General features: G+C 47.4%; 1 protein-coding gene across 2 annotated transcripts; it reads right to left on the reverse strand.

Annotated features, from left to right (window-relative positions):
• Positions 1 to 11,274: 11,274 nt before the first annotated feature.
• LOC137299402 (atypical chemokine receptor 2-like) lies at positions 11,275 to 52,148 on the reverse strand. Of its 2 annotated transcripts, none has more exons than XM_067968125.1 (2): positions 51,946 to 52,148; positions 11,275 to 17,898 (listed from the first exon to the last, which is right to left on the reverse strand). In XM_067968125.1, exon 2 carries the CDS (start codon positions 17,871 to 17,873, stop codon positions 16,770 to 16,772), a length of 1,104 nt encoding a protein of 367 aa, XP_067824226.1. In that variant the 5' UTR covers positions 17,874 to 17,898; positions 51,946 to 52,148; the 3' UTR covers positions 11,275 to 16,769. The 2 variants fall into 2 exon arrangements, with proteins under 2 accessions (XP_067824226.1, XP_067824217.1); XM_067968116.1 differs by lacking the exon at positions 51,946 to 52,148 and adding an exon at positions 35,065 to 35,152.
• Between the last annotated feature and the right edge of the window lie 19,941 nt (positions 52,149 to 72,089).

The following is a 72,089-nucleotide window of genomic DNA, read 5'->3' on the forward strand; positions in this document are numbered from 1 at the left end:
CCACTCACTTAACCTATCTATATCCCTTTGCAGATTCCTTGGCCCCGATATTAGCGGGGAGGCGGGATGGCAGCGGGGGGGGGGGGCGGCGATTGGGCGCATGGCAAACCTGCATGAACCAAACTTATTGTTTCCGATGCAATCGCACATTGATTGATGGTGGTTAATGTCCTCTCCAGGTTTCGTGCCTGGCAGCTAGCCTGATTGATGGGCTGGCTGCCATCAGGAGCTGCAACGTTGGGGGGGGGGGGTTCACAAGAAGGAGAGAGAGCCAGTCGTCATCCGGCGCTGGAAAGGAAGACTGGGGGGGTGCGGAGAATGGAAGATCCGCGCTGGACTGAAAGACCGGGGCGGGGGAGGGGAAGATCGGGGGGGGGGGGGGCGGTGGGGGGAGAGTTTCTTTTTCCATGATCCGGCCCTTCACGCCTGGTTTCATCAGTCGTGAATCAGAAACAGTGGGCAAGCCGCCCAGGTAAGTTACAAATCTTTCTAACTACTTAAACGGTCACAGGTAAAGTGCCTTAAGTACCTCAATGAGGTACATTTGGCTATTTAACTGTCATCCCGCCGGCTTTAATTGCACACACAGGCGGGTCCCTGGGAAACTCGGAAGGCAGCGGGTTGGAGCCGGCTACCGAACCCAAATGTGATTTCCATGATTTTCAGAGCCCCCTGCCCCCAACACACCCACAATTTCCTCCTAAAGTCACCCCCCTTATGTCCTCTTCCAGTGGGGCCCCGCAAGGCTCAGTACTAGGTCCCTTGCTTTTTGTGGTTTATATTAATGATTTGGACTTGAATGTGGGGGGCTTGATCAAGAAGTTAGCAGATTATACAAAAATTGGCCGTGTGGTTGATAGTGAGGAGGAAAGCTGTAGACTGCAGGAAGATATCAATGGACTGGTCAGGTGGGCAGAAAAGTGGCAAATGGAATTCAATCCAGAGAAGTGTGAGGTAATGCATTTGGGGAGGTCAAACAAGGCAAGGGAGTACACATTAAATGGGAGGATTCTGAGAGATGTAGAGGAACAAAGGGACCATGGAGTGCATGTCCACAGATTACTGAAGGTAGCAGGACAGGTAGATAAAGTGGTTAAAATGGCATACAGGATACTTTCTTTTCTTAGCCAAGGCATAGAATATAAGAGCAGGGAGGTTATGCTAGAACTGTATAAAACACTAGTTAGGCCACAGCTTGAGTACTGCGTACAGTTCTGGTCACCACATTACAGGAAAGATGTGATTGCATTAGAGAGGGTACAGAGGAGATTTATGAGGATGTTGCCAGGGCTGGAGAATTTTAGCTATAAGAAAAGATTGGATAGGATGGGGTTGTTTTCTTTGGAACAAAGGAGGCTGAGAGGAGATTTAATTGAGGTATATAAAATTATGACTGGACTAGATAGAGTGGATAGGGACGACCTATTCCCTTAGCAGAGGGGTCAATGACCAGGGGCATCATAGAATCATAGAAAGTTACGGCACAGAAGGAGGCCATTAGGCCCATTGTGTCCGTGCTGGCCGAAAAAGAGCTATCCAGCTTAATCCCACTTTCCAGCACTTGGTCCGTAGCCCTGTAGGTTACGGCACTTCAAGTGTACATCCAAGTATTTTTTAAATGAGTTGAGGGTTTCTGCCTCCACCACCCTTTCAGGCAGTGAATTCCAGACCCCCACCACCCTCTGGATGAAAAAATTTCTCCTCAGTTCCCCTCTAATCCTTCTACTAATTACTTTAAATCTATGTCCTTAGCAGATGGGTCAGTGACCAGGGGACATAGATTTAAAGAAATTGGTAGAAAGATTAGACGGGAGCTGAGGAGAAATGTTTTCACCTGAAGAGTGGTGGGGGTCTGGAACTCACTGCCTGAAAGGGTGGTAGAGGCAGAAACACTCAACTCATTAAAAAAGTACTTGGATGTACACTTGAAGTGCCGTAACCTACAGAGCTACAGACCAAGTGCTGGAAAGTGGGATTAAGCTGGATGGCTCTTTTTCGGCCAGCATGGACACAATGGGCCGAATTGCCTCCTTCTGTGCCGTAACTTTCTATGATTCTATGATAGATGATTAGCTTGTTTACATCGAGTCTACAGCACAGAAACAGGCCATTCGGGCCAACTGGTCTCTGCTGGCGTTTGTGCTCCACACGAGGCTCCTCCCGACCTACTTCATCTAACTCTATCACCGTATCCTCCTATTCCTTTCTCCCTCATGTGCTTATTTAGCGTCCTCTTAAATGCATCTATGCTATTTGCCTCAACTACTCCTTGTGGTAGCGAGTTCCACATTCTTACCACTCTTTGGGTAAAGAGGTTTCTCCCGAATTCCCTATTGGATTTATTAGTGACTATCTTATATTTATGACCTCTAGTTTTAGACTCCCCCACAAGTGTAAACATTTTCTCTACGTCTACCCTATCAAAACTGTTCATTATCTTAAAGGCCTCTATCAGGTCACCCCTCAGCCTTGTCTTTTCTGGAGAAAAGAGCCCGAGCCTGTTTAGCCTTTCCCGATCAGTTCTGGTATCATCCTTATGAATCTTTTTTGCACCTTCTCCAATGCCTCTATATCCTTTTTATAATATGGAGACCAGAAATTCACTAGTTTGATTCCTAGGATGAGAGATTGAGTAAAATGGGCCTATATTCTCTGGAGTTTAGAAGAATGAGAGGTGATCTCATTAAAACATAAAAGATTGTGAGGGGGCTTGGCAGGGTAGATGCTGAGAGGTTGTTTCCCCTGGCTGGAGAGTCTAGTACTGAGGGGCATAGTCTCAGGATAAGGGGTCGGCCATTTCAGACTGAGATGAGGAGGAATTTCTTCACTCAGAGGGTTGTGAATCTTTGGAATTCTCTACCCCAAAGGGCTGAGGATGCTCAGTCATTGAATATGTTCAAGGCTGAGATAGTTAGATTTTTGAATTTTAGGGGAATCAAGAGATATGGGGATCAGGTGAGAAAGTGGAGTTGAGGTCGAAGATCAGCCATGATCTTATTGAATGGCGGAGCAAACTCAAGGTGCCATATGACCTACTCCTGCTCCTATTTCTTATGTTCTTAGGTTAGAAATGTGCACGGTATTCCAAGTGTGTTCTAACCAAGGTTCTGTTCAAGTTCAAACTAACTTCTCTACTTTTCAAGTCTATCCTTCTTGAAATAAACCCTAGTGCTGGCTTTGCCTTTTTTATGGTCTTATTAACCTGTGTCGCTAGTTTTAGTGATTTGTGCATCTGTACCCCGAGATCCCTTTGCTGTTGTACCCCATTTAGACTCTTATTATCCAAGCAATATGAATCATAGAATCATAGAAAGTTACGGCACAGAAGGAGGCCATTCAGCCCAACGTGTCTGTGCCAGTCGAAAAAGAGCTATCCAGCATAATCCCACTTTCCAGCACTTGGTCCGTAGCCCTGTAGGTCACGGCACTTCAATTGCACATCCAGGTACTTTTTAAATGCAATAAGGGTTTCTGCCTCTACCACCCTTTCAGGCAGTGAGTTCCAGACCCCCACCACCCTCTGGGTGAAAAAAAATCTCCTCTGTTCCCCTTTAATCCTTCTATCAATTACTTTAAATCTATGGCCCCTGGTCACTGACCCCTCTGCTAAGGAAAATAAGTCCTTCCTATCCACTCTATCTAGGCCCCTCATAATGTTATATACCTCAATTAAATCTCCCCTCAGTCTCCTTTGTTCCAAAGAAAACAACCTCAGCCTATCCAATCTTTTCTCACAGCTAAAATTCTCCAGCCCTGGCAACATCCTCGTAAATCTCCTCTGTACCCTCCCTAGTACAATCACATCTTTCCTGTAATGTGGTGGCCAGAACTGTACACAGTACTCAAGCTGTGGCCTAACCAATGTTTTATACAGTTCTAGCATAACCTCCCTGCTCTTATAGCCTATGCCTCGGCTAATAAAGGAAAGTATTCCATATGCCTTCTTAACCACATTATCTACCTGTCCTGCTACCTTCAGTAATCTGTGGCCATGCTCTCCAAGGTCCCTTTGTTCCTCTACACCTCTCACTATCCTCCCATTTATTGTGTACTTGTTTGCCCTCCCCAAATGCACTACCTCACACTTCTCTGGATTGAATTCCATTTGCCACTTTTCTGCCCACCTGACCAGTCCATTGGTATATTCCTGCAGTCTACAGCTTTCCTCCTCACTATTGACATGGACAATGTTTATATGGACTTCCAGAAAGCATTCGATAAAGTTCCACATAAGAGACTGTTAGCTAAAGTTGAAGCTCGTGGAATTGAAGGCAAATTATTGACCTGGTTAGGAGATTGGTTAGGCGGTAGAAGATGGAGCGTAGTGATAATGGGTATGTATTTGAATTGGAAGGATGTGACTAGTGGTGTCCCACAAGGATCTCTGCTGGAACCTCAACTATTCACTATATATATTAATGACTTAGATAACACAATAGAGAGACATATATCCAAGTTTTCCGATGACACAGGTTGGTGGCATAATCAGTAGTGTTGTCAGGAGCATAAAATTACAGAGAGATATTGATAGATTAAGTGAGTGGGCAAAACTGTGGCAGATGGATTTCAACACAGGTAAGTGTGAGGTCATCCATTTTGGACTAAAAAAGGATCGATCCCAGTATTTTTTAAATGGTGAAAAGCTTGAAACAGTGGAGGTCCAAAGAGATTCAGGGGTCCATGTACACAGATCTAAAATGTCATGGTCTGGTGCAAAAAATGATCAAAAAGGCTAATGGAATGTTAGCCTAAATAACTAGAGGGCGAGAATATAAAGGGGAGGAAGTTTTGCTACAGCTATACAAAGCCATGGAGTACTGTGTTCAGTTCTGGGCACCGGACCTTAGAAAGGATATATTAGGCTTGGAAGGAGTACAGCGCAGATTCACCAGAATGTTACTAGGCCATCAAGGATTTTTTTTTTTTATTCGTTCACGGGATGTGGGTGTCGCTGGCAAGGCCGGCATTTATTGCCCATCCCTAATTGCCCTCGAGAAGGTGGTGGTGAGCCGCCTTCTTGAACCGCTGCAGTCCGTGTGGTGACGGTTCTCCCACAGTGCTGTTAGGAAGGGAGTTCCAGGATTTTGACCCAGCGACAATGAAGGAACAGTGATATATTTCCAAGTCGGGATGGTGTGTGACTTGGAGGGGAACGTGCAGGTGGTGTTGTTCCCATGTGCCTGCTGCCCTTGTCCTTCTAGGTGGTAGAGGTCGCGGGTTTGGGAGGTGCTGTCGAAGAAGCCTTGGCGAATTGCTGCAGTGCATCCTGTGGATGGTGCACACTGCAGCCACAGTGCGCCGGTGGTGAAGGGAGTGAATGTTTAGGGTGGTGGATGGGGTGCCAATCAAGCGGGCTGCTTTATCTTGGATGGTGTCGAGCTTCTTGAGTGTTGTTGGAGCTGCACTCATCCAGGCAAGTGGAGAGTATTCCATCACACTCCTGACTTGTGCCTTGTAGATGGTGGAAAGGCTTTGGGGAGTCAGGAGGTGAGTCACTCGCCGCAGAATACCCAGCCTCTGACCTGCTCTCGTAGCCACGGTATTTATATGGCTGGTCCAGTTAAGTTTCTGGTCAATGGTGACCCCCAGGATGTTGATGGTGGGGGATTCGGCGATGGTAATGCCGTTGAATGTCAAGGGGAGGTGGTTAGACTCTCTCTTGTTGGAGATGGTCATTGCCTGGCACTTATCTGGCGCGAATGTTACTTGCCACTTATGAGCCCAAGCCTGGATGTTGTCCAGGTCTTGCTGCATGCAGGCTCGGACTGCTTCATTATCTGAGGGGTTGCGAATGGAACTGAACACTGTGCAGTCATCAGCGAACATCCCCATTTCTGACCTTATGATGGAGGGAAGGTCATTGATGAAGCAGCTGAAGATGGTTGGGCCTAGGACACTGCCCTGAGGAACTCCTGCAGCAATGCCCCGGGGCTGAGATGATTGGCCTCCAACAACCACTACCATCTTCCTTTGTGCTAGATATGACTCCAGCCACTGGAGAGTTTTCCCCCTGATTCCCATTGACTTCAATTTTACTCGGGCTCCTTGGTGCCACACTCGGTCAAATGCTGCCTTGATGTCAAGGGCAGTCACTCTCACCTCACCTCTGGAATTCAGCTCTTTTGTCCATGTTTGGACCAAGGCTGTAATGAGGTCTGGAGCCGAGTGGTCCTGGCGGAACCCAAACTGAGCATTGGTGAGCAGGTTATTGGTGAGTAAGTGCCGCTTGATAGCACTGTCGACGACACCTTCCATCACTTTGCTGATGATTGAGAGTAGACTGATGGGGCGGTAATTGGCCGGATTGGATTTGTCCTGCTTTTTGTGGACAGGACATACCTGGGCAATTTTCCACATTGTCGGGTGGATGCCAGTGTTGTAGCTGTACTGGAACAGCTTGGCTAGAGGCGCAGCTAGTTCTGGAGCACAAGTCTTCAGCACTACAGCTGGGATGTTGTCAGGGCCCATAGCCTTTGCTGTATGAGGAGAGATTACATAACTAGGCTTGTATTCTCTGGAATATAGAGGATTAAGGGGAGATTTGATTGAGGCTTTTAGGGTTTTGAAAGGAATTGATAGGGTATATGGAGAGAAACTTTTTCTGCTGGTGGGAGAGTCGAGGACAAGGGGACATAACCTTAAAATCAGAGCAAGGCCATTCAGGAGAGAAGTTGGGGAACACTTCTTCACGCAAAGGGTGGTAGAAGTGTGGAACTCCCTCCCATAAAAAGCATTAGATGCTAGCTCAATTAATCATTTTAAAGCTGAGATCGATAGATTTTTGCTAGTTAAGGGTATCAAGGGATATAAAGCCAAGGTGGGTGGATGGAGTTAGGATACAGATCTGCCACGACATAGGTAGAAAGAGGGATGAGGTCCTGCATGCAGATTTTAGGGAGCTAGGAAAGACATTAATAAGCAGGACCTCAAAGATAGTAATCTCCAGATTACTCCTGGTGCCACACGCTAGTGAGTATAGAAATAGGAGGATAAAGTAGATGAATGCGTGGCTGGAGAAATGGTGCAGGAGGGAGGGCTTTAGATTCCTGGGGCATTGGGACCAGTTCTGGGGGAGGTGGGACCTGTACCCCCGGACGGGTTATACCTCAACAGAGCAGGGACCAATGTCCTCACGGGGAGGTTCAGTAGTGCTGTGGGGGAGGGTTTAAACTAATTTGGCAGGGGGATGGGCACCAGGATGTAGCATTGGAAAGGAGAAACAAGGTGTACAAAGGATTGGGAGAGACAGATAGCACTATAGTAAGAAATAGTCTGGTATTAGGTGGGATCAGACCAAGAGAGAATACAAAAAGGCCCAAGACTGGTTTACAGTGCATGTGTGTAAACACACAAAGCGTGGTAAACAAGATTGGTGAGCTGCAGGCGCAAATAGCCACATGGGAATATGATGTTGTGGCGATAATGGAGACCTGGCTCAAAAAAGTGTATGATTGGGTACTAAATATTCCAGGATACAAAGTGTTCAGGAAAGATAGGGAAGGAAAGAAAGAAGTGGGGGTGGCAGTATTGATTAAGGAGGATACTGCAGTGCTGGAGAGAGAGGATGTCCTGGAGGGGTCAAGGACAAAATCTATTTGGTTAGAGTTAAGAAACAATAGAGATGCCATTACACTACTGGGTGTATTCTGTTGGCCACCAATTAGTGGGAAGGATATAGAGGAACAAATTTGCAGGGAAATAACAGAGAGGTGCAAGAACCATAGAGTAGTGATAATGGGGGACTTCAATTATCCTAATGTAGACTGGGATAGTAATAGTGTAAAGAACAGAGCTGGGGTGGGGGGGAGAACTTCCTTGATCAGTACGTTTTCAGCCCAACGAGGAAGGAGGCATTGCTGGACTTGCTTCTGGGGAATGTGGTGGGTCAAGTGGAGCAAGTGTCAGTAGGGGAACATTTAGGGAACAGTGATCGTAGCATCATAAGGTTTAGATTAGCTATGGAAAAGGAGAAGGAGCAATCCAGAGCAAAATACTTAATTGGAAGAGGGCCAATTTCAGTGGATTGATAACGGATCTTGCCCTGGTAAATTGGAATCAAAGGTTGGCAGGCAAAACTGTAACCAAACAATGGGTGGCTTTTAAAGAGGAGATGGTTTAGGTACAGTCTAGGTGTATTCCCATGAGGGGGAAAGGTAGGACAACAAAAGCCAGAGCTCCCTGGATGAGGAAAGAGTTAGAGTAAGATGAAGCAGAAAAAGTGAGTGTATGACAAATGTCAGGTTGATAATACAAGTGAGAACCAGGCTGAATATAGAAAGTTCCGAGGGGAAGTGACAAAGGAACCACGAGGGGCAAAGAAAGACTATGAGATTAGACTGGCAACTAACATAGAAGGGAATCCAAAAGTCTTCTATAGGCATATAAGCAGTAAACGGGTAGTAAGAGGAGCGCTGGGGCTGATTAGGACCAAGAAGGAGACCTACTCATGGAGGCAGAGGGAATGGCCGAGGTACTAAATGAGTACTTTACATCTGTCTTTACCAAGGAAGAAGATGCTGCCAGAGCCTCAGTAAAAGAGGAAGTAATTGAGATACAGGATAGGCTAAAAATTGATAAAGAGGTGGCACTAGAAAGGCTGGCTGTAGTTAAAGTAATTAAGTCACCCAGTCCGGATGGGATGCATCCTAGGTTGCTGAAGGAAGTAAGGGTGGAAATTGCAGAGGTACTGACCATAATCTTCCAATCATCCTTAAATACTGGGTGGTGCCAGAGGACTGGAGAATTGCAAATGTTACACCCTTGTTCAAAAAAGAGTACTAGGATAAACCCAGCAGCTACAGTCAGTCAGTCAGTTTAACCTCGGTGGTGGGGAACCATTTAGAAACGATAATTGGGACAAAATTAATAGTCACTTGGACAAGTGTGGATTAATGAAGGAAAACCAGCACGGATTTGTTAAAGGCAAATCGTGATTAACTAACTTGATAGAGTTTTTTAATGAGGTAACAGAGAGGGTGGATGAGGGCAATGTGATTGATGTGGTATATATGGACTTTCAAAAGGTGTTTGATAATGAGCCACATAATAGGCTTGTCAGCAAGGTTGAAGCCCATGGAATAAAAGGGGCAGTGGCAGCATGGATACGAAATTGGCTAAAAGACAGGAAACAGAGAGCAGTGGTGAACGGTTGTTTTTCGGACTGGAGGGAGGTATACAGTGGTGTTCCCCAGGAGTTGGTACTAGGACCACTGCTTTTCTTGATATATATTAATGACTTGGACTTGCGTGTACAGGACACAATTTCAAAATGGAGTGTTGGCCTTTATCTCAGAGGGGCTGGAATACAAAGGGGAGAAAGTGATGCTTCAGGTGTACAGAGCCTTGGTAAAACTCCATCTGGAGTACTGCGTTCAGTTTTGAGCACCGCATCTCATGAAAGATATGTTTGGCTTCAGACGGGGCACTGTGCAGATTGATCAGAATGATAGCAGGGCTTAAAGGGGTTAAATTATGAGGACAGGTCGCATAAACTCGTATTCCCTAGAGTTCAGAAGGTCGAGGGGTGATCCAATCTGAGTTTAGAAAGTTGAGGAGTGATCTAATCGAGGTGTCTAAAATGATAAAGGGATTCGATAAAGTTGCTACAGAGAAATTATTTCCTCTGGTGAGGGAATCCAGAACAAGAGGGTATGATCTTAACATTAGAACTAGGCTGTTATGGGGTGAAAGCAGGAAGCTACTTTTCACACAAAGGCAAGTGGAAATCTTGAACTCTGTTCCCCCCAAAGGCTGTGGATGCTGAGTCAGTTTTTATTTGGTGAGGGTATCAAGGGATATGGAGAAAAAGCGGGTGAATGTAGTTGAGGTACAGATCAGCCATGACCTATTAGAATGGCAGAACAGGCTTGAGGGGCTGAATGGCCTACTCCTGTTACTATAAGTTCCAATATATAAAGTGAGATCTTGGCACTCAAACTATTATACACTGTTGGGTGCATTTGTGTGAAAATTCCTTTCTTTGCTATTTTAACAGAGGCTAACGGAAACAAACTGATATCTTTATCAAAAATAGTGGAGATAAAAATGTCGCGTGGACTGCGCTAGTACGCTTCCTGCAAATATCCCACAATGTGATTTCAACCCATGTATTTTTAATCAAAACTGGAAGAATCAGCAATAGTTTTCACAAATAACTCTGTAATTTTCTGATGTCCTGTGCCACGTGGCGGAACAGTTCAGGATTGAACCTACGATTCCTCACAGAGTGGGGCCTAGAAACTCGATGGCACAGCGCTCATTTTTTCAGGCTCTAAACGGCCTCCTATGCTTCCAATATGGCGGGCAGGAAATGCATTCTGAATCCGAGCCGTAAGTGTGCCGCCCACCAAATTGATGCGGGCAAAAAGAAAAATCGGCATCCAGGGGCTGCAAGGAAGCAGGGTAGATGATCGAACTCCATTTTAGAAAGCAGCTTGGTGCAAACAGGGGGTTAATAAGTCTCGGATGATACAACAGTAAACTGAAGCTGTTTTGATAATATTGTGTAAGGTACTGATAAAAACAGTAAATAAAATGCTGTAAATACTCAGCGAGACAGAACTGGAAAAAGTTGTGTGTAGTGTCTGAAAGCCCTCTGTATATTTAGATGTACATTGACACGTATATGTATATTTTTCCAGTTCTGACGAAAGGTCATCGACCTGAAACGTTAATTCTGTTTCCTTTTCCACAGATGCTGCCTGACTTGCTGAGTATTTCCAGCATTTCCTGTTTTTATTTCAGATTTCCAGCATCTGCAGTATTTTGCTTTTAACATTGTTTGGGCTGTTGGCCATTTGATCACAGCATGAGGGCTGTTGATCAAGGGACGTACGGGCAGATGGGTGAGATTACGATCTTTACACGATCCAGAGGCAAGTTTGCATATTAATTAAGTGGGGTTTGCATGCGATGTGAGGTGAACAATACAAGAAAGAGGTGATCATGGAGCCGCTGATCCTGGATCACAGGGTGAACAAACGACATGGCAGGAAGGGAGACAGGATAGAAACTTGGAGAAATATAGAACTCATATCAGAGAATCGAAGGAAGAACACCAGGGAGAGGCAGGGGATACGAATTCATGGTCAGTCATGGCCTGTGTAGCCATAACCAACAATGGCAATCGATAACCTTGGTCAACAGGACATACACAGATCACTGATCACAGGGCCCTGTGAGTAGTACCAGGTTCTGTCTGTTTCCTGTTGTTGTAAGCTAAGAACAAAGAACCTAACGAGAATGTTGTATTTTTTTAGAGATTTATTGAGTTCTCAAAGAAGTACATTCATACACATATATATATATATAGTGTATGAAAGCCCTCTGTACATTTAGATGTAGAGTCACACATATATGTATATTTGTTGCATATATTTAAAATACATCCGCTACACAGAATAAGTTGAATTAACCCATTACACAGGTAGCCTTTCTGTTATAAAACATGCTTTTGCTTTGTTGCTAATACTCGAGTATACACTTGTTTACTCTGCATTATGTGCAGCTATGTAATGATTCTCAAAGGCGATATATTTTTTTTTAAAAGGCAGAAAAGTCTAGGAGGGGTAAAGCACTGCTCCACAGTTACAAATGTTCATGTCACTGATAGGAAGCTTCGCTGTGTGTCTCAGAACATTGTAAAGATCAGAAACCATATGACTTTGGACCAGCCAGAGAACCTACCCAACCTCGGGAAACTGTGATACTCTACACATACAGGTTAGCAGAGGAGAGCTGTTGTTCTGGAAACTAATGTTATGTGACAGATTAACATTGAAATAGTCTATCGAAGAGCCACCTGGAAGCATAACTGGTACTGCAGGTACTTGTTGACACTTTTTAAAATGGAGTTTCCCATAGAAGTTGTCTGGAACCAAAATATTGTGACCCCTGAGATTATTTTTCTCATAGAGGGTTATTAGAACGTGGAACGCTTTACCATGAGTAGGTTTTAAGGCAGACTCTAACATAATTTAAAGGAGAACTGGATGAGTATTTGAAAATGAAATATAGAAACATAGAAACATAGAAAATAGGAGCATGAGGAGGCCATTCGGCCCTTCGGGCCTGCTCCGCCATTCAAAATGATCATGGCTGATCGTCTAACTCAGTACCCTGTTCCCGCTATTTCCCCATATCCCTTGATCCCTTTAGCATTAAGAAATATATCTATCTCCTTCTTGAATACATCTAATGACTTGGCCTCCACTGCCTTCTGTGGGAGAGAATTCCACAGGTTCACCACCCTCTGAGTGAAGAAATTTCTCCTCATCTCAGTTCTAAATGGCATACCCCATATCCTGAGACTGTGACCCCTGGTTCTGGACTCCCCAGCCAACGGGAACATCCTCCCTGCATCTAGTCTGTCTAGTCCTGTTAAAATTTTATATGTTTCGATGAGATCACCTCTCATTCTTCTAAACTCTAGTGAATATAGGCCTAGTTGACCCAATATCTCCTCATACATCAGTCCTGCCATCCCAGGAATCAGTCTGGTAAACCTTCGTTGCACTCCCTCCATGGCAAGGACATCCTTCCTCAGATAAGGAGAACAAAACTGCACACAATACTCTAGAAGTGGTCTCACCAAGGCCCTGTATAACTGCAGTAAGACATCCCTGTTCCTGTACTCAAATCCTCTTGCAATGAAGGCCAACATACCATTCGCCTTCCTAACTGCTTGTTGCACCTGAATGCTCGCTTTCAGCGACTGGTGTACAAGAACACCCAGGTCTCGTTGCACCTCCCCTTTTCCCAATCTATCACCATTCAGATAATAATCTGCCTTTCTGTTTTTACAACCAAAGTGGATAACCTCACATTTATCCATATTATACTGCATCTGCCATGTTCTTGCCCACTCACCCAACTTGTCTAAATCACATTGGAGCCTCTTTGCATCCTCCTCACAGCTCACATTCCACCCCAGCTTTATGTCGTCTGAAAACTTGGAAATGTTACATTTAGTTCCTCATCCAAATCATTGATATAGATTGTGAATAGCTGGGGCCCAAGCACTGATCCCTGCGGTACCCCACTAGTCACTGCCTGCCACCCGGAAAAAGACCCGTTTATTCCTACTCTCTGTTTCCTGTCTGTCAACCAATTCTCAATCCATGCCAGCATATTCCCCCGATCCCATGTGCTTTAATTTTGCACACTAACCTCTTGTGTGGGACCTTATCAAAAGTCTTCTGAAAATTTAAATACACCCACATCCACTGGTTCTCCCCTATCTATTCTACTAGTTAACTCCTCAAAAAACTCCAGCATAATTTGTTAAGCATAATTTCCCTTTCATAAACCCATGCTGACTTTGTCCAATCCCGTTAATGCCCTCCAAGTGTTCTGTTATCACACCTTTTATAATAGACTCTAGCATTTTCCCCACTATTGATGTTAGGCTAACTGGTCTGTAATTCCCTGCTTTTTCTCTCCCTCCTTTTTTAAATATTGGGGTTACATTTGCCACCCTCCAATCTGTAGGAACTGTTCCAGCTTCTATAGAATTTTGGAAGATGATCACCAATGCATCCACTATTTCCAGGGCCACTTCCTTTCGTACTTTGTGATGTAGATTATCAGGCCCTGGGGATTTGCCAGCCTTTAGCCCCATTAATTTCCCAAGCACTATTTTTTTACTAATACTGGTTTCCTTCAGTTCCTCCCTCTCACTAGACCCTTGGTTCCCTAACATTTCCAGGAGGTTATTTGTGTCCTCCTTTGTGAAGACAGAACCAAAGTATGTGTTTAATTGTTCTGCCGTTTCTTTATTCCCCATTATAATTTCCCCTATTTCTGACTTCACTAATCTTTTTCTCTTGACATATTTACAGAAGCTTTTACAGTCAGTTTTTATGTTCCCTGCTAGTTTACTCTCATGAAGAATAGAAAGGGATTTGTGGAAAGGGCTCGGAAATGGGATAGGAGTAGATCGGTGCAGTTGAAGAGCAGGCCCTGATATAAGCATGATGAGCCAAATGGCTGCAATTTATATGATTTTATCCTCAGACTTTATGCTAGTAATGTACCAATCTTATTTCCTCCAGATAATACCAACTCCTTAGAGTGATAGAATTGCCTCTCCCTCTCTCTGTAACTTCCTCCAGCCCTTCGCGAACTCCGCGATCCTCCATCCTTGGCCTCTTGTGCATCCCCCACTTCCTTCGCCCCACCATTGGCGGCCGTGCCTTCAGGCATCTAGACCCTAAGCTCTGGAATTCCCTCCCTAAACCGCCCCGCCTCTCTATCTCTCTCTCCTCCTTTAGGACGCTGCTTAAAACCTACCTCTTTGACGAAGCATTTGGACACCTGTCCTGATGTCTCCTTCTTTGGCGTGGTGTCAATCTTTGTCTGATTACGCTCCTATGAAGCGTCTGGAACGTTTTACTACGTTAAAGGCGCTAAATAAATGCAAGTTGTTGTTATTTCAACTAACCAAGTAACCCATTAAAAACCACAGTAAGCTTGCCTACGTCATTGGGGGAGGGATTAGGCACTTTAACTTTCCACTGAGAATCTGGCTATCTCTAACAGAGACTCTGCATTGTGCCTCTGCACTTGTACCTTCCTTCTTCTATGGCCTCTCTCTCTCTCTTTACTTTTGTGTTGTGAGTTGAAAACAACTTTAGTTGCCCCCAAGTGATTTAATTAAGTTGGCCGCACTACAATTATTGAATAAGTATATTGTTAGAAAATAGACGTTTTCGTAACAAACCAAAAGTCATTGTCATTAAATAACCTGCCTTACAAATCCTCTCAAGCATGGCTAGAGAACATACAATGTTCCAAAAGAAATTAATATGAATTATAATACCATTCAGAGAGAGATGGAAATCAATTTAGCTGTCACCTAGATTAACTGAATAAACAGATTGCTGTATCTGGCTAGAGAGTGTTTTTTTTTAGTGAGGACTAATACCCCAAAATTGTAAGAAAGTATTAAACTAACTTGTATCTTTCCTTATTCAGTGAACCAAAGATTATATAACATGTCTAAATTCAAGACTTTTATTTAGACTATCCCTCCATACTTGAAGGGTGGTAGTCCTTCCAGGATTGTCTTCCTTTACAATAACCCTTTCTCTGCTGTGCTTGTTTTTATCAGTCTCTCTCAGAAACAAACATAAATTAAAGAGATTCTACTGTTCCCAGTTTCTGAGAACATGTCAAAATAAACAAGCAATGCAAAATTTCAAATGTAAAGTTTCACTCATCATTCTTGCATATTCTGCACATCACACTTTCAATGTAATCATAAGAACATAAGAAATAGGAGCAGGAGTGGGCCAATCGGCCCTTCGAGCCTGCTCCGCCATTTAATAAGATCATATCATAAAACCAAAAAAATGGTGACACTTTTCTAATTGGCTCAATTTTCTCAGGAACTCGGGAATAAGTGAAAAGCGGTGAAGTGTTCTTTTTCATTGTTACCTATTTTCAAGATATTAAGGGGAACTGATAGGGTAGATAGAGAGAAACTATTTCCACTGGTTGGGGAGTTGAGGACTAAGGGACATAGCCTAAAAATTAGAGCCAGGGCTTTCAGGAGTGAAGTTAGGAAACACTTCTATATGCAAAGGGTGGTAGAAGTTTGGAACTCTCTTCCCCAAACAGCAGTTGGTGCTAGCTCAATTGTTAATTTTAAATCTGAGATTGATAGATTTTTGTTAATCAATGGTATTAAGGGTAATGGGGCTAAGATGGGTATATAGAGTTAGGTCACAGATCAGTCATGATCACATTGAATGGCGGAACAGGCTTGAGGGGCTAAATGGCCTACTCCTGTTCCTATGTTCCTACCAGGGAAATTTGAGCCGGTCAAAAATCACTTTACTGCTATCCATTTACTTCACTTACATAGAATCATAGAGTGGTTACAACACAGAAGGAGGCCATTTGGCCCGTTGAGCCCATGTCAGCTCTCTGCAAGAGCAATTCAGCTAGACCCACTCCCCTGCCTTTTCCCCGTAGCCCTGCAATTTTTTTTCCTTCACGTATTTATCCAATTCCCTTTTGAAAGCCATGATTGAATCCACCTCCACCACCCTTTCAGGCAGTGCATTCCAAATCTTACCCACTCACTGTGTAAAAACGTTTTTCCTCAAGTCGCCTATGGTTCTTTTGCCGATTACCTTAAATCTGTGTCCTCTGGTTCTCGACCCTACCACCTATGGGAACAGCTTCTCTCTGTCTATTCTGTCTAGACCCCCCCACGATTTTGAACACCTCTATCAAATCTCCTTTCAACCTTCTCTGCTCTAAGAAGAACAACCCCAGCTTCTCCAGTCTATCCCAAACTGCAACCATATTCTTTGACTGAATGTGAGCAATGCCACAGCCTGTCCATTTAGGCCCATGGATCCGAACAATGCCCAAATTGAAGAGAGAAGATACAGATAAGTCAAGAAGCAGCAGTAGGGCAATGCTCGGGCGAGGGGAGACTGAGTAAGGCAAGGTCTGGGAAAGAATGAAGTGAGTTAGATTGGAGGACAACCGTCTGATTTGTAGAAAATGGTGCCTGTAATGGTGTCGCACATGATATGGGTGTTTCAGCATTTGCAGAATTTCTAGGAATTGGAATTACCCTTCAGGTAATGATAATGCGACATGTTTCACAGTGGTTTGGTCTGGTTAGGTTGAATGGCTGTTCACAAGTACTCAGTACATGCTGACAAGTTTGGGAAGATCCAATTCAACATGATTTGAAGCAAGAAAATTGAATTCTAATCGATATTGTGTCTCCAACACCCTTTATGAACCCACTACTATACCCCAGTCATTTCTACTTCAGAATACATGCAGTATTGCTGCTTGCTGGTTTCACTACGCTCTGTAGTGGGGACTGTAATCCCCAGGTTCTTGTTACAGCCGCTCTTCCGAACTAACTTCAGTAAAATACTCTTCAGGTGTCTCCTAAACCTTTCATTCACAAATGCGTAGAGGAGTGGATTGAAACAGCAGTGGGTGAAGGCAATAGACTCAGTCACTTGCAAGGCATAATCCAGCCTCTTGCTCACCTCACAGTTGTCAATCACACCATGGTCCTCCAGGGATTGCAAGAAAAGGACAATGTTGTAAGGGAACCACAAGACGAAGAACACAGTCACCAATATGATGACCAGCTTTAAGGCTTTGTCCTTGCCAAAGGATCTGGACTTGAGCAGGACTGAGGCAATCCGGGCGTAGAAGAAGATCATGGCAAAAAATGGAATGACGAACGCGATGATGTTGACCTGGAGTTGTATCGTTGTCTTCCAAATCACCAGCTGCTCGTCGTCATAGTGACTGAGGCAAGTGTACCTATCGGCGATCTTCCTGGACTGACTGAATATGAGTTCAGGAATTGAAACGATTATTGCCAGGCTCCAAACAGCAGCACTAATGACAATGCTCTTGTAGATCGTCCGATGGTTCTTCATGGAGACCGTGTGGACGATTTGGAGGTACATGTCCAAACTCATGCAGGCTATGAAGAAGACACCACTGTAGAAGTTCACGCTATAGACGGCACTTATTATTTTACACATGGCATTTCCAAAGATCCACTCTGAGGTCACATAGGTGGCCCAAAAGGGAAGAGACACGACAAACAGAAGGTCGGAGATAGCCAAATTCAGCAGGTAGATTTCAGTCATTGTTTTCAACTTGAGGTACTTAATTATCATGAGGATAAGGAAGCTGTTGCCTAGCATTCCGAAAGCAAACACCGTGATGTACAGGACTGGGAGGAAGATCTTCCCAAAGGCTTTGACTTCATCCTTCACGCAGGGCAGGAAGGGAGTGAGGTCCTCATCGGTGTAGTTATAGTCCCCGCCATCATAGTTTGAGTTGTTGGGGGCCCCCTCCAAATTAACGCTGCTCATCTTCATAGAAATGGCAGAAAGCTCCAGAGCCCTTACATGAAAGAGAAAAATAAGAAGTGTTCAATAAATTTGTAACAAAAAAAAGGCAGTGGTTTGATTGGACCTTTTATATTTTGAAGAGTACAAAAAAAATACTTATTTTCTTCCCCAACCTCAGGACGAACATAAGAACACAAGAAATAGGAGCAGGAGTTGGCCATACGGCCCCTCGAGCCTGCTCCACCATTCAATCAGATCATGGCTGATCTTCAACCTCAACTCCACTTTCCTGCCTGATCCCCATATCCCTTGATTCCTCTACAGTCCAAAAATTTATCTAACTCAGCCTTGTATATATTCAACAACTCAGCAACCACAACCCCCTGGGGTAGAGAATTACAAAGATTCACAACCCACTGAGTGAAGAAATTCCTCCTCATCTCAGTCTTAAATGGCCGACCCCTTATCCTGCGACTATGCCCTCTAGTTCTAGATTCTCCAGCCAGGGTAAACAATCTGTCAGCATCTACCCTGTCAAGCCCCCTCAGAATCTGATGTGTTTCAATGAGATCACCCCTCATTCTTCTAAACTTCAGAGTATAGGCCCATTCTACTCAATCTTTCATCACAGGACAATCCTCTCATAGAATCATAGAAAGGTTACAGCACGGAAGAAGCCATTCGGCCCATCGAGTCCACTCCGGCTCGATGCAAGAGCAATCCAGCTAGTCCCACTCCCACGCCCTATCCCGCAACCCTGCAAATTTTTTACTTTCAATTACTTATCCAGTTCCCTTTTGAAGATCATGAATGAATCTGCCTCCATCACCCCCTCAGGCAGTGCATTCCAGATCCTAACCACTCGTTGTGTAAAAGGTTTTCCCTCATGTCACCTTTGGTTCTTTTGCCAATCACCTTAAATCCATGCCCACCAATGGGAACAGTTTCTCTCTATCTACTCTGTCTAGACCCTTCATGATTTTGAATACCTCTATCAAATCTCCTCGCAACCTTCTCTCATCCCAGGAATTAATCTAGTGAACCTCCGTTGCACCGCTTCTAAAACAAGTATATCCTTCCTTAGATAAGGAGACAAAAACTGTACGCAGTACTCCAGGTGAGGTCTCACCAAAGCCCTGTACAATTGTAGTAAAACTTCCTTACTCTAGTACTCCAACCCAACCTTGCAATAAAGGCCAACATGCCTTTTGCTTTCCTAATTGCCTGCTGTACCTACATGCTGACTTCTTGGGCCCGATATTAGGAGGGCGACGGATTCGCAGCAGGAGGTCGGCGCCCGGTGAAATCGGGGTGCTCCGCACGCAATCGCAGGCTAATTGGAGCCACTTACCTGTGCTTCCGGGTTTCGCGCTGGAAAGCTGCGCAGCGGGCAGACTGCGCATGCGGAGCATAGGCTGTCAGCTGGAGGAGCCCTATTTAAAGGGGCAGGCCACCACTGACTGATGCTGCAGGAAATAGGAAAAATTACAGCATGGAGCAACCCAGGGGGAAGGCTGCTCCCAGGTTTAATGATGCCTCACTCCAGGTATTATTGGATGGGGTGAGGAGGAGGGGGAGGACAGAGATGTTCCCCCCGGCGGGCGGGGCGGGAGGAAGCGGCCTGCCTCTGCCACCAAGAAGGCCTGGCTCGAGGTGGCAGAGGAGGTCACCTGCACCACCAACATATCGCGCACCTGCATACAGTGCAGGAGGCGCTTCAATGACCTAAGTAGGTCAGCCACAGTGAGTACACTTACTCATTCCCCTACACTCCATCTGCTACATCACCGCCCCCACCCCACATCTCCTTCTGCACTGCCAACACTACTCTATCACATCACTCCTGACACCCACTCAAAGCTCATCCTCATCTTACCTGCACTTACTCACCTCGCCAGTACTCATCCTGCCACTACCGCTCAACCCAATCCTCATACAATCTCATGGCTCGATCTCATACTCACCCCCTCATGCATCTCTTTCACAGTCAGCCTCACTCAACCTGCCACTACCTGTGCTGCAGCCACAGGGCATGCATCACAAATGTGTAGTAGGAAGTGTAAGGCAACGTGTCGTGAGCATGAAGGGGATGCACAAGGGCGTTTGAGGGTTTGTCATGGTTTTTACTTATATTTAATTTCTGATCAACTCACATTACATATTATATTAGCACCACTACTGCCACGTCTTTGCAAATCTTGTCTGGTTTGTGCAATAATGCCCTTCCTGAGGATCACTATGAAGACCCACAACTGATGCCACCCATTGTGTCACTGCAGAGTGGGTGTAGGTGTATTTGCAGGGCTCTTTTGTATAGACGACTGAGAAACATCGGCGATGTCCCCGCTCTGGAAGGATGCGGAGGAGAAGTTGTTGAGGGCAGTGGTGACTTTGACAGCGACAGGTAAAAAGATGGTGCTCGGGCCAGGTGGGAGCAGCTCGGCATGAAGGAGGCTGCAGATGTCCACGACTACATGTTGAGTGACTCTGAGCCTCCGTGTGCACTGCTGCTCAGAGAGGTCCAGGAAGCTGAGCCTCGGTCTGTAGACCCTGTGGCGAGGGTAGTGCCCCCTGCGACGCATCTCTCCCTGTGGTTGCCCTCCCTCCTGCTGTGCAGGTGGATGTGTCACAGCACTGTGTTGTGGGTCTCCACGTATCAGAGGTGGACGGCGTGGCCGGCGAGACTGGTGATGCTGCTCGCCCTCTGAGGAGGTCATGACTGCAGCTGCGGCGGCCCCCATCCGCAAGATGTACATTTGAGGGGGTCCGCAAGGTAGGTAAATGTGTCTGGACACCAAGGTAAGTGTGCAAGTTTGTGAATTTTATTGTTAGGAGGAGAGTGGTGGAGGCCAAACTTTGTCCCAAGTGACAGAGTGGCCTCCTGCAATGACTGAGGGTCCCCCCCCCCCCACCTGTCAAATGGACCTTTGCAGCTGCCACAGGCTGATGGCTGCAACACGTCCACTTCAACTGGGAGTGTTTCCCCCAGTACGGGAAACAGTCCCAGTTGTTTGCAAAATCCCACGCCTCCTAAAATATCATGTTAATCAGGTCTCTAAACCACCTGAAGTACCTAAACAATTACTTTAAGTGGCACCCCGTCGGCTTTAATTGCCGGCGGGAGTCCCACATGCGGGGGCTGTGTGAGCATGTCAGCGCGTCACTGGGGAACCCGGAAGTGGGCCCGGGAATCCCCGATTTTCGCAACCCCCCCGCCACGAACGCACCCGCTCGGGGGTGCGGAAATCGAGCCCCTTGTGTTTCTTGTACCAGGATACCCAAGTCTCTCTTGACACTAACATTTAATAGTTTCTCACCATTTAAACAGTATTCTATTTTTCTATTCTTCCTACCAAAGTGAATAACCTCACATTTCCCCACATCTGCCACCTTCTTGCCCACTCACTTAACCTGTCTATATCCCCTTGCAGACTCTTTGGGCTCGATTTTCAAATGGCAGTGGGATGGCACCGGGGGGTGATCAATGGACGTGCAGCAAAACCGGATAATAAAATCTTACCATTCGCCACACGATCGCTAGGTAATTGATGCTGATTAATCTTGTTTCCGGGTTTCGCACCCAGCAGCCAGCCTGATTGACAGGAGCTGCAATGACGGTGGAAAGAGAGAGAGAGAGACCTCATTGGGCGCAAAGATTGGTGGGGGACAAAGATGGGGGGGCACAAAGATTGGGGGGACGAAGATGCGGGGGGACATCGGACATCATCAGGGAGGGGGAGACATTGCGGGGGGGTGAGACATCAGAGAAGAAACTTCGGAGAAGAGACATCGGAGAAGAGACATTTGGGGGTAAGACATCGGGGGTAAGATATCGGGGGGAGAGACATCGGACATCGGAGCAGGGGGGTGCAGGTGAGATCGTTTGAAAGGTAGATTTTTTTTTTAACTTTGTGAAATCTTATTTTATTTAATTTATTTAGTTTATTTTTGCCTGATCTGGCCCTTCACGCCTGGTGAATCAGAAGCCGTGGGAAAGCTGCCCAGGTAAGTTGATAATCGTTGCAACTATCTACTATGTGTAGCACCAGCGTTCTGGCCATTTTTATGTATCATATTTTAAATCCAATATCCCCAAGAAAGAACTGTACTGTTTGGCAAGCTTGTGGGAGTGGCTTAGGGAATAGGATTGACTGGCAGGAGTTTCGAGTCAGGCTAACCTGACTAAGGTGCATTCATATTCAAACGGACATTTCACGCTGATAGGCTGGGCGGAAGGGAACCCAGGCCGATTGACATCATCACCATTTAACATGATTACTGGGAACAATATCCCGAGAGGTAACTCAGAGACACTCAGTCCCAGCGAAACTGATGGAAGGCAGGAGATGGCCGGGCCATTGTCTTCCAGGAGAGAAGCCAGTTTAGCAAGATCGGTTTGAGATCGAAACCCATTACCTACTAATGGGGGCCATCAACTCAGGAAATGACAGACACCCAGTAATCAACACCCATTGTCTCTCCAGGTGCAAGGCCTGGGAGCGGGAAAACGAAATAGCATTTTTCACAAAGATTTCAAAGGTTATGAGTCAGTCCAGGCCACGGTGGGGAGGGTTCAGACAGATCACCTGAGTCAATACATCAATCAGTATTGGCGGGAGAAAAGGTGATGGGTTTTGGGGATATAAGGAGCCGTTTGGTAACGGTTCCGGGCTCGGCTCTGCTCTCTTCTCTCTTATCCTCGGCATCAAACCACAGCGAGTCTCCCGAGTGGGGCTCGGCTCCATTCAATAGAACACCGCCAGAGGCTGAGCGCTGCTCTTCATCCCTCATCAACGGACCTCGAGTCAAACTGGAAATTGGAAACTGCGTCGGCGGTACGGAACCAGGAGCGAGATGTGGAGGAAGAGGCTGGAAGCAACAACGGGCAATCGGGGTGAGCGTACTGCCTGCGCCTGCACAAGACCACTTAGCCGTGTGAGGGGGTGATTGTAAGTCCCAACCAAACCTTAGAGGGTTTTAGTGCTGGGTGGGGGGGGGTGTCCTGTGTTAGTTTATTTCACGGGAGGGTTCTCTTATTAGGCCGTGGTAATTTAGCACTGTCGGGCTTATTGGACAAGCCAGGGTTGTACTGTTTGTACTGTTTACTAGTGTTATTGTTAATCTTATTAAACACAATACGGTTGAACCCGAAAACGTGTGTCCGAGTCTGATCTGTCCTTATAATCCCTATCATTCCAGAACTGATAGTAAGAGGTGTGTTTTCAGTACGCCTGAGAAAACCCCTTATGTATGTAACAAATAAAGCACCTTAAGTATATCTGTGTGAGACGCGGAAGTCGGCGGTTTGGAGCCGGGTTCCTTACCCGCTCGGGATTTTCCTGATTTTCACTGCCCCCCTGCCCCCAATGCACTCGGACTTTCATTTGAAAATCGAGCCCCATGTCTCTGTAATGGCTATTAGGTCAAACCCATTTACCTCTATTGTGCAACTAATCCATCTATCTTGTTACGAATGCTCAGTGCATTCAGATAAAGTATCTTTAATTTTGACTTTCTACCATTTTTTCCTGCTTTGACCTTATTTGTTGTTGCACTATTATTGGCAAACTCTCTGTCCCTTCCTGCCACACTCCACTTATCTTTACCTAAATCACTACACTACTCTGTTGCCTTGACTTTTCTCATCAGATTTCTAAATTTCCCCTCACCTGACCCCTCCCCCCCTCTTTTTAGTTTAAAGCCCTAACTCTAGCCCTATTTATTCGATTCACCAGGAGACGCTGGTCCCAGCCTGGTTTACGTGGAGCCCGTCCCAATGGAACAGCTCTCTCTTTCCCCAGTACTGGTGTCAGTGCCCCATGAATCGAAACCCCTGTCTCCCACATCACTCTTTGAGCCACGCATTTAACTCTCTGATCTGTTTGTCCCGATGCCAATTTGCTCGTGGCTGAGGTTGTAATCCAGAGATTATTACCTTTTAAGTTCTGCTTATTAATTTAGACCCCAGCTCCTCAAACTGTTTCAGCAGAACCCCATTCTTAGTTCTATCTATGTCATTGGTTCCTCTGTGGATCACAACAACTGGATCCTCCCCCTCAACCTCCATGTTCTTTTCCAGCCATGAGGAGAGGTCCTTAATCCTGTCACTGGGCAGGCAACACAGCCTTCGGGACTCTCGGTCGCGGCTGCAAAGAACAGTGTCTATCCCCCTAACTATTCTATCCCCTACCACTACCACATTCCTTTTTACTCCCCCCACTTGAACAGCCTCCTGTACCACGGTGCTCTGGTCGTTTTTTTTTCATTCGTTCATGGGATGTGGGCGTCACTGGTGAGGCCAGCATTTATCGCCCATCCCTAATTGCCCATGAGAAGGTGGTGGTGAGCCGCCTTCTTGAACTGCTGCAGTCCATCTGGTGAAGGTTCTCCCACAGTGCTGTTAGGAAGGGAGTTCCAGGATTTTGACCCAGCGACGATGAAGGAACGGCGATATATTTCCAAGTCAGGATGGTGTGTGACTTGGAGGGGAACGTGCAGGTGGTGTTGTTCCCATGTGCCTGCTGCTCTTGTCCTTCGAGGTGGTAGAAGTCACGGGTTTGGGAGGTGCTGTCGAAGAAGCCTTGGCGAGTTGCTGCAGTACATCCTGTGGATGGTACGCACTGCAGCCACTGTGCACCGGTGATGAAGGGAGTGAATATTTAGGGTGGATGGGATGCCAATCAAGCAGAATGCTTTGTCCTGGATGGTGTCGAGCTTCTTGAGTGTTGTTGGTGCTGTACTCATCCAGGCAAGTGAAGAGTATTCCATCACACTCCTGACTTGTGCCTTGTAGATGGTGGATAGGCTTTGGGGAGTCAGGAGGTGAGTCACTCGCCTCAAAATGCCTAGCCTCTGACCTGCTCTCGTAGCCACAGTATTTATATGGCTGGTCCAGTTAAGTTTCTGGTCAATGGTGACCCCCAGGATGTTGATGGTGGGGGATTCGGCGATGGTAATGCCGTTGAATGTCATGGGGAGGTGGTTAGACTCTCTCTTGTTGGAGATGGTCATTGCCTGGCACTTGTCTGGCGCGAATGTTACTTGCCACTTATCAGCCCAAGCCTGGATGTTGCTGCATGCGGGCACGGACTGCTTCATTATCCGTATGTGTCTGTGTGTGTGTGTGTGTGTCTGTGTCTATGTGTGTGTTTGTGTGTCTGTGTCTGTGTGTCTGTGTCTGTGTGTTCTGTGCCTGTGTGTTCTGTGTCTGTGTGTGTGTGTGTATGTGTCTGTGTGTGTGTCTGTTTGTATGTGCGTGTGTGTGTGTAAGTCTGTGTGTGTGTGTATGTGTGTGTGTGTGTGTATGGGCCCGATTTTACCAGGGGTGCGGGTTCTCGGCGGGCAGGCCACGCGCCCGGTGAAATTAGTGGGTTGCCCGCGCGATTGCAGCAGGCAACACACTAATTGGATCCACTTACCTGCTCCTCCGGGTTCCCCGATGCTGATCTGCGCGTCGGGCGGGCTGCGCATGCGCAGTAAGATCTGTCAGCTGGAGGCGCTCCACTTAAAGGGGCAGTCCTCCACTGACAGATGCTGCCACAAACAGCAAAAATTACAGCATGGAGCAGCCCAGGGGGAAGGCTGCTCCCAGTTTAATGATGCCTCACCCCAGGTATCATTAGGTGGGGTGAGGAGGAGGGGGAGGACAGAGATCTTCCACCCGGCGGGCGGGAGGAAGCGGCCTGCCTCTGCCACCAAGAAGGCCTGGCTCGAGGTGGCAGAGGGGGTCACCTGCGCCACCAACATATCGCCCACCTGCATACAGTGCAGGAGGCGCTCCAATGACCTCAGTAGGTCAGCCACAGTGAGAACACGTAGTCTTTCCCCTACACTCCGCCTGCCACAACACTGCCCCCACCCCACATCTCCTTCGGCACTGCCAACACTACTCTGTCACATGACCCCTCATACCCACTCAAACCTCATCCTCATCTTACCTGCACCTACTCACCTCGCCAGTACTCATCCCGCCACTACCACTCAACCCAATCCTCATACAATCTCATGGCTCTATCCCATACTCACCCTCTCGTGCATCTCTCTCATGGCCAGCCTCACTCAACCTGCCACCACCTGTGCTGCAGCCACAGGGCATGCATCATATATGTGCAGTAGGAAGCGTAAGGCAAACGTGTCGTGTGCATGAAGGGGATGCACAAGGGTGTTTGAGGGATTGTCATGGTTCTTACTTCTATTGAATTAAAGAACAACTCACATCACACATTATATTGGCACCACTACTGCCATGTCTTCGCGAATCCTGTCTGGTTTGTGCAATAATGCCCGCTCCTGGGTATCCCCATGAGGACCCACCACTGATGCCACCCAGTGTGTCACTGCAGAGTGGGTGTAGGTGTATTTGCAAGGTTCTTCTGCGCAGACGACTGAGAGACATCGGGGATGTCCCCGGTTGCAGCCTGGAAGGCTGTGGAGCAAAAGTTCGGGAGGGCAGTGGTGACTTTGACAGCGACAGGTAGGAAGATGGTGCACGGGCCAGCCAGGAGCAGCTCGGCATGAAAGAGGCTGCAGATGTCCACGGCTACATGTCGAGTGACTCTGAGCCTCCGTGTGCACTGCTGCTCAGAGAGGTCCTGGAGGCTGAGCCTCGGTCTGTGGAACGTGTGGCGAGGGTAGTGCCCTCTGCGACGCATCTCTCTCTGCGGTAGCCCTCCCTCCTGCTGTACAGGTGGATGTGTCACAGCACTCTGTTGTGGAGCTCCACATGTCAGAGGTGGACGGTGTGGATGGCGAGGCTGGTGATGCCGTTCGCCCTCCGAGGAGGTCATGACTGCAGCTACGGCGGCCCCCATCCGCAAGATGTACATCTGAGGGGGTCCGCAAGGTAGGTACATGTCTCCGGACCCCGAGGTAAGTGTGCAGGTTGGTGACTTCAACCATCAGCAGGAGGGTGGTGGAGGCCAAACTTTGTCCCAAGTGACAGAGCGGCCTCCTGCAATGGCTGAGGGTCCCCCACCCCCCCCCCCACCTGTCAAATGGACCTTTGCAGCTGCCACAGGCTGACGGCTGCAACACGTCCATTTCAACTGGGACTGTTTCCCCCAGTGTGTGAAACAGTCCCATGTTTATCCAAAATCACACACAGTCCCTTAATCAGGTCAGTTAATGACCTGAACAACCAAAGTAAATACACTCAAGTGGCATCCCGCTGGCTTTAATTGCCTGCGGGATTCCCACCAGCGGGGGCTGCGCACGCACCCCCGCACGTCAGCGCGGAACCCGGACGTGGGCGGGATCGAGGCGCGATCCGGTCCCGCTCCGGGATTTCGGGATTTTCGGGGCCCCCCCGCCGAGAACGCACCCGGTAGCGGGTGCTAAAATCGGGCCCTATGTGTCTGTGTGTGTGTGTGAGTCTGTGTGTGTGTATGTGTGTGTGTGGGTATGTGTCTGTGTGAGTGTGTCTGTGTCGGTGTTAAATAGCATGCTGACACTCACTATCCACATGAAGTTGGGTTAATTGGGCGGGATGGTGAAGGGCTGCTAGTCCCCATTGAAAGTTACCCAGAATGAAACGGTACCTGCAGGAGAGAAGAGAAGTCTGAAAGACAATTATATTTACTCTTCCCTGTCCTAATATCTCCTTATGTGGCTCAGTGTCAAATTTTGTTTGATAATCACTCCTGTGAAGTGCCTTGGGACGCTTTACTACGTTAAAGGCACTATATAAATGCAAGTTGTTGTTGTTGAGGACTTTTTGAGACAATTCATTCTCATGATGTGGGCGTCGCTGGCGAGGCCAGCATTTATTGCCAATCCCTAATTGCCCTTGAGAAGGTGGTGGTGAGCCGCCTTCTTGAACCGCTGCAGTCCGTGTGATGAAGGTTCACCCACAGTGCTGTTAGGTAGGGAGTTCCAGGATTTTGACCCAGTGATGATGAAGGAACGGCGATATATTTCCAAGTGGGGATGGTGTGTGACTTCGAGGGGGAGCTTGGAGGTGGTGGTGTTCCCATGAGTCTGCTGCCCTTGTCCAGGACTCAAACAGACCAAAGCTGCTTTCGTGTTGCATACTCTCTCATGCTCCTGTTCTCTATGTTATTGTTCGCCTTCACTGAAGTTTCTTTCCTTCCCACCGAAAGCACTATTGTCTTTATTTGTAACTATGGCTCAGGAAGCAAATTCCAGCTGCTATTTTAAGGTCACAAGGCAGCTGTCTGGTGGACGATTATGTTATTGTTGTTGCGATAAAACTCATCATATTGTAATAAATGAGCAAAGGAAGAGGAACAATAATTTCACAAGATGCCAAAAAAAAGGCAAATGGCAATGGGAAAAAAGAGCCCTTGAAATAAACAGTGCATTCTACCTCTTTGCACTTTTGTTCCAATTGTTAATTCATATTTATTTTGTCAACACAGATGCGCTGCTTCCACCTCATGGCTTTGTTTTCATAAAGAGCCGTTGAATGGAACCACGGCTCTTATAATAGACTGTTACGAATGAGAGCTCTCCGATGCTTCAGGTGGTTACAAACATTGGCTGGAACAACACAGAGACTTGAGCACAAAATCCAGGCTGACACTCCAGTGCAGTACTGAGGGAGCACTTCACTGTCGGAGGGGGCAGTACTGAGGGAGCACTGCACTGTCGGAGAGGGCAGTACTGAGGGAGCACTTCACTGTCGGAGGGGTCAGTACTGAGGGAGCACTGCACTGTCGGAGGGGCAGTACTGAGGGAGCACTTCACTGTCGGAGGGGTCAGTACTGAGGGAGCACTGCACTGTTGGAGGGGGCAGTACTGAGGGAGCACTGCACTGTCGGAGGGGACAGTACTGAGGGAGCACTGCACTGTCGGAGGGGTCAGTACTGAGGGAGCACTGCACTGTCGGAGGGGCAGTACTGAGGGAGCACTTCACTGTCGGAGGGGTCAGTACTGAGGGAGCACTGCACTGTTGGAGGGGGCAGTACTGAGGGAGCACTTCACTGTCGGAGGGGTCAGTACGGAGGGGACAGTACTGAGGGAGCACTGCACTGTCGGAGGGGCAGTACTGAGGGAGCACTGCACTGTTGGAGGGGGCAGTACTGAGGGAGCACTGCACTGTCGGAGGGGACAGTACTGAGGGAGCACTGCACTGTCGGAGGGGACAGTACTGAGGGAGAACTGCACTGCCGGAGGATGAGTCGTTAAACCGAGGCCTCGTCTGCCCTCTCTGGTGGGCGTAAAAGATTCCTCGGCACTATTTCGAAGAAGAGCCAGGGAGCTCCCCCCAAGTGTCCTGGCCAATTTTTATCCCTCAACCAACATCACTAAGACAGATGATCTGGTCCTTGTGACATTGCTGTTTGTGAGATCTTGCTGTGCGCAAATTGGCTGCCGTGTTTCTTACGTTTCAACAGTGACGACACTTTTTTTTAAAAAGTACTTAATTGGCTGTAAAGCACTTTGGGACATCATGAAAGGCGCTATATAAATGCAAATCTTTCTTTTATTTCTTTTATTATACATCCCTGACTGGCTGACTTCGCAGACCTAGTACTTTGGCAGTCCCACTCCTACTATCCAAGGAACCAACTTATTCTGCATAGCAAACGATCATTTCTATCAGCACGATCCTTATAATCCTCAATGCCATTAACTATTCAGTAATAACTATGTTCCCTGGGAGCCCACTTACATCTCCTGCCCTATGAGGGAAACAATTCCTTTCCAGTCTCGTGGTTTGGTTGATGCTTGTTAAGATCTGTTCTGTATTTACGGTCCAAGTTGGACAACCTGTTTGCATCGACATTGTCTTAAATCTTTCAACGATTTATAGAACCGTGTAATAGCGCAGAGCTCCAAAAATATTTAATGGTGTGGTAGACCAGGTGAGAGCATCTTGCTTTCCCAAAGGACCCCTGCTGTAAGTTTAGAAATGTCCCGTAAGGTCCAACAGGCCCCAGGGTTAACAACACTGGGTTTTTTTTTATTCGTTCATGAGATGTGGGCGTCGCTGGCGAGGCCGGCATTTATCGCCCATCCCTAATTGCCCTTGAGAAGGTGGTGGTGAGCCGCCTTCTTGAACCGCTGCAGTCCGTGTGGTGAAGGTTCTCCCACAGTGCTGTTAGGAAGGGAGTTCCAGGATTTTGACCCAGCGACCATGAAGGGACAGCGATATATTTCCAAGTCGGGATGACATGTGACTTGGAGGGGAATGTGCAGGTGGTGGTGTTCCCATGTATCTGCTGCTCTTGTCCTTCTAGGTGGTAGAGGTCGCAGGTTTGGGAGGTGCTGTCGAAGAAGCCTTAGTGAGTTGGTGCAGTGCATCCTGTGGATGGTACACACTGCAGCCACAGTGCGCCAGCGGTGAAGAGAGTGAATATTTAGGGTGGTGGATGGGGTGCCAATCAAGTGGACTGCTTTTTCCTGGATGGTGTCAAGCTTCTTGAGTGTTGTTGGAGCTGCACTCATCCAGGCAAGTGGAGAGTATTCCATCACACTCCTGACTTGTGCCTTGCAGATGGTGGAAAGGCTTTGGGGAGTCAGGAGGTGAGTCACTTGCTGCAGAATACCCAGCCTCTGACCTGCTCTTGTAGCCACAGTATTTATATGGCTGGTCCAGTTAAGTTTCTGGTCAATGGTGACCCCCAGGATGTTGATGGTGGGGGATTCGGCGGTGGTAATGGAATGTCAAGGGGAGGTGGTTAGACTCTTCCTTGTTGGAGTCATTGCCTGGCACTTGTCTGGCGCGAATGTTACTTGCCACTTATCAGCGCAAGCCTGGATGTTGTCCATGCAGGCATGGACTGCTTCATTATTTGAGGGGTTGCGAATGGAACTGAATACTGTGCAATATCAGTAAACATCCCCATTTCTGACCTTATGATGGAGTGAAGGTCATTGATGAAGCAGCTGAAGATGGTTGGGCCTAGGACACTGCCTTGAGGAATTCCTGCATCAATGTCCTGGGGCTGAGATGATTGGCCTCCAACAACCACTACCAACCTCCTTTGTGCTTGGTATGACTCCAGCCAATGGAGAGTTTTTCTCCCTGATTCCCATTGACTTCAATTTTACTAGGGCTCCTTGGTGCCACACTTGGTCAAATGTTGCCTTGATGTCAAGGGCAGTCACTCCAACCTCACCTCTGGAATTCAGCTCTTTTGACCATGTTTGGACTAAGACTATAATGAGGTCTGGAGCCGAGTGGTCCTGGCGGAACCCAAACTGAATATCGGTGAGCAGATTATTGGCGAGTAACTACCGCTTGATAGCACTGTCGACGACACCTTCCATCACTTTGCTGATGATTGAGAGTAGACTGATGGGGTGGTAATTGGCCGGATTGGATTTGTCCTGCTTTTTGTGGACAAGACATGCCTGGGGAATTTTCCACATTGTCGGGTAGATGCCAGTGTTGTAGCTGTACTGGAACAGTTTGGCTAGAGGCACAGCTAGTTCTGGAACACAAGTTTTCAGCACTACAGCCGGAATGTCGGGGCCCATAGCCTTTGCTGTATCCAGTGCACTCAGCCGTTTCTTGATATCACGTGGAGTGAATTGAATTGGCTGAAGACTGGCTTCTGTGATGATGGGGATATTGGGAGGAGGCTGAGATGGATCATCCACTTGGCACTTCTGGCTGAAGATGGTTGCAAACGCTTCAGCCTTGCCTTTTGCACTAACGTGCTGGACTCTACCAGCATTGAGGATGGTTTGCTCACCACCTGCCGCAGGCCCAGTCTGGCGGTTATGTCCTTTAGGACTCGGCCAGCTCGGTCAGTCGTGGTGCTACCGAGCCAGTCTTGGTGATGGACATTGAAGTCCCCCACCCAGGGTACGTGATGCGCCCTTGCTACCCTCAGTGCTTCCTCCAAGTGGTGCTCAACGTGGAGGAGGACGGATTCATCAGCTGAGGGAGGGCGGTAGGCGGTAATCAGCAGGGCCTCCTCCCGTTAGTTGTTTAATTGTCCACCACCATTCACGACTGGATGTGGCAGGACTGCAGAGCTTTGATCTGATCCGTTGGTTGTGGAATCGCTTAGCTCTGTCTATGGAATGTTGCTTCTGTTGTTCAGCATGCATGTAGTCCTGAGTTGTAGCTTCACCAGGTTGGCACCTCATTTTTAGGTATGCCTGGTGCTGCTCCTGGCATGCATCTTCTACACTCCTCATTGAACCAGGGTTGATCCCCTGGCTTCTTGATAATGGTAGAGTGAGGAATATGCCAGGCCATGAGGTTACATATTGTGCTGGAATACAATTCTGCTGCTGCTGGTGGCCCACAGCGCCTCATGGATACCCAGTTTTGAGTTGTTAGATCTGTCCTGAATTTATCCCATTTACCATGTTGGTAGTGCCGCACAACACATTGGATGGTGTCCTCAGTTTGAAGACGGGACTTTGTCTCCACAAGGACTGTGTGGTGGACATTCCTACCAATACGGTCATGGACAGATGGATCTGCGACAGGCAGATTGGTGAGGTTGAGGTCAAGTAAGTTTTTCCCTCGTGTTGGTTCGCTCACCACCTGCCGCAGGCCCATTCTGGCGGTTATGTCCTTTAGGACTCGGCCAGCTCGGTCAGTAGTGGTGCTACCGAGCCAGTCTTGGTGATGGACATTGAAGTCCCCCACCCAGGGTACGTGATGCGCCCTTGCTACCCTCAGTGCTTCCTCCAAGTGGTGCTCAACGTGGAGGAGGACGGATTCATCAGCTGAGGGAGGGCAGTAGGCGGTAATCAGCAGGAGGTTTCCTTGCCCATATTTGACCTGATGCCATGGGGTCCAGAGTCAATATTGAAGACTCCTAGGGCCACTCCCTCCTGGCTGTATATCACTGTACCGCCACCTCTGGTGGGTCTGTCCTGCCGGTGGGACAGGAGATACCCAGGGATGATGATGGAAGAGTCTGAGACGTTGGCTGAAAGGTATGAGTCTGTGAATATGCTCTGTCAGGCTGTTGCTTGACTAGTCTGTGGGACAGCTCTCTTAATTTTGGGGCAAGTCCCCAGTTGTTAGTGAGGAGAACTTTGCAGGGTCAACTGGGCTTGGTTTGCCTTTGCCGTGGTCCGTTTGGTTTTATTCTTATTCTGACTTTTTTTAGTGAGATTTTACAACTGAGTGGCTTGATAGGCCATTTCAGAGGGCAATTAAGAATCAACCACATTGCTGTGGGTCTGGAGTCACATGTAGGCCAGACTGGGTTAGGACGGCAGGTTTCCTTCCCTAAAGGGAATTAGTGAACCTGATGGGTTTTTATGACAATCCGGTAGTTTCATAGCCACCATTACTGATACTAGATTTTTTTTATTCCAGATTTTTTTATTTAATTAATTGAATTTAAATTCCCCAGCTGCCGTGACGGGATTTGAACTTCATGATTCTGAATTATTAGTCCAGGCCTCTGGATTATTAGTCCAGTAACATAACCAGTATATATCCCTGTTGCCTCCAACCACCCCGCCCAGTCAAATATCTTATTTTCTCCCTCTCTAACAGTTTTATAACTAACAAATAAAAGTGTTCAAAGAAAATGAAAATTATAACTCAATTTTTTTTAATGCCCGTGTGATTTTTTTTCCTCCTGGGTGTTGCTCGCCTGCAGTTTCCTGGAGATTAATCTTCAATTCCTGGAGACTCCAGGACAATCCTAGAGGGTTTGCAACCCTAAACATGGCCTCCTGCGCACTTTCCAAACCCACCTTCGCTCCACATGGTGCCGAGCCCAGGCAATGTGAGTGGGGCACATCCAGAGGCTCTTACACCACTCAGCTTTAGTGTGTCCCAGCATCAGATTGGGACTCGACTCCAGGGAATAAGCTGCCACTTTCATGATGATGTGCTGGAAGAGCTTCACCATCAATGCGAAACTGGCAGTATAACTACAGCCCCAAATATCGAGCAGAGTCAGGCCTGCGGGAACATTGATTGTTTAGACTTTACCGCACAGAAACAGGCCATTTGGCCCAACTGGTCAGTGTTTATGCTCCACACGAGCCTCCTCCCACCTTACTTCATCTAACCCTATCATATATCCTTCTATTCCTTTCTCCCTCATGTACTTATCTAGCTTCCCCTTAAATGCATCTATGCTATTCGCCTCAACTACTCCTTGTGGTTAAAATGATTAAAGGATTTGATAGGGTAGATAGAGGGAACCTATTTCCTCTGGTCCAGAAGGAGGGGGCATAAGAGCCAGGGCATTCAGGGGTGATGTCAGAAAGCACTTCTTCAGACAAAGGGTAGCGGAAATCTGGAACTTTCTCTCCCATAAAGCTGTTAAGGCTAGGGGTCAATTGAAAATTTCAAAACTGGGATTGATAAATTTTTGTTAGGCGAGTGTATTAAGAGTTATGGAACCAAGGTGGGTAGATGGAGTTAATAACAGATCAGCCATCATCTAATTGAATGGCGGAACAGGCTCCAGGGGCTGAATGGCCCACTCCTGTTCCTGTGTTCCTAACGCTGCCCCACTCCGCATGTTCCTCCAGAATGTCCAATCACTTGTGAACAAGGCCCTTGTCATTCACGACCTTATTGTGGCCGATTTATTGACATTGTGGCTTTTGACTGAAACTTGGCTCATGGGTGGCGACACCTTGTCCCTTACTGAAGTCTCCCCGCCTGGCTATATTTTCCACCACCAGCCCCGCCCAAACCGTCGCCTGGGGGTGTGTGGCCTTTATCACCAAATCGCACCCTGGTCTCTGCCCTTACCCCTCGGGTCCCTTCTCCTTCTTCGAGCATTGCACCTTGTTCATTACCGCCCACCCGAGTTTCTCACCGAGATATCATAGTATCATAGTAGTTACAGCACAGGAGTAGGCCATTCGGCCCATTGTGTCTGTGCCGGCTCTTTGAAAGAGCTATCCAATTAGTCCCATTCCCCTGCTCTTTCCCCATAGCCCTGTAATTTTTTTCCCTTCAAGTATTTATCTAATTCCCTTTTGAAAGTTACTATTGAATCTGCTTTCACCACCCTTTCAGGCAATGCATTCAGATCATTACAACTCACCATGTAAAAAAATGTTTCTTCATGTCTATGTTAAAGGTGTTATATAATGCAAGTTGTTTTGGTACCATATTTTTCATATGTATTCCTGAAATGTAGGGAGTAGGACTGCACCAGATTATGAGGAACATATTTCCCAATTTCTTTGCAGGCACTGACGGAATTGCTCAATTATTTCTTGAAGTTCTGTGAGCTGAAAAGTTTTTGTTCCCTTTTCTCAATAAGGAAAGCAAGCCGCTCATCACAGACAAAAGTAAATGATTCCTTACCTGACAAAGAGTCTTCCTTTCACAAAGCTGAAACCCATCGTGTCTTAATCTTTTTTCAACTCACACTCGGTTTCTAGAGCTTTGGAATTCTCTTTTTCTCCTGAATCCAGCTTAGGAAAAGTAAACCTCTTTTGATTATGTAACCTGCTGGAGTTTAGACAGAATGCTTATGAACTACTATTCCTCTGATTATTGTTATGCCAAGAGACCACTGCTGCTAAAGTGCTGGAGCAACTCACTGGCCAGACTCCAATGTTTTCTAAAGCTCGCTCTACTGTGCGATCTTTCGGTATTGGAAGAAATGAGAAGATTAAGCTGTGTTTAAATCCTGGATGACTTTTCAGAATGGAACATTCCAAGCTATTTCAACAGGCTTTATTATTAAAAGCATGAACTAATATTTTCACAAATGCAAGGTGAGGCTTAAATTTTCCAATTGCATGTCACATAATATTACTCATATTTAAGTAAACTGTCGTATGAGGAGAGATTGGGTAGACTAGGCCTGTATTCACTGGAGTTTAGAAGAATGAGAGGGGATCTCATTGAAATGTATAAAATTCTGACAGGGCTAGACAGACTGGATACAGGGAGGATGTTTCCCCTGGCTGGGGGGTCCAGAACGAGGATAGGGGGTAGAACATTTAGGACTGAGATGAGAAGTTTCTTCACTCAGAGGGTGGTGAACCTGTGGAATTCTCTATCCCAGAAGGCTGTGGAGGCCAAGTCACTGAATATATTTAAGAAGGAGCTAGATAGATTTCTAGACACACAAGGCATCAAGGGGTATGGGGAGAGAGCAGGAATATGGTATTGAGATAGAGGATCAGCCATGATCATATTGAATAGCGGAGCAGGCTCGAAGGGCCGAATGGCCTACTCCTGCTCCTATTTTCTATGTTTCTATGTTAGAGACAAAAAACAGAAAATGCTGACCAAACACAACAGGGAACAGACAGGTTATTGTTTCAAGCATAGACCCTTCCTCAGAGCTACGTTGGATCTCCCTGGCACTTTTTAAACTCACCGATAAGTTGTTGTTTTTTTTTACTTTTTCATTCCAAGCTCTACAATCTTTAAAGTTTTATTGATAGGAGTGGAAAAATCAGTGGGTGCGCTTATGCAGATTGTTCCAGGGCTCCAGACTGTAATTCACAACCCATGGAATAATTTTACGTGTTGCTGGCTGCAAAGCTCAGTACGCAGCTATAGGGCAATATAGCCACAGCCAAAGTTATTTACTCGAAAGGGAGAACAAGGGAAGAGCAGGAAGAAGAGAAAGAGAGAGCGAGAGGATAAAAGAGGGGGAAATTTTAATGATTGTACTCCGATCCCTACAAGGACATATAATTGAGTTAAGGATTGATGCCAAAATGAGCAAATCTTCTTCTCAATGAATCATAGAATCATACAGCACAGAAGGAAGCCATTCAGTCCATCGTACTTGTGCTGGCTCTTTGAAAGAGCTATCCAATGAGTACCACTCCCCTGCTCTTTCCCCATAGCCCTTCATATGTTTCCTTTTCAAGTATTTATCCAATTCCACTTTGAAAGTTACTATTGAATCTGCTTCCACCACCCTTTCAGGCAGTACATTCCAGATCATAACAACTCGCTGCGTAAAAAAAATTCTTCTCATCTCCCCTCTGGTTCTTTTGCCAATTATCTTAAATCTGTGTCCTTTGGTTACGAACTGCCCTGCCAATTGAAACAGTTTCTCCTTATTCACATGATCAAAACCCTTCATGATTTTGATCGCCTCTATTAAATCTCCCCTTAACCTTTTCTGCCCTAAGGAGAACAATCCCATCTTCCCCAGTCTCTCCACATAACAGAAGTGCCTCATCCCTGGTATCATTCTCGTAAATCTGCTCTGCACCCTTTCCATGCAAAAGTGTGCAGAACTAAAGTTGTACAGTCACAATGCCTGTGAGTAACAGACTGGAATATAGAACACTGCCAAATGTTCAAGGCAGCTAGGTCCTGTTCCATGCTTTGCATTTCAGTCTAAGGCACAGGAGTCCATGGCAGGCCATCCAAAGGTTTGTGGCGGAGACCTTATCTTGCCCTAAAGTACTTGGGTTCAAATCCTGGCAGAGGCTCAAGCTGCCTTTCGTCTTCCTGCATGGTTAAAATGAGTAGCATGTCATTGGATGTAGGTGGAAAACAGGAGACTTCAGGAACTGCACATATTAGGTATACATTGCAACATCTAATGGGGTTCAGCATTAGATTTGCAGATGATGCCAAACCAGGAGAGGCAGTGGAATCGGATGAGGCAGCGCTGAACTTACAGAATGAGTTGGACAAAATATGTGAGTGGGAAGAATAAGAAAAAACTTGTATTTATGTCGCGCCGTTCATAACCTCAGGATGTCCCAAAGCAATATTACAGCCAATGAAATATTTTTGAAGTGTAGTTACTGTTGCAATGAAGGAAACACAGCAGCCAATTTGCACACAGCAAACTCCCACAAACAGTAATGTGATAACGATCAGACAATCCGTTTTAATGATGATGGTTAATGGATAAATATTGGCCAGGACACCAGGGAGAACTCCCCTACTCTTCTTCGAAATAATGCCATGACATCTTTTACGTCCATCTGAGATGGCAGACAGGGCCTTGGTTTAACATCTCATCTGAAAGACGGTACCTCCGACCGTGCAGCACTTCCTCAGTCAGTCTGGATTATGCTGCCCAAATCTCTGGAGTGGGACCTGAACCCATAACCTTCTGACTCAGAGGCGAGAGTGCTACCAACTGACCCACGGCTTATGAAGTTTAATGCAGAGAAATGTAAAGTACTGCACACGGGAAGGACAAATGCATAAAACACGTACTCCATGAATGGTGTTCGAAGTCCAAAGTAGGAGTACTAGTAGACTTGATGATCAACACGTCCAAATAATGTAGCATAGTGATCACTTAAGCCAACAGAATATTGAACTATATAGTCAAAACAGTAGAATGCAAGTTAGAAGAAATCATGATTAAACTGTGTAGTGCTTTGGTCAGGCTGTACTGGGTCCAGTTCTGGTCACCAACGCACAAAGGAGATATTCAAACATTGGAGGCAATGCACAGAACAGCCACAAAACTGTCCCCTAGTCTTAAAAAAAGAAAGAAATTTAGAATCATAGAATCATAGATTGGCTACAGCACAGGAGGCCATTCGGCTCATCGAGCCCGTGCCAGCTCTTTGTAAGAGCAATCCAGTCAGTCCCATTCCCCCGTTCTTTCCCCGTAGCCTTGCAGATTTTTTCCCTTCAAGTATTTATCTAATTCCTTTTTGAAAGCCACGGATGAATCTGCTTCCACCAACCTTTGAGGCAACGCATTCCAGATCATAACAACTCGTTGCGTAAAAAAAGTTTTTCCTCATGTCGCCTTTGGTTCTTTTGCCAATCACCTTAAATCTGTGTCCTCTGGTTCTTGACCCTTCCGCCAATGGGAACAGTTTCTCTTCATTTACTTTATCTAAACCCTTCATGATTGTGAACACTTCTATCAAATCTCCTCTTATCTTCTCTGATCTAAGGAGAACAACCCCAGCTTCTTCAGTCTATCCACGTAACTGAAGTCCCTCATCCCTGGAACCATTCTAGTAAATCTTTTCCCAACCTCTCTGAGGCCTTCACATCCTTCCTAAAGTGTGGTGCCCAGAATTGGACACAATACTACAATTATGGCTGAACCAGTGTTTTATAAAAGGTTCATCATAACTTCCTTGCTTTTGTACTCTATGCCTCTATTTATAAAGCCCAGGATCCCGTATGCTTTTCTAACGGCTTTCTCAACCTGTCCTGCCACCTTCAAAGATTTGTGCACATATACCACCAGATCTCTCTGTTCCTGTACCCCCTTTAGAATTGTACCATTTAGTTTATATTGCCTCTCCTCATTCTTCATAAGAACATAAGAACATAGAAATTGGAGCAGGAGTAGGCCAATCGGCCCCTCGATCCCAACCACAAATCTAAAGAACACAAGAAGTCGGAGCAGGACCCGGCCACACAGCCCCTGGGCCCTCTCCGCCACCCACAGGGCATTGACCGATCCGAACTCAGCTTCATGTCCAATTTCCTGCCCGCTCCCCATAACCCCTAATTCCCTTTACTTCTAGGAAACTGTCTATTTCTGTTTTAAATTTATTTAATGATGTAGCTTCCACAGCTTCCTGGGGCAGCAAATTCCACAGACCTACCACCCTCTGAGTGAAGAAGTTTCTCCTCATCTCAGTTTTGAAAGAGCAGCCCCTTATTCTAAGATTATGCCCCCTAGTTCTAGTTTCACCCATCTTTGGGAACATCCTTACCGCATCCACCCGATCAAGACCCTTCACAATCTTATATGTTTCAATAAGATCGCCTCTCATTCTTCTGAACTCCAATGAGTAGAGTCCCAATCTACTCAACCTCTCCTCATATGTCCGCCCCCTCATCCCCGGGATTAACCGAGTGAACCTTCTTTGTACTGCCTCGAGAGCAAGTATGTCTTTTCTTAAGTATGGAGACCAAAACTGTATGCAGTATTCCAGGTGCGGTCTCACCAATACCTTATATAACTGCAGCAATACCTCCCTGTTTTTATATTCTATCCCCCTAGCAATAAAAGCCAACATTCCGTTGGCTTTCTTGATCACCTGCTGCACCTGCATACCAACTTTTTGATTTTCTTGCACTAGGACCCCCAGATCCCTTTGTACTGCAGTACTTTCCAGTCTCTCGTCATTAAGATAATAACTTGCTCTCTGATTTTTCCTGCCAAAGTGCATAACCTCACATTTTCCAATATTATATTGCATCTGCCAAATCTCCGCCCACTCACCCAGCCTGTCTATATCCCCTTGCAGGTTTTTTATGTCCTCCTCACTCTCTACTTTCCCTCCCATCTTTGTATCATCTGCAAATTTTGATATGTTGCACTCGGTCCCCTCCTCCAAATCGTTAATATAGATTGTAAAGAGTTGGGGACCCAGCACCGACCCCTGTGGAACACCACTGGTTACTGGTTGCCAGTCCGAAAATGAACCATTTATCCCAACTCTCTGCTTCCTGTTCGATAACCAATCCTCCACCCATGCCAGAATATTACCCCCAATCCCGTGATTTTTTATCTTAAGTAATAATCTTTTATGTGGCACCTTGTCGAATGCCTTCTGGAAGTCTAAATACACTACGTCCACTGGTTCCCCTTTATCCACCCTATACGTTATATCCTCGAAGAACTCAAGCAAATTTGTCAGACATGACTTCCCCTTCATAAAGCCATGCTGACTTTGTCCTATTAAATTATGCTTATCTAAATGTTCCGTTACTGTCTCCTTAATAATAGACTCCAAAATTTTACCCACCACAGATGTTAAGCTAACTGGCCTATAATTTCCAGCCTTCTGCCTACTACCCTTTTTAAATAACGGTGTTACATTAGCAGTTTTCCAATCTGCCGGGACCTCTCCTGAGTCCAGGGAATTTTGGAAAACTATCACCAAAGCATCCACAATCCCTACTGCCACTTCCCTCAAGACCCTAGGATGGAAGCCATCAGGTCCAGGGGATTTATCCGCCTTGAGTCCCATTATTTTACTGAGTACCATCTCCTGAGTGATTTTAATCGTATTTAGCTCCTCCCCCCCGAGAGTCCCCTGTTTGTCCAGTGTTGGGATATTCTTAGTGTCCTCTACTGTAAAGACTGAAACAAAATATTTGTTCAGCATTTTTGCCATCTCCATGTTTCCCACCATTAATTTCCCGGTCTCATCCTCTAAGGGACCTATGTTTGCCTTAGCCACCCTTTTTCTTTTTATATAACTATAGAAACTCTTGCTATCTGTTTTTATATTTTTTGCTAATTTCTTTTCATAATCTAACTTCCCTTTCTTAATCAATCCTTTAGTTACTTTTTGCTGTCTTTTGAAGAATTCCCAATCTTCTATCCTCCCACTAAGTTTGGCTACCTTATATGTCCTTGTTTTTAGTCGGATACTATCCTTGATTTCTTTACTTAGCCACGGATGGCTGTCATTTCTTTTACACCCTTTTTTCCTCAGTGGAATATATTTATTTTGAAAGTTGTAAAATAACTCCCTAAATGAACACCACTGCTCATGTACCGTCTTACCCTTTAATCTATTTTCCCAGTCCACTTTAATCAATTCCGCTCTCATACCATCATAGTCTCCTTTATTCAAGCTCAGTACGCTTGTTTGAGAATCAACCTTCTCACCCTCTAATTGGATATGGAATTCAACCATGTTGTGGTCGCTCGTTCCAAGGGGATCCTTAACTAGGACATTATTAATTAATCCTGACTCATTACACAGGACCAGGTCCAAGGTTGCCTGCCCCCTTGTAGGATCAGTTACATACTGCTCAAGAAATCCATCCCTGATGCACTCAATGAACTCGTCCTCAAGGCTGCTCTGCCCAATTTGATTTGTCCAGTTAATATGATAATTAAAATCCCCCATAATTATGGCTGTTCCCTTATTACATGCCCCGACTATCTCCTGATTAATACTTCTTCCAGCAGAGTTGCAACTATTAGGAGGCCTATATACTACGCCCACTAATGTTTTTTTCCCTTATTATTCCTTATCTCCACCCAAACTGTTTCATTATCTTGATGCTTTGTCACAATATCATTTCTCTGTATTACAGTGATTCCTTCCTTTATTAACATAGCCACCCCACCTCCCCTTCCTTCCTGCCTGTCCTTCCTGATTGTTAAATACCCTGGCATATTTAATTCCCAGTCGTTGTCACCCTGCAGCCATGTTTCTGTAATGGCCACAAGATCATACCCATACGTAGTTATTTGTGCCGTTAACTCGTCCATTTTATTACGAATGCTACGTGCATTCAGATAAAGAACTTTCAAATCTGTTTTGTGACGCTTAGTTCCTGCTTTTTCCTTTTTTAACACTTTACCTATTACTCCATACCTTCTGTCCCTTCCTGTTACGCTTTCCTCTCTCTCCCTGCTCAGGTTCCCAACCCCCTGCCTATTTAAGGTGATTGGCAAAAGAACCAAAGGTGACATGAGGAAAAACTTTTTTACACAGCGAGTGGTTAGGATCCGGAATGCACTGCCTGAGGGGGTGGTGGAGGCAGATTCAATCATGGCCTTTAAAAGGGAACTGGATAAGCACTTGAAAGGAAAATATTTGCAGGGCTACGGGGATAGGGCGGGGGAGTAACTGAATTTCTCTTGTATAGAGCTGGCCCGGACTCGATGTGCTGAATGGCCTCCTTCCATTTCCCCTCCTCCATACTTTCTATGATTCTATGATTCCATGATTCCTGCCAAAATGCAGTTAAATTTCATCTGCCATGTGTCCACCCATTCCATCAGCCTGTCCATGTCCTCTTGAAGTCTGTTACTATCCTTCTCAATGTTTACTACACTTCCAAGTTTTGTGTCATCTGCAAATTTTGAAATTGTCCCCTGTACACCCAAGTCCAAGTCATTAAAAAAAGCTGTGGTCCTAGTACCGACCCCTGGGGAACACCACTGTACACCTTCCTCCAGTCCAAAAAACAACCATTCATCATTACTCTGTTTCCTGTCACTTAGCCAATTTCATACCCATGCTGCCCCTTTTATTCCATGGGCTTCAATTTTGCTGACAAGCCTATTATGTGGCACTTTATCAAAGGCCTTTTGGAAGTCCATAAACATAACATTAACCACATTGCTCTCATCAACCCTCTCTGTTACTTCATCAAAAAACTCAATCAAGTTAGTTAAACACAATTTTCCTTTAACAAATCCATGCTGGCTTTCCTTTATTAATCCACACTTGTCCAAGTGACTATTTTTTCCCGGATTTTCGTTTCTAAAAGCTTCCCCACCACCGAGATTAAACTGACTGGCCTGTAGTTGCTGGGTTTACCGTTACACCCTTTTTTGAATAAGGCTGTAACATTTGCAGTTCTCCAGTCCTCTGTCACCACCCCCTTATCGAAGGAGGTTTGGAAGATTATGGTCAGTACCTCCGCAATTTCCACCCTTACTTCCCTCAGGAACCTAGGATGCATCCCATCCGGACCGGGTGACTTATCTACTTAAGTACAGCCAGTCTTTCTAGTACCATCTCTTTATCAATTTTTCCCATCCAGTATTTCAGCTACCTCCTCGTTTACTGTGACTCTGGCAGCATCTTCTTCCTTGGTAAAGACAGATGCAAAGTACTCATTTAGTACCTCAGCCATGCCCTCTGTCTCCATGTGTAGATCTCAATTTTGGTCCCTAATCAGCCCCACCCCTCCTCTTACTACACTTTTACTGTTTACCTGCCTGTAGAAGACTTTTAGATTTCATTTTATGTTTGCCCCCTGTCTATTTTCATACTGTTTCTTTGCCCCTCTTATTTCCTTTTTCACTTCTCCTCTGTATTTTCTATATTCAGCCTGGTTCTCTCTTGTATTATCAACCTGTCATATGCCCCCTTTTTCTACTTCATCTTACTCTCTCTCTCTTTCATCATCCAGGGAGCTCTGGCTTTGGTTGCCCTACCTTTCCCCCTCGTGGGAATGTACCTGGTCTGGACCCGAGCTATCTCCTCTTTAAAAGCCAGTCTTCGGCCAATTCGATTCACTCCACGCAATATCAAGAAACGGCTGAGTGCACTGGATACAGCAAAGGCTATGGGCCCCGACAACACCCCAGCTGTAGTGCTGAAGACTTGTGCTCCAGAACTAGCTGTGCCTCTAGCCAAGCTGTTCCAGTACAGCTACAACACTGGCATCTACCCGACAATGTGGAAAATTGCCCAGGTATGTCCTGTCCACAAAAAGCAGGACAAATCCAATCCGGCCAATTACCGCCCCATCAGTCTACTCTCAATCATCAGCAAAGTGATGGAAGGTGTCGTCAACAGTGCTATCAAGCAGCACTTACTCACCAATAACCTACTCACCGATATTCAGTTTGGGTTCCGCCAGGACCGCTCGGCTCCAGACCTCATTACAGCCTTGGTCCAAACATGGACAAAAGAGCTGAATTCCAGAGGTGAGGTGAGAGTGACTGCCCTTGACATCAAGGCAGCATTTGACCGAGTGTGGCACCAAGGAGCCCTAGTAAAATTGAAGTCAATGGGAATCAGGGGGAAAACTCTCCAGTGGCTGGAGTCATACCTAGCACAAAGGAAGATGGTAGTGGTTGTTGGAGGCCAATCATCTCAGCCCCAGGACATTGCTGCAGGAGTTCCTCAGGGCAGTGTCCTAGGCCCAACCATCTTCAGCTGCTTCATCAATGACCTTCCCTCCATCATAAGGTCAGAAATGGGGATGTTCGCTGATGACTGCACAGTGTTCAGTTCTATTCGCAACCCCTCAAATAATGAAGCAGTCCGAGCCCGCATGCAGCAAGACCTGGACAACATCCAGGCTTGGGCTCATAAGTGGCAAGTGGCATTCGTGCCAGATAAGTGCCAGGCAATAACCATCTCCAACAAGAGAGAGTCTAACCACCTCCCCTTGACATTCAACGGCATTACCATTGCCGAATCCGCCACCATCAACATCCTGGGGGTCACCATTGACCAGAAACTTAACTGGACCCGCCATATAAATACTGTGGCTATGAGAGCAGGTCAGAGGCTGGGTATTCTGCGGCGAGTGACTCACCTCCTGACTCCCCAAAGCCTTTCCACCATCTACAAGGCACAAGTCAGGAGTGTGATGGAATACTCTCCACTTGCTTGGATGAGTGCAGCTCCAACAACACTCAAGAAGCTCGACACCATCCAAGATAAAGCAGCCCGCTTGATTGGCACCCCATCCACCACTCCCTTCACCACCGGCGCAATGTGGCTGCAGTGTGTACCATCCACAGGATGCACTGCAGCAACTCGCCAAGGCTTCTTCGACAGCACCTCCCAAACCCGCGACCTCTACCATCTAGAAGGACAAGAGCAGCAGGCACATGGGAACAACACCACCTGCACGTTCCCCTCCAAGTCACACACCATCCCGACTTGGAAATATATCGCCGTTCCTTCATTGTCGCTGGGTCAAAATCCTGGAACTCCCTTCCTAACAGCACTGTGGGAGAACCGTCACCACACGGACTGCAGCGGTTCAAGAAGGCGGCTCACCACCACCTTCTCAAGGGCAATTAGGGATGGGCAATAAATGCTGGCCTTGTCAGCGACGCCCACATCCCGTGAACGAATTTTAAAAAAAGCCACCCAGTTTTGCCTGCCAATCTTTGATTCCAATTTACCCGGGCCACATCCGTTTTCAACCCACTGAAATTGGCCCTCCTCCAATTAAGTACTTGGGGTCTTCAACTTCAAAAAGACACACCTGAGAAGTGATCTTATAGAGAGAGGTACGTAAGATTATAAAAGGTACGGAAAAGTTAAATTTGTAAAATTACTTTAAACTGCGAAGAGTAGGACAAGGGGGGCGCAGGCTCAAACTAGTTGAAGGTAAATGTAGAACCAATATCAACAAGATCTTTTACACACAAAGAGTGGTCAACACATAGAGTAGCAAAGGAGAAAACCGTGGAATCATTTCAAATGCTGCATGTGGGAGACTTCAAGGTCACTCTGGATGGATGTACTAAGATGGGCTGAATGGCCTTCCTTGTCCGTAATAACTTTGTCATCTAATGGCAACTACCTCTGTAGGTAGGAGGGGAAAGATTGAAGCCAAAATGGGCAAATCTGCTTTTGGCTCCAAATCCCTACCTGCTTCATACTGGGATACGGAATGTTTAAAACTGTTACTGGACTCAAAAAGGAGAAGAATGCTCATTCCTTCATTGGAAAGCACAAAAAAGGTACAGACATAACGACAGGGAATGAGACGCATCTACGGGGTAATCACTACGAGTGGTGGGGAGGGGGCGAGGTCAGATCTGACAAGGTGAGTAGGTGTTTTGGGTAAAAACAGAAAGGATTGAGATTTGCAGCCACCATGCACACTGTGCAGCTGGAGGCACCATGGGAATTATCCAAAGCAGGACGCAGCTGGCCTGAGTTTCATTTCCTCCGAGTGTACAGCCACCACGCTCCCTTCATTCAGGAAAGTTTCACAACTGCACTTGGAATTATTGTTTTTTTTAATCCACTTCCTTTGGCTGTAGAGTTTCTAGAGAACCAACTCTAATCTATTTTCCAGTAAACTTTTAGGCGTGGATTCATGATTGTTACTCATTTAGTCTAGATCGTCACCATACATCAACAGTACTGGGAACCCCTGCCAAAAACATGAACCTAAAGATTCAAATAGAATGAATGGTATATCTTATATAACTCGTGCTCCTGCCCCTGCCTCAGCTCATCTGCTGTTGAAACTCTCATCCATGCCTTTGTTACCTCTAGACTTGACTCTTTCAATACTGTCCTGGTCGGCCTCCCATCTTCCACCCTCCATAAACTTGAGCTCATCCAAAACTCTGCTGCCCGTATCCTGACTCGCACCAAGTCCCGTTCACCCATCACCCCTGTGCTCGTTGACCTACATTGGCTCCCGGTCTGGGAACGCCTCGATTTTAAAATTGTCATCCTTGTTTTCAAATCCCTCCATGGCCTCGCCCCTCCCTATCTCTGTAACCTCCTCCTGCCCCACGACCCTCCGAGATCTCTGCGCTCTTCCAATTCTCGCCTCTTGCCCATCCCTGATTTTAATAGCTCCACCGTTGGCGGCCGTGCCTTCAGCTGCCTGGGCCCTAAGCTCTGGAATTCCCTCCCTAAACCTCTCTACCGCTCCTCCTTTAAGACGCTCCTTAAAACCTAGCTCTTTGACCAAGCTTTTGGCCATCTGCCCTAGTATATCCTTATGTGGCTAGGTGTCATATTTTGTTTGATAGTCGCTCCTGCGAAGCACCTTGGGATATTTTACTACCTGAACGGCGCTTCGTAAATGCGTGTTGTTGTTGTTGTTGTTGTGGTGGTGGTGGTGGTGGTGGTGGTGGTGGTGGTGGTGGTGAAGGGATGGATATACCAGAGAGTGTTATAATGAGGGGCTGTTATACTGAAGTTAAACAGTGATATCGTAAACAGAGTCTGTGAAACACAGGTTGTAGTTTATCACACTGGGGCCACGCACTGTTCCCCTGCTGCATACATACTTGGACTCCACTCATGTCTAACATGACTAAATCGAGGAGGCGGAATAGAAGGAGTCCCAAATGTATTCCGTGCTGCACTGACCTGTGCTACAAGAGACCGACACATTGAACCAACCTGCCAACTTTAGGCTTTAAAAATAATTACTATTTTTTATAAGATTTTTGTTTATAAAAGGTCTGAGTAATTTCCTCCTGTTAAAGTTGTTTGCTTTTTTAAAGTTACAAATGTTTAGTTTTTTTGTCTAACAGGGTGTGTCATTGCCATTCTCATTAAACGGAATGATAAGAATATCAAGGCCTTAGAGAGGGTGCAGAAGAGATTTACTAGAATGGTGCCAGAGATGAGGGACTTCAGTTATGTGGAGAGACTGGAGAAGCTGGGGTTGTTCTCCTTAGAGCAGAGAAGGTTAAGGGGAGATTTAATAGAGGTGTTCAAAATCATGAATAGTTTTGATAGAGTAAATAAGGAGAAACTGCTTTCAGTTGCAGAAGGGTCGGTGACCAGAGGACACAGATTCAAGGTGATCGGCAAAAGAGACAGAGGCGACATGAGGAAACATTTTTTACGCAGCGAGTTGTTATGATCTGAATGCACTGCCTGAAAGGTCAGTGGACGCAGAGTCAATAGTAACTTTCAAAAGGGAATTAGATAAATACTTGAAGGGAAAACATTTACAGGGCTATGGGGAAAGAGCAGGGGGAATGGGACTAATTGGATACTTCTTTCAAAGAGCCGGCACAGGCACAATGGGCTGAATGGCCTCCTCCTGTGCTGTACCTACTATGATAATGTTTTTTCTTAATTATTATATTAAAAACATGACAATTATTATTTCCCAAAATAAAATCAATGTCACATTTGCTAACCACTGATGATCTGTTTGATTTATTGTAGTCACTGGACGGTAAGCATTGGGAAGATCAAAGCCCTTGGCCCGGAATTTCCTTGGAGCTGCGTGGGGAGTTACGGCAAAGTTACGGCGGGAGAGCGAGAGCAGCTCTGAGGAAATTCCCGGCCAGTCTCTGTCATAAATTCCCCTCCCTTGCCGCTGCCCCTACCTCCCTCTCCGATCACTTGCCTGGCTGGGTGCCAGCCTGTGTCAATAATATTTTAGTGCAATTATTACAGCTCATCTTAGTGGCTAACTGCACTGCCCTTGTCCTGAAGTACTGGACCAGATAGGCCCAGGTTTTTATCCATGACCTCAGGTTGGGAGGGATGGTGAAGCCAATAGGTTATGGTACTGTTGGCTACAGGAAGCTGGACTGGGGAGGTTATAGAATCATCCATAGTTTCTGCTCCAGACCATTATCGAGTGACTGCTGCTGTAAAGGATGTGTATAAAGTAGAAAGTGGGGGCCAGTATCGGGCATGGTGATGATTTATTTTGGTGAGCTGAGTATCTGAAATGCGTGGAAACCCATCGCCATGTTTAAGAGTCTCCAAAGCAAACTACTGCAGATTCCCCCTCGGTAAAGCTTCTGTTTGTCTGATATGGAGTGCACACTTTCTCCCTGTAGGGGCACCGCACTTACCAAAGTCCAGTGAGCTTGAATGTGGGTTGGCAGAGCCAAAGCCTCAGGACCTCAAGCGTGGAAGGAGTACTGCTGGAGTTTAGCCAACAACGCAGCTTACCAACAACAGAGCATCGGTAAAATTCCCGTTGCTTTACCAGCCTCGACCACTGTTAGATTGGCCTGCAGGGTTACGTGAAGCTGACTGGGAAGAATTCCAGTCCCAGTGACAGTTCTACCTGTACAGGTTCCATTAGTGAGCCAAAGTGGCTAGTCAACCATCAAAATTGTCCTGACGTACTGGGGACTTGCCTGGTTCAGATTACTTAATCTACTATAGGAACATGAGAATATTAGGATCAGGGGTAGGCCATTCAGCCCCTCAAGCCTGCTCCGCCACTCAATTAAATCATGGCTGATCTCCTCCTCAACTCCATTTTCCCGCCTTTGCACTATATCCCATAATACCCTTACCTAACAAAAATCAATCGATCTCAGTCTTGAAAGCTCCAATTGTCCCCCAGCATCCACAGCCCTTTAGGGGGAGAGTTCCAAATTTCTACCACCCTTTGTGTGAAAAAGTTCTTCCTGATTTCTATCCTGAATGGCCTAGCTCTAATTTTAAGATTATGTCCCCTCGTTCTTCATTCCCCCACAGAGGGTTGACTTGGTTCCAAACTTCCATCGCCGGGTGTTTCATCCTGAAGCCACCTTGACCCTGAGAAACCTACACAACCTCGATCCCCAATTAGTCAACTGAAAATTGTGGGTTTGAATCCTCGCTGGACAAAAGAAACATAAGAGCAGGAGTAGGCCACAATGCCCCTCAAGCCTGCTCCACCATTCAATCAGATCATGGCTGATCTTTGACCTCAACTCCACTTTCCTGCCTGATCCCCATATCCCTTGATTCCCCTAGAGTCCAAAAACCTATCGATCTCAGCCTTGAACATATTCAACGACTCAGCATCCACAGCACCCTGGGGTAGAGAATTACAAAGCTTCACAACCCTCTGACTGAAGAAATTCCTCCTCATCCCAGTCTTAAATGTAGCAGATACCAAGAGTTCCTCACGATCAGCGTGGTTTGCACCACAACTCACTATCAAACGTCCTTTCAACTATCCTCGTGCCCACAACATGAACACACACCAAAGCGCAACGAACGATGGTTCCATCAGTTGGAGGTGCAGAGCTTCGGGAGCATCTTTGCAGCCTAATCGAGCTTGACATGTTCTCATACCTAGAGCCTTAAAAGCCTGAGGTGATCCTTGTCTCTAAGAAGCAGTTGTCCCACCAGGATCGGCTTCTGGTACTTTTCTCTGGCAACCTCAGTGGGTACTGAACCTATCTGTCTGCAGCGATCTCACGTGTAGGCATTGTAGGGAGCCTCAAGGAACATAGGAACAGGAGTAGGCCATTCAGCCCCTCGTGCCTGCTCCGCCATTTGATAAGATCATGGCTGATCGGTGATCTAACTCCATATACCTGCCTTTGGCCCATATCCCTTAATACCTTTGGTTGCTAAAAAGCTATCTATCTCAGATTTAAATTTAGCAATTGAGCTAGTATCAATTGCCGTTTGCGGAAGAGAGTTCCAAACTTCTACCACCCTTTGTGTGTAGAAATGTTTTCTAATCTCGCTCCTGAAAGGTCTGGCTCTAATTTTTAGACTGTGCCCCCTACTCCTAGAATCCCCAACCAGCGGAAATAGTTTCTCTCTATCCACCCTATCTGTTCCCCTTAATATCTTATAAACTTCGATCAGATCACCCCTTAACCTTCAAAACTCTAGAGAATACAACCCCAATTTGTGTAATCTCTCCTCGTAACTTAACACATTCATTCCCACTATCTGGAGAGGCAGTCCAATTCCTGCTCCTTACCCAATTGGGAAGCCTGGAAGAAAAACCGGTGAGTTCGCAGCAGAGCATCATTCCTCCCATCCTCACCACCAGGCTCGAATTCTCCCGCGCTCCCCTTGCTGGACATTCCGCTTTCGTTCTACATAAACTATCCACCGCTCCATCCTACTCTGCTCTCCTTTCACCCCCATTCCCGTCAACTTCCATTGAGTTCAAAACCTGTTGCCTTCATTGACCTCGCCCCTCCCGTGCTGTTTACTATCTCAGATATGGGACTGTATTCTCTTCCCAAGGGGGGCATAACTTTAAAATTAGAGCCAGGCTGTTCAGGGGTGATGTCAGGAAGCACTTCTTCACACCAAGGGTAGTGGAAATCTGGAATTCTCTCTCCCTCAAAAAGTTATTGAGGCTGGGGGGTCAATTGAAAATTTCAAATTGAGATTGATAGATTTTTGTTAGGCGAGGGTATTAAGGGATACGGAACAAGGCGGGTAGATGAAGTTACCCATCAGCCATGATCTAACTGAATGGCGGAACAGGCTCGAGGGGCTGAATGGCCTACTCCTGTTCCTATGTTCCCAACTAGGAGGACTTGGGGGGTTGGGGTGGAGCTGAAGGGGGGGTGGTGGTTGGGGTATTGGGACCTCTGCCCACTGCCCTGACCTCAACCCATTTTCCTGGGTCAGAGATCATTATATACACGAGGAGTTGTTGTTGTTGTCATGGCCTGCCTGATCCTACTCCTCTGTGCATTACTAACCCAGCATCTGCACCATCTAAACCCTTGGAAATTTATAGAGGGAATTTTTGCGAGGAACTACTGCCAGTGTGGAGAGTTTACTGGACAAGAGCGCGGGCTGGAGATAAGTGCTGTAGCCCTGATTTTCCTAACTCCACACTCAGTGCTAACGAGACAGTGCAGTCTCACAAAATTAACTCCCCATACAGATGATCAACTTAAAATAAAAACACAATCAACAGCAATCAATGTCAACACGGCACATCGTAAAGGCAGAGGTCACACTTAAACTGAGAGCCACATTGTCAGTTAAATATATCCAAGTATTAGACCAGCAATGAATGAAATATTAGTTCAGAGCCCAATCTTTCAGCACTGCACTGATGGTACTCGATCTCGAACGTACGAAATTAACAGGCAGGAGAAGACCAGCAGTTCCATGAAGGCTGCTCCACATCCTGATGGCTGGAGTATCCCGACCAGACACTTCACCCTCCTCCTCCCTCTCCCACCCCCAACCATGTAGTTGCCTGCGAGAAGCAAAAAAACACAGAAAAAACACAGCGCCAATAAGGGAAAAAAGTACACTGTAAAATTCCTCTCTGACCCCCTCAGGCAATCGAAACCTGCCCAGGCGATCACATGGACCAAGTGTTATCTGTAAAGACACGTACCTTCTATATGATGCAATCTCCGCCCCCGTCGAGAATCAGTTTCCTAATTACAAAGCACCAAGATAAAGTGCGACACGCACACTATTAATGTCACTCAGCGTGACAGCACCACATCTATTAACGCCTGTCTCTCTCTTGTGTCTTTATCTAACGAATGGAGTCTTGCTCTCTGCTGCACGGTCCGTGATTTCCTCTGCGGGTCCTCGGTGCTCTGTGTTATTTATATTCTGGACTTGTTTCCTTTCTCAACGGGCTGGTGACAGCTATAGCTTCCTCAGCTAGGTTGCTTCCTGTACTCAGTTTCTTTGCAGGGTTCCGTTTTAACAAGGACTCCCCCATCTCCCCCCCCCCGCGCCCCCCCCGCGCCCCCCCCCCCCCACCGCCTCCCTCAACTCCATCCGCTCTCTTGTCCTGCCCAACGTCCATCCGAAGTAAAGAAGGTCCCACGTGTTCAGAAGGCCGCATGAAAATTTATGGAGACTCACCTGACAGCTAATTCATTAATTAACAAAGAAAGAAAAGAAAGAAAGAACTTGCATTTATATAGCGCCTTTCACGACCTTAGAATGTCCCAAAGCACTTTACAGCCAATTAAGTACTTTTGAAGTGTAGTCACTGTTGTAAGGTAGGAAACACGGCAGCCAATTTGCACACAGCAAGCTCCCACAAACAGCAATGAGATAATGAACAGATTATCTTTTTGTTAGTGATGTTGGTTGAGGGATAAATATTGGCCAGGGAACTGGGGAGAACTCCCCTGCTCTTCTTCGAAATAGTGCCATGGGATCTTTTACGTCCACCTAAGAGAGCAGACGGGGCCTCGATTTAACGTCTCATCCAAAAGATGGCACCTCCGACAGTGCAGCACTCCCTCAGCATTGCACTGAAGACGGTTAAAGCCTGATCCAGACAGTGATACTGGGACTCTGTATGGACACATAAACGGTCCCTAAAACATTCAATTATTTACCAACGAGAAGGGAAAACCATAAGGGCCTTGAGTTTCCGTTCGATTGCGCTGGGTCTTTCAGCACAATCCGGCTGAATCAGCGCAAAACATCGCGGAATTTTGATTTATGCTGAAAGTAATTCGAGTTTCCGCGATGTTCTGTGCTGGCAAATAAAAACACGCTTAAGCCGGCCCCGGCCACAAAACTGCCCTCGGCCCCCACCACCCCCCCCACCCCGATCAAAACAATGTGCCCGCCTGCATCCATTCGAGGAGGGTCTTCAAATCCAGCTCGTTTTCTTAGGTGCACAGGCACTAGTAGGGACGGTTTAAATGATTTTAAATATTAAAAAACATTTAATTTATCAAGAAACCGACTAGTGTACACCAATGAAAGTAGTAAATGGTTTAGTATAGTTTTTTTAAGTCATTTTCAGTGATTTAAAATCAGGTTACTCACAGATGGAGGACTGGACACTTATTAAAAATGCTTATTGCTTGTGGTAAAATGATACCCGGACTTTAAGGGTTAAGTTACGAGGAGAGATTACACAAATTGGGGTTGTATTCTCTAGAGTTTAGAAGGTTAAGGGGTGATCTGATCGAAGTTTATAAGATATTAAGGGGAACGGATAGGGTGGATAGAGAGAAACTATTTCCGCTGGTTGGGGATTCTAGGAGTAGGGGGCACAGTCTAAAAATTAGAGCCAGACCTTTCAGGAGCGAGATTAGAAAACATTTCTACACACAAAGGGTGGTAGAAGTTTGGAACTCTCTTCCGCAAACGGCAATTGATACTAGCTCAATTGCTAAATTTAAATGTGAGATAGATAGCTTTTTGGCAACCAAAGGTATTAAGGGATATGGGCCAAAGGCAGGTATATGGAGTTAGATCACAGATCAGCCATGATCTTATCAAATGGCGGAGCAGGCACGAGGGGCTGAATGGCCTACTCCTCTTCCTATGTTCCTATGTTCCTAAACCCATCTTCAGCTGTATTAATAAAATTGCACCAGGTTACCACTCTTAAATACATCATAGAATCATAGAAGTTTACAACATGGAAACAGGCCCTTCGGCCCAACATGTCCATGTCGCCCAGTTTATACCACTAAGCTAGTCCCAATTGCCTGCACTTGGCCCATATCCCTCTATACCCATCTTACCCATGTAACTGTCCAAATGCTTTTTAAAAGATAAAATTGTACCCGCCTCTACTACTGCCTCTGGCAGCTCGTTCCAGACATCGATGAATATTTTTTATTGCAAAAATAGAATAAAGGATTACTCTCTTTTAAGCAACCGATTGCACTGAATCATGGGAGATTTGACGTTCGGGTCGTGTTAATGCATCTTAGCGGAAACTCGTGATAAAACCCAGGCAACGCAATTTTCGGGAGCAATTTGTGCCCAATTACCGATTGAGCCCAAAGCGGAAATTCAGGGCCAAGCTGTTTTTTTGACACACAGATATTGAACAAAAAGAGTTGGGACTGCTGGGAATCACAAAAAAACGATAGAAATTGTTTCAAATCTACAGCAGACTTGCCAGCACCTGAAAGAGGATGGGTTAACATTTCAAGTGTGACCCTTGATCAGAGTAAAGATCAGGGGTTTACAGTGGCCAGGATATTGTCCTCGCTCAGCTCCCTAGGCACTTGTGATACCAGTTCCTCATTTTTCTCACAGTATTTCCAAAATTTTCGTTCGTTGACTGTAGGATCTTGTGAAATTGGGAACTTTTTTCTCCGTGTCTGCTTTCATTCACAATCTTCAGTCTCACTGGCCATAGCCTCGCAGACCAGCCCGTTACCAGCTTCTGCTTGTCTCCCGCTGCCTTCTCGCCACCCTCCCGTGCTCTGCTGCTGCTCCCATCACTTGCGATGAGAAATGCATTTCCACCTCAAGAGAATTAGTCAGAGTTATTATGGAATCGTAGGCCTCGATATTAACCCCCCTCAACGATGGGCGGGAGAGGGTCGGGGTTAAAGGGCTAAATACGGGGGGACGCGTCCCCAGGGCATCGCTGCAGGAGTTCCTCAGGGCAGCGTCCTAGGCCCAGCCATCCTCAGCCGCTTCATCAATGACCTTCCCTCCATCGTAAGGTCAGAAATGGGGATGTTCGCTGATGACTGCACAGTGTTCAGTTCCATTTGCAACCCCTCAGATAATGAAGCAGTCTGTGCCTGCACGCAGCAAGACTTGGACAACATCCAGGCTTGGGCTGATAAGTGGCAAGTAACATTCGCGCCAGACAAGTGCCAGGCAATGACCATCTCCAACAAGAGAGAGTCTAACCACCTCCCCTTGACATTCAACGGCATTACCATCGCCGAATCCCCCACCATCAACATCCTGGGGGTCACCATTGACCAGAAACTTAACTGGACCAGCCATATAAATACAGTGGCTACAAGAGCAGGTCAGAGGCTGGGTATGCTGCAGCGAGTGACTCGCCTTCTGACTTCCCAAAGCCTTTCCACCATCTACAAGGCACAAGTCAGGAGTGTGATGGAATACTCTCCACTTGCCTGGATGAGTGCAGCTCCAACAACACTCAAGAAGCTCGATACCATCCAGGACAAAGCAGCCCGCTTGATTGGCACCCCATCCACCACCCTAAACATTCACTCCCTTCACCACCGGCACACAGTGGCTGCAGTGTGTACCATCCACAGGATGCACTGCAGCAACTCGCCAAGGCTTCTTCGACAGCACCTCCCAAACCCGCGACCTCTACCACCTAGAAGGACAAGGGCAGCAGGCGCATGGGAACAACACCACCTGCACGTTCCCCTCCAAGTCACACACCATCCTGACTTGGAAATATATCGCCGTTCCTTCATCGTCGCTGGGTCAAAATCCTGGAACTCCCTTCCTAACAGCACTGTGGGAGAACCGTCACCACACGGACTGCAGCGGTTCAAGAAGGCGGCTCACCACCACCTTCTCAAGGGCAATTAGGGATGGGCAATAAATGCCGGCCTCACCAGCGACGCCCACATCCCGTGAACGAATAAAAAATAACACGTTGCACACGCCTCTGCCGCCTGTTTTATGACGGTAGATATTGGGATGTCCGAGTATCCCGCTGTGGTGAGGCGGACATTAATTAACATATTTAAATCGGGTTCCTACCGTACATTGGGAGCCCGATTTTAAAATTGACTGTTGTTGCATGGGTTTGACCAGGGCTTGGGAAACCCGGCAGTGAAAGAGAGGTGGGAGCTGTTGGCTCCACAAAATAAGTGCCTCTCTCAGAAGTCCATGTGGGCCAGGAGGAGCAGGAGTGCTCTCCCCCCCCCAACCCCCAGGCCCCTCAACGAAGCCTTCGGCATCCCCCAGCCCCGATTTCCAACCTCCCCCCCTAGCCCTCCCAATCGCAAGTTTGTTCCTCCAGCCCAATTGCCGATCGCGGGCTCTCTGCCCCCTCCCGAGTCGTGGGCTCGATCACCGCTCCGACCTCCCGATCGCCGGGTACCATCCCCAAGAGTCCCTGGCTGCGGCCTCCTGCACAGGTGTACGCTCCCGCCCCCCCCCCCCCCCCCCCACCAGCCAGGCTGTCTTTTTGACCAGCTGCCGGGCAGGAGACGGAGCTAAAAAATGTTAATGAGGTCGTGTCGTTAAGTCCAGCAGGACCTCTGAGTCCCTGGCTTTGCCGGGTTCTTCGGCCGTTTTCGGCATCCTCCGCACCCTCCCGCCGTCCTGTAACTATCGGGGCCTCAGAATCATACAGGACTGACGAAGGCCATTCAGCCCATCGTGCCTGTGCCGGCTCTTTGAAAGAGCTATCCAATTAGTCCCACTCCCCCCGCTCTTTCCCCATAGTCATGCAAATTTTTCCTTTTGAAGTATTTATCCAATTCCCTTTTGAACGTTACTATTGAATCTGCTTCCACCACCTTTTCAGGCAGTGAATTCCAGATCATAACAAATCGCCGCTTAAAAAAAATTCTCTTCATCTCCCCTCTGGTTCTTTTGTCAATTATCTTAAATCTGTGTCCTCTGGTTACTGACCCTCCTGCCAATGGAAACAGTTTATTTACTCTATCAAAACCCTTCATGATTTTGAACATGTCTATTAAATCTCCCTTTAACCTTCTCTGCTCTGAGGAGAACAAACCCAGCTTCTCCAGTCTCTCCACGTAACTTGTTCCAAAACATAATGGGCTGGATTTTGCTCTGAAAATAAGGGCAAGGCTAACTGGGCTGACCGTTATTTCTGTGCATCTGGTACAACAGGATTGTTCTCCTTATAGCAGAGAAGGTTGAGAGGAGATTTGGTAGAGGTGTTCAAAATCTTGAAGGGTCTAGACGGAGTAGATAGAGAGAAACCGTTCCCATTGGCGGAAGGGTTAGGAGCCAGAGGACACAGGTTTAAGGTGATTGGCAAGAGAACCAAAGGAGACTTGAAGAAAAACTTTTTGACGCAGCGTGTGGTTAGGATCTGGAATGCACTGTCCGAGGGGGTGGCGGAGGCAGATTCAATCGTGGCTTTCAAAAGGGAACTGGATAAGTACTTGAAAGGAAAATATTTGCAGAGCTACAAGGACTTGCATTTATATAGCACCTTTCATGACCTCAGGACGTCCCAAAGTGCTTTACAACCAATGAAGTACTTTAGAAGTGTAGTCACTGTTATAATGTAGGAAACACGTCAGCCAATTTGTCCACAGCAAGGTCCCACAAACAGCAATGTGATAATGACCAGATAATCTGTTTTTAGTGATGGTGGTTGAGAGATGAATGTTGGCCAGGACATCCGGCAGAACTCCTCTGCTCGTCTTCAAAATTGAGCTGTGTGATCTTTTACATCCACTTGAGAGGGTAGATAGGGCCCTTGGTTTAAAGTCTCAGCTGAAAGATGGCACCTCCAACAGTGCAGCACTGGGAGAGTCAGCCTGGATTATGTACACAAGTCTCTGGAGTGGGGCTTCGAACCTGTAACGATCTTGACTCAAAGGTGAGAGTGCTACCAGCTGAGCCATGGCTGTAACAGGTTAAAGATTATGGTTTAACGACATCGAGGTTCGATTCCCCTGCAAGTCTAGACAGTGGTTTAGTGTTTTTTTACGCACATGTTTCCTCTGGTAAGGTGCCACAAATCAACATCCTGCCAGCATTGTGAACGAAAGCTTCCTGCAAATGTGTGAGAGGCAAGAAAGGAGGAAGCAGCTTAGTTGACATGGAGGTGCAATGACTGCAGCTGACAGTCCAGAGTGGTCAGGGTCCTGGAGGGAACCTCCTGCACCGATGCAGGTTCTGCTGTTTCAGCCATGCTTGTGCTGGATGGACAGTCAGGCCCACCGACTCAGGAACGCACTGCCTGAAAAGGCAGTGGAAGCAGATTCAATAGTAACTTTCAAAAGGGAATTCGATATATATACACTAGAAAAGGACAAATTTGCAAGGCTATGGGGAAAAGAGCAGGGGGGTCGGGGGGTGGGGGGAGGGAGCGGGACTAATTGGATAGATTTCAAAGAGCCGGCGTAGGCACGATGGGTCGAATGGTCTCATTCTGTGCTGTATGATTCGATGATACTCGCCTGCTTTCGGCTGGAGTTTGATGTTGGGGGGAGGGGTGGGCGGGGGCATGAGGGATCACAGTCTCTCCGCCCTCCTGCCTGAGGATTGTGACCGCCCTTGTTTACACACAGCAGTCTTACTGTGTCTATTGTGTTAGGAAAAGGAGTAGGCCATTCAGCCCCTCAAGCATGTTCCGCCATTCAATGAGATCATGGCTGGTCCATACCAGGAAGAACTGCCCCTGCTCTTCTTTGAAATAGTGGCCATGGGATCTTTTTACTTCCATCCCGGAGGGCAGAAGAGACCGAGGTTGCTGCACTGGCAGTGATACTAAGGCCTGGAGTTCCTACGCTGAGACCACCTACACAGAGGCGGCCTGTAGCAGGACGGAGGGGCCTTATGCCGAAACTCTGCCGCAACTTCCCTCCCGTGATTGCCGTCACCACGAGCTGACCCGCCGGAATTCCACCCTGGATGAATACACATGAAGGCGGACGGTACAGCCTGGTGGTCCCTGAGATTTCCTGCCCCCTTCATCGTCCCTAGAAAGCACGGGCACTGTAAAGGTGTTGGGTCCAGTACAGTGTCCCGGAGGCAGGAGAGAACTGGGAGGGTTATAGGTCACACAGCGTAGCGATCCTGCGACACTCTTTTGGCTGGAACCCATTCCCAGAACACAACAGCTGCAAAATCTGCGAATTGAAACGTGTTTGATGACTTTTACAGGCAAAGAAAGTTCCGTTTAGGGAAATAATGAATTTCCCGCTTGGGATTCCATTGTTCCTGTTCTTTGAGGAGAATAATAAAAAAGGATAGGGATTCCTTCGAGTGAGAGCTCGACCTGTTTCTGGCTGGGGCGGACAACACCTCGTACAAAAGGTAGGTGCCGTCTAACGTTACTCAGGGCCAGAGTGGTCTCCTGGACTAGTTTCGATCGACTAAGTGGAGTCGGAGAGGAATTTTCCGGATTCCATTCCTCTCCCTGGCCACTCTCTGAGGCTGAACCAGACCGTTCGCAACATCGGTGTCCTATTTGACCCTGAGCTGAGCTTCTGACCCCATATCCTCTCCATCACCAAGACCGCCTACATCCACCTCTGTAACATCGCCCGTCTACGCCCCTGCCTCAGCTCACCTGCTGCTGAAACCCGCATCCAAGCCTTTGTCACCTCCAGATTCGATTATTCCACTGCTCCCCTGGCCGGCCTCCCATCTTCCACCCTCTGTAAACTTCAGCTCATCCAAAACTCTGCTGCCCGTACCCTAACTCGCACCAAGTCCCGTTCTCCCATCACCCCTGTGCTCATTGACCTATATTGGCTCCCAGTCCGGCAACGCCTCGATTTTAAAATTCTCATCCTTGTGTTCAAATCCCTCCATGGCCTCGTCCCCTCCTCCAGCCCTACAATCCTCCGAGATCTCTGTAAGTCATAGGGTAATGAAAGGAACTTCAGCAACCGCGTCATCCCCACAATGCTGACTCAGTTTAGCAGGACCCTGACACTTAGTTCTATGGCCCCCGTTATTACTGTAGGATTTCTGCATCGGAAGCAGGACATAGGCAGAAATTTCTAACTAATACGGCGCAGGAAGCAATGACGGATCAGTCACAGCATCCGGATCTCAGCAACGCCGTGAATTGTTCCACAAATAAAGCTTTACCCTGCACCTAGCAACATTATAACTGACTTGGGACATTGTTTGGTGCTGACACAGGGAACCCAAAATAAAAAAAAGAAATTCATAGAGTCATAGAGTCATACAGCACGGATAGAGGCCCTTCGGCCCATCGTGTCCGCGCCGGCCATCATGCCCTGTCTACTCTAATCCCATATTCCAGCATTTGGTCCGTAGCCTTGTATGCTATGGCATTTCAAGTGCTCATCCAAATGCTTCTTGAATGTTGTGAGGGTTCCTGCCTCCACACAATTCATTCAAAAAAAAACAGGAGTAGCCATCAGGAGGGCTGCTGATGCCCATTGGAAATATACTCCAACAAGAATCAGCGATGTCGGGAGAGGGAGAAAATTGGAACAAAAGTCATCTCTTTAGAGAAAAAAAAATTAAAATAGGTCACTTGACTGTTTCTGAATGTCTCAACTTTACCCACTGAATTTCTGACGGGTAATACGAACGAAATGTTAACAGTTCACCAGCCAGTCACGGTGTACCAGTGTCAGATAAGACTAGCAGATAAAGGAGGGGTGGCTGAATCATCAGTCTCACTATCTGCATGCAGAACCCTCGATGTCGAATAGGAAGACTGTTCTGTCACAGACGTTGATGAGTGAGAACAGGAGTTTGTGGTGGCTTCATTAGGTACATAGAATTACCTAGAATTTTACAGCACAGAAATAGGCCATTCGGCTCAACAGGTCTATAGATTAGGAATAATATCTGAAACTGAAATCACTGATAAGGCTGTTAAAAAAAGCATTTGGGATCTTTGGTTTTACTAATAGAGGCATAGAGTACAAAAGCATGGAAGTTATCCCACAGACTAGTCAAGCAACAGCCTGACATAGCCATACTCACAGAATCATATCTTTCAGCCAACTCTTCCATCACCATCCCTGGGTATGTCCTGTCCCACCGGCAGGACAGACCCACCAGAGGTGGCGGTACAGTGATATACAGTCAGGAGGGAGTGGCCCTGGGAGTCCTCAACATTGACTCTGGACCCCATGAAATCTCATAGCATCAGGTCAAACATGGGCAAGGAAACCTCCTGCTGATTACCACCTACCGCCCTCCCTCAGCTGATGAATCAGTCCTCCTCCATGTTGAGCACCACTTGGAGGAAGCACTGAGGGTAGCAAGGGCACAGAATGTACTCTGGGTGAGGGACTTCAATGTCCATCACCAAGAGTGGCTTGGCAGCACCACTACTGACCGAGCTGGCCGAGTCCTGAAGGACATAGCTGCCAGACTGGGCCTGTGGCAGGTGGTGAGCGAACCAACACGAGGGAAAAACTTACTCGACCTCGTCCTCACCAATCTACCTGTCGCAAATGCATCTGTCCATGACAGTATTGGTAGGAGTGACCACCGCACAGTCCTCATGGAGACAAAGTCCCGTCTTCACACTGAGGACACCATCCAACGTGTTGTGTGGCACTACCACCGTGCTAAATGGGATAGATTCAGAACAGATCTAGCAGCTCAAAACTGGGCATCCATGAGGTGCTGTGGGCCATCAGCAGCAGCAGAATTGTATTCCAGCGCAATCTGTAACCTCATGGCCCGGCACATTCCTCACTCTACCATTACCGACAAGCCAGGGGATCAACCCTGGTTCAACGAGGAGTGTAGAAGAGCATGCCAGGAGCAGCACCAGGCGTACCTAAAAATGAGGTGCCAACCTGGTGAAGCTACAACTCGGGACTACATGCATGCTAAACAGCGGAAGCAACATGCTATAGACAGAGCTAAACGATTCCACAACCAACGGATCAGATCAAAGCTCTGCAGTCCTGCCACATCCAGTCGAGAATGGTGGTGGACAATTAAATAACTAACGGGAGGAGGAGGCTCTGCAAACATCCCCATCCTCAATGATGGCGGAGTCCAGCACGTGAGTGCAAAAGACAAGGTTGAAGTGTTTGCAACCATCTTCAGCCAGAAGTGCCGAGTGGATGATCCATCTCGGCCTCCTCCCGATATCCCCACCATCACAGAAGCCGGTCTTCAGCCAATTCGATTCACCCCACGTGATATCAAGAAACGGCTGAGTGCACTGGATACACAAAGGCTATGGGCCCCGACAACATCCCGGCTGTAGTGCTGAAGACTTGTGCTCCAGAACTAGCTGCACCTCTAGCCAAGCTGTTCCAGTACAGCTACAACATTGGCATCTACCCGACAATGTGGAAAATTGCCCAGTTATGTCCTGTCCATAAAAAGCAGGAAAAATCCAATCCGGCCAATTACCGCCCCATCAGTCTACTCTCAATCATCTGCTCCTGGAGCAACACCGCGCTCAAGGTATCCCCACTGGCTGCTACCTCCAAAAAGAATTCCTCACTACCGTTAATGGCTCCCAACGCGAGTGCCGTCTGTAAATTTTCCTTGAGGCGGGTGAACGCTTCCTGGCAGTTCTAGTCCCACTCCCACCCGGCTCCCATGAGGAGGAGCCGAAGCAGAGGGGCTGCCGTGGCTGCGTAACCCTCCATAAAGTCCCCGCAGTACCCTGTGAGTCCCAGGAAGCATCTTACCACGGTTACATCCTTGGGGGCCGGTAACTCCTGGACTGCCTTTCTTTTTGCCTCATCTATGGCTCGCTCACCAGCTCCTACGGTCAGCCCGAGGAATTTGACTTCCTCCCGACCGATCTGGGCTTTCTTTGGGTTCACTTTAAACCCTGTCTCCCCCAACAGCCTCAACAGCTCGTCCACAGTGGCCCGTGCTCCTCCCCCTCCCTCCGCGGAGAATAAAAGCAAGTCGTCCACATACTGGATCAGCCGGTTGGGTCGGCTGAAGCCTTTGAGTGGGTCTGCCATAGACTGGTGAAATATGGAGGGGCTGTTATGAAGCCCCTGGGGCAGGCATGTCCAGGTGTACTGTTGCCCTTTAAATGTAAAGGCAAATTTGTACTGGTCTTCCCGTTTAAGGGGAATCGAGCAGAACCCATTGGAGATATCCAGCACCGTGAAAGTGGTTGCGGTCGCTGGAATGCTCCCTATGAGGTCAGCGATAGCCGCGACTGTGGGCGCGCAGGCTGGGATATTTTTATTGAGCGCACGACAGTCCATGGTGACTCTCCACGACCGGTCGGGCTTCTTAACCGGCCAAAGTGGTGAGTTTACACGGGTGGCTATCGGACTCAACACCTCCTGTTCTACGAGGGATCCCAGTGCCGCCTCCAAGTCAGCTTCTGCCTCTCTGGGGAAACTGTACTGTTTCTGCGGCCGTGACATGCGGTCCCCCTGGGCCCTGACTTCTACCCCTGTCACCCTGCCACAGTCGTGCTTGTGAGTGGTGAATGCGGTGAGGCTGTCCCGCACTTTTGCCCGATATTTGGCTGGGGTATTACAGACCAACTGCTCTAGGTCGTAATTCCCCTTGGGCTTCATAGTAGACACATTACCGCTTCCTTCCCTATCTCTTGGGATCACCAGCACCTCCTCGGCTTTATCTGAATCCACTGCCCCCCATAGGCAGTGATTCCTTAAATCCACAATCACTCGGTTGGCTAACATAAAGTCAGCCCCGAGGACTCCTGATCCCGGCTGTTCCCATTGCACCAGGACGCACTCCCACATGGTCTGGAGGGATCCTAGTTCTATGACCAGGGGTTTTGAGATTGCCCCAGCCTGCTCATTCCCTGTGAATCTCCCGAGACTGAATGGGACCCTGCTCGACCAGGGTGAATTGGTCGGGTTTTCTGAATGGACCACCATGCTGGGAGCCCCGGTCGGTGTCCACCAAATACTTCCCCTGCATCGTCTCCACCCCCATCCTTACACAGGGCCTGCCCCGCTCATGGTACGTGAGCGGACACAGGTACTCAGGCTGGGCACGTTCTAGTCAGGGTGGGGGGCGTACGGGTGCGGTGGGCACTTCACTGCTCACGGCAGCGTCTAACTTGCCTTTGTCCTTCCCCATAGCCTTCCGTAGGGCGGCCACCAGAAGCTCGAACGACCCGTCGATCGTCCCCTCTGCCTCTGTAACACGGGCTTTTGTACTGGAGGACCCCCTTGTGGCCTCCCCCCTTTTGGGAACGGGTAGTCCCGCCTCCAGTGTCTTGTCTTCCCACACCCAAAACAAGTCCTGGACTTATCTACGCTAACCCCTTCCTGTCGCCATTCCTTCCTATTACCCTCACTGGTTTTCATTTCATGGACCCTCCCCTTTGGTTTGACCTCCTCCCCGGAACCGGCCTGAAAGGCTAGACTCAGCTTTCTGAGCACGCCTGCCTCCGTCTTTGCGAGGTCCTCGGGGTCAAACCACGCTTCTGCCCTGACCCTGATCCTAGGCACGCTGTTCGCCACAAGGACCCTGAGCCAGTGATTCCTGGGGGCCCCCATCAACTGCACGCGGTCGAGCGTCCCTCCAGTTGCCTTTACGTACACAGGCCATAGCCTGTCCGCCAATGCATCTGGTGCATCGCCGGCCAGCTGCTTAGTCCGTTCCACTTGTAAGAACGGGCTACCCTGGGTGTGCCCCGTGGCCCTCAGGATCTCGTCTTTCATCCCCTCTGTGGTGCCTCCTCCTAGCTTTGTGGCTGCGGATAAGCTCTGATACAATCTCCTGTCAAGGGAGAACAGCATCAGCCTGTTGATCTCGCCCTCACTACATCCGTTGACCCCCCCCTATCTGTTCTACTTCCATAAAGTGAACTGAGGGGTCCCCATCCTGTTTGAGCTTGGGCGTTCCTGCTAGCATGGCTTGCAGCTGAGGGGTTGTGTACGGGACCATGTAATCGCTCCGCAGTGGGCCCTGGTCACCGTTTGGTGCAGGTGGACCGAACTTCTGCTGCCACAGAGGACACATAGGTCTCGGTGGCACTTCAGGCGCTGGTCGGACTTCCCTGTCCTGAGCCCTATCATCAGGCTCCTGTTCCTCCTTGTCCCAGTCTACCCCAGTTTCCCCCGGCGACATTGAATAGGCCATATCTCTGGCTCCGGACGCGGCTTGGGTCAATTTTTGGATCCTTTCCTTACAGGGACCGTGATCTGCTTCCTCATAGCCCCTGCTCCTGGCTACTTTATAAGCTATCTTTATATCCATTAGCTGACCCTCCAAGCTGTCAGCTCTCGCTATTAGACTCGCATTTTCTTCCCGTAGGGCCTGCTTGTTTACCTTGGCCTCTGTAACCTGACACTGCAGGTATTCAACCATGTTATGGGAGGTCTCTTCTTGCGCATGTCTTTTCTGCCCTTCCTCGTGCAGTTACTCTAATAGTCTACTCCCGACTATCTCCCTCGCGTCTGACCTATCCTCAGACTCTTTAAGCTCGTTCCCTAGCTTTTCAACCCGCTCCCTGAGCAGTTGAACTTGCTTCTGCAGACGCAGGAGCCAAATCGCTTTCTCCTGTGACTTCCTGTGATCCCTGCTACCTGTCCGCTCTGCAGCCCTATCCTGGGGACTCTCAGAGCGCAGAGTCTCCAGCACCCATGGCTGAGATGCGTTAAGCTTATTGAACACGTAGGAGGAAATCCTATCCTCCATTCCGGGTCTCTCGCCCTTAAAACTGTCCATGATCTGACACAAAACCTATCCTCCTACCTGGCTCGCCAATATCTGTAAGTGGTTTTCTCGGGCGTACCGAAAACACACCTCTTACTATCAGTTCTGGAACGATAGGGATTATAAGGACAGATCAGACTCGGACACACGTTTTCGGGCTCAACCGTATTGTGATTAATAAGATTAACAATAACACTAGTAAACAGTACAAACAGTACAACCCTGGCTGGTCCAATAAGCCCGACATTGCTAAATTACCATGGCCTAATAAGAGAACCCTCCCGTGAAATAAACTAACACAGGACACCCCCCTCCCCCCAGCACTAAAACCCTCTAAGGTTTGGTTGGGACTTACAATCACCCCCTCACACGGCTAAGTGGTCTTGTGTAGGCGCAGGCAGTACGCTCACCCCGATTGCCCGTTGTTGCTTCCAGCCTCTTCCTCCACGTCTCGCTCCTGGTTCCGTACCGCCGACGCAGTTTCCAATTTCCAGTTTGAGTCAAGGTCCGTTGATGAGGGATGAAGAGCAGCGCTCAGCCTCTGGCGGTGTTCTATTGAATGGAGCCGAGCCCCACTCGGGAGACTCGCTGTGGTTTGATGCCGAGGAGAAGAGAGCAGAGAGCAGAGAGAAAAGAGCAGAGAGCAGAGAGAAAAGAGCAGAGAGCAGAGCCGAGCAGAGCCGAGCCTGGAACCGTTGCCAAACAGCTCCTTCTATCCCAAAAAACCCATCACCTTTTCTCCCACCAATACTGATCGATGTATTGACTCAGGTGATCTGTCTGGACCCCCCTCCCTGTGGACTGGAGTGACTCATAACCTTTGAAATCTTTGTGAAAAATGCTATTTCGTTTTCCCGCTCCCAGGCCTTGCACCTGGAGAGACAATGGGTGTTGATTACTGGGTGTCTGTCATTTCCTGAGTTGATGGCCCCCATTAGTAGGTAATGGGTTTCGATCTCAAACCGATCTGGCTTCTCTCCTGGAAGACAATGGCCCGGCCATCTCCTGCCTTCCATCAGTTTCGCTGGGACTGAGTGTCTCTGAGTTACCTCTCGGGGTATTGTTCCCAGTAATCATGTTAAATGGTGATGACGTCAATCGGCCTGGGTTCCCTTCCGCCCAGCCTATCAGCGTGAAATGTCCGTTTGGATATGAATGCTCCTTAGTCAGGTTAGCCTGACTCGAAACTCCTGCCAGTCAATCCCATTCCCTAAGCCACTCTCACAAGCTTGCCAAACAGTGCAGTTCTGGGAACTGCAGCCTTTGATAAAGTTAGTGAGAGCAGTGGGCAACAGTGTCACAGTTACTCACTATAGTATCATAATATCATAGTAGGTTCAGCACAGGAGGAGGCCATTTGGCCCATCGTGCCTGTGCCAGCTCTTTGAAAGAGCTATCCATTTAGTCCCATCTCCCCTGCTCTTTCCCCATGACCCTGTAATATTTTTCCCTTCAAGTATTTATCCAATTCCCTTTTGAAAGTTACTATTGAATCTGCTTCCACCGCCCTTTCAGGCAGTGCATTCCAGATCATAACAACTCGCGCGTAAAAGGAGAACACCCCCAGCTTCTCCAAACTCTCCACATAACTGAAGTCCCTCATCCCTGGTACCATTCTAGCAAATCTCCTCTGCACCCTCTCCAAGGCTTTAGAGTTCCTGGACATAAAAGAAAGAAGGAAGAAAGAATGTGCATTTATAAAATACCTTTCACGATCTCAGGATGTCCCAAAGCGCTTTTGAAGTGTAGTCACTGTTGTAACGTAGGAAATGCAGATACTTTCCAAGTCCTGTGCCACTGTCCCCGAATACTTAATTACAATTACACGAGGATATAACGGTAAACTAAGATCACCCTACTACTGCAACAGAGACACGCCAAAACCGACCAATCACCAGCGAGGGTCCTTACACCACCGCTTTCCCACAATTCTAAAACGGATCGTCTGAAAATCTCACAACGCAAAATTCATGTTTTAAAAAATTCTGTTGTCCATGAATTCTTGGCAAAGATTGCACCACCGCTGGACAATTAAATGGCCACCTTGAGGTCTTCTGTTTGAGCCTACCATTTGGCCCTTTTTTCAAAGGATACCTGCCACAACCAATAAAATGAGCAGGAGAGCAGAATGAAGTTTTTTGTTATCTGATTACAAACTCCTGAGTAGAACTGTCACAACCATTTCGACCTTCACCCAACGTGTACACGCACAAACAGCACACAGACGCGCACATATACGCAGACACGCAAACACACAGACGCGCACATATACGCAGACACGCAAACACACGGGCGCGCACACGGCAAACACAAACGCACACGCATACACACCTGCACACACATACGCGCACATACATGGCACATGCACGTGCACACACAAATGCTGCACACGTGTGCGTGCCCGCGCGCGCGCACACACACACACACACCCCGATCAGAATCTGAACAGAAGTGGCAGCCTCGCTGATTTTCATTTCTTAATTAGTGACTCATACGTACAGACCAACAATGACAGACAGGAAAAGACCCTCTGGTCCATCCAGCCTGTCCCATACAACTGCAATGCTTTGTGCGTCACAATATATACATTCCCCACCCCACCCGGAAGCCAAGTAATCTCCTGGGAGAGTACCGGAACGCTTGAGGTTTTTACCGGAACGCTTGAGGCTTTCCGCGACCGGTGGGCACCGCAGGGGCTGGAGTGCACCCTGGACAAGAATAATAAAATTATGATTTGACACTTGGTTTTGGTTTTCTTTGGTTGCACATAAACACACCCTAAACTGCTCCCCCCACCCTTCTTATAAAAGGGGGGCCTAAAAACACAAAAAAAAATCTCCTGGGAGAAGCGAAAATCCAGATAACTCTGTTTAAATGAATTTAAAGAACAAAAGGACTGCCTGTTTTTAAGACAGAAGAGAGGGGCGGGGGAATGAGGAACAGATTGCACTGCTGGACAACAACAAAAAAAATCACAACTTGCCAAAATGGAGAAGTTCTCAGGCATTGTGCACAATAGTAAACTCCAAAAGACTGACAACATAAAGGTGCCGAGGGAAGTGCCCCTACCGCTCGGTGCTGAGAGAACTTTGTGCATGAGTCGCAAGTGACCTATGGCAAACTCTATCTCCCACTGACACCACATTGTCCTTCAAACACTTGGCACTTTCTCAGTAAATAGACACAGACGCAGTGTTTCAGCAATCTCATTCCAAAGACCAGCAGGACATGTTTTGGATGTGAAGGTCACATTGGTGCAATGCCTCGATGCATAACAAGCAAAACTTTGGATCCTGAAGTGTTCATCTCCTGTGGCGCAACGCAAGGGGAGTAAAGGCCAAATGGAAGTGGGGGGGTGGGTGGTGTAAGGGTTTTTTTTACTGTTTCTCGGGCTTATTATAGGTCAGCCAGTTATGTTTTCCTGAGCTGCCCTGCCCGCAGTGCGGTTGCGAATCGCTTACCCCTTCCTGATTCTGAGCTGAGGACTTATCGGGCGGTAACAAAGACAGACTAACAGACCAGTGGATTGGTACAAGGAAAACCAATGTTTATTAATAAGAAAACTAAAAACTACAAGGTAAACAGTATTATACAGAAGATAAAGAAATCGCTATAGATACAATACAGTCTTACACTTAACGGGGTGGAAGAAACAGACACATCGAGGGAAAATTCTAAAATCGCAAGTTTAGCAATCCCCTTTAACCCCCACCCTTACACCTATGCTAGGTTGTCTTGTGGCGGCCAGAAAATTAATGCTCACCGGTGAAACAGATGAAAAGGTCTGGCCTCTGATGCCCTGCTGCTGCCGTCGACAGGTGTTTGCGAGGTTTACTGGATGGCCTTCCTTCTTAGCTGCTAGCAGGCAGCAGGACCCCGAGCCAGGAGGCGAAGAGAAAGAGAGAGAGAGATATACTGGGCAAGCCCCAGTTATACCCTCCCGGTATCAGGTTGTTTTTCAAACCTCATCAGCTTGCTTCATTGTTCGATTTAAGCACGAAAACGTAAGACAAAGGACCCCATCTCTGGCCCATTTACATGATGGCCGGTTCCTGTATTGATGAGTTCCATAACTGTTTTCCATTGTTCCGAATGTACCTTGATGGTTCACCTTTTGTCCTGGGATTTCTCCTGCTCGAATGTTGATGTGTAGGTCGGCCATGTTGATGGCTTGCCTCAGGGCTTGAATGCAACTGCATTGTTTAAAGAAACCTGTCTGAAACACGAAGCCTGCCATGTGTCTGACCGCAGCCATTTTGAAAGACCCTGGATTTTTTAAAACACAGTCACACCAGGGTTTCTTTAATAACTCCAATAAATCTTCGGTGGGGTGGGGGGCAACATGTGAAATTTTGCGAATCCCTACACTCCCCCCTGTGGATACTTAAACTTGCTTGAAGTGTCCATGCAAGGTGAGCAAAATTTCTGACCGTCGCAAACAACCTTCCCCTTTATTTACCTATCCCTAATCCCTCGACACATACATTCCCTTACTTGGAGAGAACCCCATTGTATGGCAGGCATTCGGATAGAAAACAAGGTTGAATTACAACAATCCCAGCACGGAGGGGTCCAAATACCCCTGCACCACTTGGGATGAAACAGTATTTCGCATACTATACAACACAACAATGAACAATCTTTATTCAAAACAACATCAAAACGAAAACTTACTTTATTGAAAACAACAAACGGAAGAGACCATCTTTATTAAAATAATGAAACAGGCTGCCATCACTCGCAAGGGCTGCGTCCCCGAACTCACGCGGGTGTTTCGTCTACCCGAGCATACTGGTCCTTCCATACCCTTTGTGTTGTAACTACTACCTCAAGACCCCTATTCCTACACTGGACGCAAACCAGGTAGAGGACGATCCCGAGCTGACAGATTACTAGCACGTGTGATGCCAGACGAATCCAGGAGGGGACCTCGATATTCTCAAAGATGTCCCACCAGGGTGGGGTCGTAATACTCAGAATATCGGCCCCTATCTGGACAGTCTTCTGTTCCAGCATGTAAAAGTGTTTTTGGGACACCCCTACTGCTTTTAATAATTTAACGAGGTGTTCTGGGAGAGGGGGGATCTGGTAGCCGAAGTGGGCTACATACTTTTGGAGGTTAGTGAAAATTCTCTTTCACAGTGAGGTGAACAGTGGATGGTTCAGGGATGGGGACAATTCGTATCTGTGCCACTTGAACTTCTGCCTCGGGTTTAAAGCAGAAACTGCTGTCACTCACCGCACACCAGCTGTGCTGACCATGCTGGTAGTGAGACGCTGCTGTGGTGACGCAATATGTCCCACCTCCTATATATGCCACCTGTGGGGGAACATGGCCTTGTGCCATGGCTTCCATAGTGCAGTTTACAGGCTTCGCGTCAGCAGCTCTGAACCCGCACTGCGGTTTTGAATCGGCGTTCAAGTGCTGGGGACACAGGATTATGTGTGATCCCCGGCTCTGGCACCCCGAGAGGTCAGTACCCGTCATAGCGTGCTCCCACTTTATGACGTAGGGCAGGACCGCTGTGAAATGAACGTGTGCACCCCCCTGAATGACACCAATGTTCTCCACCCTGTACACCGGCGCGGGTCGGGCCGTCCCGCCCATGACTGGCATCCTTACAACTATCCCTATGATGGTGTGGTTGGAACGCCCACAGTCCACTGGGACTGGGTAGGCCTCAGAAGCTAGGCGGAGCTGGCACGGGTGGAGGGCTGCGAGGTGTTTGTTGCTGATCCAGGAGGGGACTAAACCTTGCTTTAAATCCTCCAGATTGCTGCGGGCCTCGCCCAGCAACCATGCCCCATACAGCACGCACACTTCATTCTGCGCCGACTGGTCTGATGCATTCCGACCCTCCCTAATGAGCGCATTCACCATCTTTGCATGCTTTTCCAGCTCTGCTATGATCTCCTTTAAGTGGAGAGTCATGGCCTGATCTACGTGCAGTTCTGAACCCACCACCTTATTCGCATCAATTAATATTTTCTTTAATTGCGTTTTAAACCATTAATCTGGGTCTGCAGCTCGATGTCATCTAAGCTGTTGATGACAGAAGACCCCGTGTTAAAACCAGTTAAGACATCGTTAAAACACCCCTTCTTTGTCTCCCGATCCCGTCCAAAAGCTCGTGGGTGTATAGTCTGGTTCTGTCACCGTCTGAAAAATTTAATTGATAAAATTTAACATCTAGCCGGGCTCCCGATAGGCTGCCTGGCTCGGGTGAAGTGTGAGCGGGTCCCTCGACCTCGGCTCACGTAAACAACACTGGAACGGTTCCATCTTATAATTACATTACGGTTCCACACCTTATAATAAACCTATACATCTTAACTTAAAACTACAAACTTAACTGCTAAAGTTATATACATCCGCCGCCCGTCTCCGAGCGGCCAGCTCAAATTCTGTCAGGACTGCTGCAGGCTGCTCCCTGCGGCGTGGCTGTACTGAGCTTTACTTCCGGTCCCTCACAGCCCGCG

This window comes from Heptranchias perlo, chromosome 2, assembly GCF_035084215.1.
Source record: "Heptranchias perlo isolate sHepPer1 chromosome 2, sHepPer1.hap1, whole genome shotgun sequence".
Lineage (NCBI taxonomy): Eukaryota > Metazoa > Chordata > Chondrichthyes > Hexanchiformes > Hexanchidae > Heptranchias > Heptranchias perlo.

Bases quoted from the DNA above. Each gene is read 5' to 3' on its own strand.
- LOC137299402 (XM_067968116.1), bottom strand. From the start codon at position 35,102: ATGGGTTTCAGCTTTGTGAAAGGAAGACTCTTTGTCAG. The intron at 17,899-35,064 runs GTAAGGAATCAT...CTTTCATGTAAG, and splicing joins AAAGGAAGACTCTTTGTCAG to GGCTCTGGAGCTTTCTGCCA.